The sequence below is a fragment of the Peromyscus californicus genome, unplaced genomic scaffold, assembly GCF_007827085.1.
Source record: "Peromyscus californicus insignis strain IS unplaced genomic scaffold, ASM782708v3 Scaffold_14__1_contigs__length_90479793_seg_2, whole genome shotgun sequence".
Classification (NCBI taxonomy): Eukaryota; Metazoa; Chordata; class Mammalia; order Rodentia; family Cricetidae; genus Peromyscus; species Peromyscus californicus.
In genome coordinates, this window is record NW_026294436.1 from 23,336,467 (window position 1) to 23,408,555 (window position 72,089).

The window sequence follows — 72,089 nt, forward strand, 5'->3', positions numbered from 1 at the left end:
AAAGGGAAAGTTTTAACTCTAACATGCTAAAACCATACAATAAGAACAACTATCAAGTAAGAAATTACATTCACAATGTCCAGTCCATTTGCATTTGGCAAATTCAGAGAAAATACTCCATTATCTATCCTATCTTGGTGAGTCCAAAGTTTTGTATCTAATTCACTTTCTATCCTAATTTGTATTACCAACCCAAAACTATCTTTTTAGATCTCAAAACATTTTCTTAAACAATTTAAGCTTTTATGTCTCTCAACCTTATATACTTTATATCTCTCTTGTGAGTTTCTTTTCTGAATTTATTAACAAGGAAAATTGTAACTATAACTATCTCATCTTCAACTCCATCAGAGATCCGAGAAGGATATAATATTACTTGAGTAAACAGGAAGTGTAGAGCAAACAAATTCCAAAATTATAGAAACAACAGAAACAGTTGGCTGCCTAGACAGTCACCCAAGGTTCATCTGCAAAGTTGGGACATTCTTCTTTGGCCTACAGGCTTAGAATATTTTACAGACTTTTTGTGAAGCAGGACTGTCCTACCTTGTCTTGGCAAAGTTCAGCAATCACCTTCTTTTGTGTCCTGCTCATCCAATTTAGACAGCATACTGTCAGTAGTTGAGGCAAGGGCAGTTTCTCGCCTAAATGTCTAGTTTCGCCACATAGGAAGAAAACTCCATATGGAGGTTCTTTGATGCCCATCATCCTTTTTTGAAGTAAATTGCTGCTGCCAGGAGCAGATGTGTCTCGCTGTCATGAAAAGCCTTATTAAAACATCTTAAATGCCATATTCTGTAGGTCTCTAAAGTGTTTGTAGAGCATCTGTGTATCTAAAATATAACTGTTTGATCTTGAAAATACACCTAACATGTCTACAAATTTGATTGTTATAGATGACTAACTACTAACCTACATTTCTTAATTATCTTAAACAGTTTGTAATGTTGCAGGAATCCTAAATGGTCTTATAATAAAAACCTGGAGCCAGATATGAGGGTGAAAGCTGAAAGATCAGAGAAGCAGAGCAAGCCATAGCTACCGCCTCTTACCGCACCAACTCCTCAGCCTGACAGAGCCTCTGTAAGAGTGTGAGTTCCTGTCTCCTCCCACCTTATATTCCTTTCTCTGCCCAGCCACATCACTTCCTGTCTCAACCTTCCTAGTGTTGGGATTAAAGTTGTGTGATCCCAAGTGCTGGAATTGAAGGTGTGTGCCACCACTGCCTGGCTCTTCCTCTTTTAGACTGGATTAATCCCATGTAGTCCAGTGTGGACTTGAACTCACAGAAATCCAGACAGATCTCTGCCTCTGCCTCCCAAGCACTAGGATTAAAGGTGTGTGCCACCACTGCCTGACCTCCGTGGCTAACTCTGTGGCTGGCTCTGTTCTCTGATATTCAGGCAAGCTTTATTTCTTAGATTACAAATATATCACCATATTTTAATAATAGCCTTTAAGGACTAGTACTTTACATTACATTTTAAAATGATCTGCATAGATACAATACCTTAAACAAGAGTAGGAACATATACAGTATGTTAAAACAAAAATAACCTTAAATTTGTATCAATAAACAAAAATATCTTAAACAAGAGTAGAAACATATATACAGAATAACAAAAGTAACCTTAAGTTTGTATCAATACACAAAAATCCATACCAATGTAAACTATTTAAGACTAGTAGTTACTTTTTTAGTTTAAAAGTAGATTCAATAATCTACCCTTTTATCCTACCATTCCTATATCCCGTTTTTTTCTTTTCATAATGAGATCCCCGAATCTAATCTCCTTTACTTAGTTTTCTCCCTGACTATGACCAATAACAACTTGTAACCAATCCCCTAAATGATGATAAATAGCCAGAATCCACAAAATGACCAAAAATCTCCCATCCCACCTCTTGGGAATGTGGACACCCTGTTCTTAAAATTACTTCCCATTGTCTGGGGGTGATGACATCTTTAGGGGACCCTGAGAAAATTGAGATCATAGTCAAATCCTGGGAGAGCTAGCTGTTGTCCAGTCTCGGTGTGATGGGAAAGTGCAGGGTTTATCTGAAGTCCTGGCTGGAGTAGTCTATGAGGCTGGGCCATTTTAGCTAACTGCCTTGAAATTGTCCTGAACAGCTTATAGTCCGAAACTGATCTTTGGGTAGTTTTTGTCAGCTTAATGGCATTACCACAGTTCAGATGGAATTGGCATTATGGGGCCCCATCATCTTTTCAGAGATTTAATAACTCTTAGATCTGTTCCCATTCTCCATTTTCCAGATTTCTTTTTAATAACAAATATAGAAGAATTCCAAAGACTGGTCGATTCTTCAACATGTTGAACTTTTAGTTGCTCCTGTATCAGCTGTTCTAATGCCTGTAATTTTTCTGATGCCTAAAGCCATTGTTCCATCCAGGCAAGTTTATCAGTTAACCATTTTAAAGCTAGGGCTGTTGGTACCTTTGAGAGATTGGCAGCTGTTGTGCCCTGCTTATGTACAACCTGAACAGTTGGTGACTGTTTTTGCAAATATCTTTTAATATCATTCTCAGAAGCATACATTAGTTTATGGTTTATTTCTGAGGTTAGAGGAATGTTAATCTGGGTTTTCTACTGTTGTAATAAATCACATCCCCATAAATTCATTGCTGTGCTAGCCACATATGACTTTAATTTTTCTATCTGTCCTTCTGGCCCTATACACTTGACCCATCTTACATTTCATTTTGCCTGCAAGCCAATCTCTTGAAGCTGAATATTTACCTCCTGAAGAGACCAATTTGGATGCCAAGATTTTGGTGAAATTATTGTTACATCTGCACCTGTGTCCAGTAAACCTTTAATCACAGTGCCATTTATTTGTATTTTTAGCTTTAGTCTTTGATCATTCAAAGAAGTTTGCCAAAATATTTGTTTTATGGTCTCTCCTGAAAATGTTATTTTATCTACTGAAGCTGTTCCGCTATCGAGAGCAGTATGTTTTTTTCATAACAGGCATTAGGTCTTTTAATTGCTCTGTGATGTAATTTCCCCAGTGCTGACAGGAAATGATTGAACAAAATTTGACATGGGGGTCCTGCAAGCAGGTCCGTAAGGTGTTTCATGATGACAAAGTGTTACCTTGCCTGTCCCATGTTAATCTGCATCCTTTAGTCTAGTGCTGGCCTTTGCTGCACCTTCTGCATATTCCAGAAGGCTGGGGCCTTCTGTTTGGGTCATCTCTAGAAAAAACATTGTTTCTAGGAATGCCTTGCCTACAATCTTTTTTTAGATGACCTGGTTTACCACAATTAAAATATCTAACTTTGCTGGGAAGTGGTAGCACATGCCTTTAATCCCAGCACTTGGGAGGCAGAGGCAGAAGGATCTCTAAGTTTGAGGCCAGCCTGGTCTGCAAAGTGAGTTCCAGGACAGCAAGGACTAAACAGAGGAACCATGTCTTGAAAAACAAAAACAAAACAAAATCTAACCTTTTTATTTTTCTTAAAATTTTTGGAAATCACTTCTCCTATTCAAGTGTCATCATAAGTGTGAGATCCAAAATCAGCTGTATTTTGGATCCATTCAACTATTGGTGCTGATCTTGCCTTTAAAGGCCTAATCACCCTTTTGCATTCTGCATTAGCATTTTCAAAAGCCAAAGATTCAATTAATATTTGTCTAACTTCTGGATCTGCTATCATTCTATTTACAGCTGAGGTCAATCCTCATTAAAAAAAAAAATAATCAGTGAAGGCTTCTTTTGGGCCTTGTGTAATTTTAGTGACTCGGTCCTCTTTGGTGATTCTTCAACCTTGTCCCAAAGCTGCTATATGGCATAGAGTCAAGGTATGCTCACCAAATGTGATCTTTCTTTGCAAATCAGCATATTGGCCTTCACCAAAAAGTTTCAATACCTCTAGTGTAGATGAACAGTCTTATTAAATAAGAAACACAGAGCCAATTGCAGAGTTAAAAGCCCAAGAGGTCAGAGCAGTAGCTGAGAGCTGAGCCTACCCTTCACTGCCACTGCTGTCCTTCCTCTCAGCAAGAGTGCTACTTCCTGTGTATCTGTCTTTTTATAGACTTTCTGTTCTGCCTTCTCATTGGTTGTAAACCCGACCACATGACCTCCTTATCACTGCCCGTCTATACAGACCTCCAGGTCTTCTATGGTTGGTATTGAGATTAAAGGTGTGTGTCTCCATGCTGGTGGTATCCTTGAACACACAGAGATCTGCCTGTCATATGATCGGGATTAAGGGCATGTGCTACCACTGCCAGACTTCTGCTATGGCTTCCTATCAGCTCTGACCCCCAGGCAACTTTATTTATTAACATACAAATAAAATCACATTTTAGTACAAATAAAATATCACCATACCTCTAGCCATACTTCATTGTTCTATGACCCTAACTTCCTCTCTCCACCATGTTTTCCATTGCAACTGAGGACCAGCTTCCAATATTGCTGTAGTTAAATCTTTCCAGTCTTGTGGAATAATTCTGTTCTGACTGGCCCATGAATTTAACATCTGCTTTACAAAAGGTGAATGCATATCACATGAAACCATTGCTTCCTTAAATCTCTTCAAATCTAACATTTCTCTAGGATATCAGTTAACTTCTGAATAGCCTTGGGTATGCCTATCATCTGGTGGTCATTCTTTTATGGTAACTGGATAAATTAAGGTTGGATTTCTAATAACCTTGGGCTGCTCCTCTTCAGTTCCATGTTCCATTGGTGAGGTAGGTTCTGCTATAAACTCCTTTGTCTGTGTGTGAATATTTTTCTTAGTTTCATTAGTAGGTCTTTCTAAGAATTGAATCTTATCAATCAATTTTTCGTATTTGGCACTGGTATCAAACCATTTTTTAAAGGATAAAACATGAATTACCAAATTGATAATGATTATAATCAACATTGTATCAATCCCAGCTAAACTGATTATCCCTTCATTTAATTTTTCCATTTTCAAAACATCCACTGTGGAATCATACAGCCACCTAACTCCCTGCATTGTAATATTGTTCCCTGTTCTTAACATGGGGGAAAACTTTTCTTGTTTGTTTGTTTGTTTTGTTTTGTTTTGATTTTTGAGACACGCTGTGCCACTATGGCCGGTGAAAAACTCTTTTTTAAAAACAAAAACAAAACAAAAAAAACCTAATTCCCCCTTTAAGAATTCCCAGGTGCTGGGATGGGAGAGATGGCTCAGAGGTTAAGAGCCCTGAGTTCAATTCCCAGCAACCACATGGTGGCTCACAACCATCCGTAATTTGGTCTAGTGCCCTATTCTGGCATGTGGGCAACATGCTGAATGCATAATAAATAAATAAATCTTTGAGGGGAAAAAAAAAGAACTCCCAGGTATCTCCCCAGATCTGCTGATGACGACAGCGAAGCGTGAGGCTGGCTGCCTCTGTGCCACACAGCTGGACAGAGAACACAAGCTGTGCACAGCCTGGCCAAGGGCAGCTGAAGGGCTGAAAGAGTGTGTGGTGGTGGCGGCAGCAGTAAAAGCCCAAGCAGGTGTAGGCAGCAGAATGGCGAGGCAGCGGCCCATGGAGGGGGTCCAGAGGAAGCCCACAACTTACGGAGAGAGGAAGCCAGCCGCCTGAAAAGCCAACACAGGGGGACATGCAGAAGAAGTGGCTAACTCCGGGGGCATTTGGAGCCCAGCAGCATGTGGCATTTGGAGCTGGAGACAGAGGGCAGCTGGAGGCTGCTGTCGAGAGGCTGCAATGGGAAAATCCCAGACTCCCATGGAGGGCCTGGGGAGGGAGGGAAAGCCAGCTACAGTGGTCACTCTGGAGGCTGCAAAGCTGGTGGCCAGTGGCTGCCTCGTGATCTTGTGGCCCATGTTGGACGCCAGATGAAGCGTTTATCCAATTACTCCTTCATCAATAAAAACTTGGGTGTCAGATATGGGGGTAAGAACCTGAATAATCAGAGGAGCGGCAGGGAAGTGACCAGTGACCTCCTCTTTCTTTATCTATCTTCACTCCAAAAGGCCCGAGAATCTTTCTAAACCCCTCCCTACTACTTCCTGTGTCTCTCTATATGCTCTTGGTCCTCCAAAACCTCTATGGCTAATTTTGGTCAGGAAGTAGCTAGCTCTACCCTCTGGTTCAAAGTAAACTTTATTTCCAGTCTCGGGGGTGTCAGAGTGTGATCAAAATTTCCCACAACAGTAAATAAACTTTTTATGAACTTTTTTAAAAAGAATAGGAGCTGGAGAGAGGGCTCATCAGTTAAAAGGACCCAAGTTTGGTTCACAGCACCCAGGTCAGGTGGCTCACAACTACTTATAACTCCAGTTCCTAGGGATCTGATGCCCTCTTCTGGCCTCCAGAAGCACCTCTATGCATGTGGTGCGCATAAACTCTGCAGGTGCACATAAACAAACAAACATTTTTTAAAAGAATGTAGAGATGAAAATGTGGCTTTTCAGCTCACAGATGAATCCTGAAGCCAGAGCAGGTATTGTTCCAATCACACAGAGTAGGGAAGCAAAAGCCCTGGAATGATTCCTTTTGGCTGGTTTGTTTTGGTTTTCATGGTGCTGGAAATCAAACCCCCAGGGCATCACGCGTAGTAGGCAAAGCACTCAACCACTAAGCTCACTCCTACCCCTTGGCTGTTCAAAACAAGACCTTATTTCATGGCCCACACTGGCACAGAACGTCTACTTTAGCCTCCTGAGTGCTGGGACTACACCACCATGCCCGGATAAACAATGAAATTTCTTTGAACTGTTTTAGCATAAAAATGAACTCAATTGATCATCCTACTCCATACTGGATATTGAATAAAAACCACACACGTCATAAATTGCTTAGATTGCACAAAATTAACTCTTTGGGGTACTGTGCTCTATTCATCCCATGGTTTTGAAGACGCCCCCTCTTCCACTTCAGGGGACTTCTTACCTTAGCTGGAGAGGGATGGCTGTCGTCGTTGAGGAAAAGGATTCAGACTAAAAGGCAAAAGCTCTTTATAAATCACCCAGGTGACTGGGTGATACTCAGAGGAACTTGAAGTGGGGGCCTGGAGCCAACAGGAAAGCTGCCTTCCTAGACAGGTGAGAAATCAGGGGAATCTGCCTTTGCAGAACTGGAAAATCTAACTGATGCATGCATTCAAAGGCGCTCGGGTTGATGGGAAACAATTGGGTGCATAGGTCCCATCTTCACTGAAAAGTGAAGATGGAAAGTTGATCATTCTCAGTCTCCTGAGTTCACAGATGCAGTCTTCCTGTGGAGCTCAGGCTCTTGAATCATAGGCTTGTGCCACACCCAACCCAAGTCTTTCTTGGTGACACACAAATTCTGAAGTTTCTGACCATGGCATCTTAGATTTAATGAGGTACAGCATGTTGTAAGGTTTTAAGTTACTAATTTTAAATCCTCTCCAGGAGCCAGATGTGATGGTGCATGCATTTAGTCAGGAGGCAGAGGCAGAGAGATCTCTGAGTTTGATCTATGCAACCAGTTCCAGGATAGCCGGGGCTACACAGAGTTTTTTTTAAGCCCTGTCTTAAAAAAACAAGACAAAGAAACAACAGAAAAATCTGCCCCAGGACCACTGACATGGCTAAAAGTGAAGGTGCAAGATGAGGTCAGAAGGTGTCTGAGTCCATCGTGGGGGTTTTTAATTCCTATGTTGCTTAAAAATCAAGGGATGGTTTCCCCTGCCATCAAAATGCAGGAGAGCAGAGCAAGGTCCTTGGAGGATCTTTCTTTTCTTCCTGTAACTAACTGCTCAGAACAATGCAGGTGTGTGATCACTTGATTTTTTTCACTTCCTACCCAGCAGGCTGCACTTGTACAAAATGTGCATAAACCAAGTACTACTCTTCCACCACCTTGAAGATGAGGATTTTCTCCAGGCTGGACCTCTCTGTGTTTATGGTGTGGGTACCTCAGTGTCATCATTTCCCGGACAGGGCTGCAGAGATGGTGCAGCGGACAAGATGAAGGCCTGAGTGTGGATTCCTAGCATCCATGCAAATGCTGTGTAAATGTGGCAGCTTGCGCCAAGGGGAAACCGGAAGATGTTGGGTCTAGCCAATCAGTGAGCTCCAGTTTAGTAAGAAACCCTGTCTCAAAAACAAGGTGGGCTGCACTGATGCGTCACCAGTGAAGAGCACATTCTGCTCATCTAGAGGACCGAGTTCAGCTCTCAGCACCCATGTAGAGCTGCTCACAACTGTCTGCAACTCCAGCTCCGGGGGGATCTGATGCCTCTGGACTTCCTGGGCACCCACATTCGTGTGCACACACCCACACAGTTAAAATGTAAAGAAAAAAAAAGGAGTATGATAGATGAAGACATTCTGTATTGATCTCTGACTTCTGTGTGTACATGCATGCATGAGCCTACACTATTACACACACACATGCATGAGCTTAAATTAGTACACACACACACACATAAGCACACATGCACAAGCCTACACTATTACACACACACAGAAACACACATACATGAGCCTACACTATTACACACACACAGAAACACACACACACACAGACCTTTACAGCAACATAGTCCTCATCTCAGTTTCCTGAGCAGATGTTAAATGGTTGGCAATATCCTACAGTTTTGGAAAGTGTCCATCCACAGGGAGACGAATCTGTAAGTAGAGCTGCTGCTGTCATTGGCCTCAGTGGTACAAGTGGACTCAAGTGCTAGGCTAGAAGGGGGCACAGGACAAGAGGCACGGAGCGGAGCGGCTGGCGGCATCCCTTCCCAGTGGGGTCCCGGAGCCCAGCAAACATTCCCTCGTTCTTCCTGGGCAGCTGGGCCTTCAGTGCCTATTTTTTAACTTGGTAAAGAGTGGAGCATGGGTAGTTCGTTTACATGTGAATTAGTCAGGTAAGATTACTCACCAGAGACTTCCACATTTTCAAGCAAACGAGCTCAGGCCTTTAGTCAAAGTGTATAAGTGTAGGCACTTGAACTTATATTCTAAAATATACTACAAAGTGTCATCTGTACATAGAAATAATCACGGTAATAAAAACGACTTTGAAATGACAGTGTCCCACAGGGTGGCGGTAAGGGTGGACTAGCCGATTCCTCTTCTCCGTGGTTTTCAGTGTGGCGCACAGCACATACACACCACGGACTTGGCGGCTGTCATCTTGCTGGTGTGCTATCGCCCAGTGAGTCTTGTACCAGATGCCGTCTCCATGGCAGCCTCAGAGTCAGCTCGTTCCTTTGCCAGCTGTATGATGTAAGTGTGGTTGCCGGCAAGGAGCTTCATAGTACAGATCTTAAAATGTTTTTCTGATGAACCATTAAAAAAAAGGCATGGAAAATACACGAATTCCCCCACTTTGGTCAAGTTCAGCTCCCCCAAAAGTAAAGAACAAACAGTATCATCAGCCCTCATCCAGATGCCTAGTGAAACAGCAGAGGATTTATATGTGATGTGGGTTTAGGGAAGGTTCGCTAACATGGTCTCCTTTCCTTAAATTTCCCCTCCCCTCACTTAAATATATTTAGTAAAGTGAGTTCTGCAAGAAGTGAGATGCCCTTCTCAGGACACCGGTTCAAGGAAGAGTCCAAACTGGCAGCTGAGTGAGGCTGGCTGGATCCTGCTGGGGTGCTGGGGGAGCAGATCAGTGGCAACCTCTCTCCCAGCTGTCACAGCTGTGCCTTTTCACTCTCAGCCCATCAGGCTCCCAGGCGGCCTTCAAAGCACCTCCTGGCCTGTGGAATTTTAGCAAATTATTCGCTAAAAGCTGAGATGCCACAGGAGTAACTGGCTGCGCTGCATACATTTGTTGTGATTCGGCGTATTACCTTAGCAGTCCTGTTCTTCGGGGGTGGAGGGGACCGAGTACTCTTAAGGGAAGAGCCAGCAAGCTGGCTGAGGTGCAAAGCCTGTGTTTTCTTTGTATGGGAATGTTGTTCATGCTTTCTATTTAAAAAGCAGGTGCCCAGCGGGCAAGCTGTCCTGTGAACTACTAAACGTGATTCTGTGTCTACATCCACTGCCGCCACGCGTCGCCGTTCCCAGGAGAAGTCAGTCGCTCCGATCTCCTTCCACATCGGCAAGCACGGGGCTTCAGTGGCATTAATTCTCTTTCGAGACAATTTCAGAACCTCCTTGTTCCCTCCTAAGTAGGAATGTTGATTGACTCAGGGAGAAGCTGAGGGAAGGCACTGAACAGAGCTTCAAGCTTTCCTCCTCGTAAAGCATGTGGTGGGTTCAAGGGCAGGAAAAATGCCAGCAGTTTATGGCTTGTTTGTCCTACTGGCTGAGTGCCATGACTAACCTGTTTCGTAGGTAGCAAACTGAGGTTCGTAGATGCAGAAACAATCCTTCCTAGTCCCCACGATGTTTCTCCTGCATCAGTTCAACATGCTCTTGAGATGTATTTATTTGTATTTTATGTGTACTGGTGTGGCCCGCGGTCATGTCCCTGCACCATGTTCATGCAGTGCCCATAAAGGCCAGAAGAGGGCATCAGATTCCCCGGAACTGGAGATACAGATGGTTGTGAGCCACCATGGGGTTGCTGGGAATGGAACCCAGGTCCTCTGAAAGAGCAGCCAGTGCTCTTAACCACTGAGCCAGCTCTCTGGTCCTTTAATACAATACTTTAAAATTTCTTTACGTGCCTGTGTATGGAGGGAGGGAAAGAGGGAGGTAGGGAGGCAGGGAGAAGGGTGCTGCTTGTATGTTTTGAGTGCGGGACTCACAAATGCCAGAGTGCAAATGTAGAGGTCAAAGCATAACTTCGGGTGTCGGTCTTCACCTTCCATCTTGTCTCTCTGCTGCTGTTTGCCACTGAGTACCTCAGTCTAGCCAACCTAAGAGCTTGCAAGGATTGTTCTGTCTCCGTCTCTCACTACAAAAGGATTGCAGATGCCATGCCTGGCTTTATGTGGGCACTGGGGATTTGAACCCTGGTCCTTCCACTTAAACGACTAGTGCTTGACCTATGAGGCCATCTTCCCAGACCTACAGTATACTTTACTATAAAAAGGGGCATGTGTGACTATAACCTCTAAGGTCTCTCCTGGCTTGTGCACTCTGAATCTGTGATTCCAAACATAACAACTGATTATTTTTCATTTGCAAAGGGTGTCTCAGAGAGTTTCCAAGGCTGTGTCCTGAGCAGAGTCTTCCTGAAAAAAACAAAACAAAGCTATAAAATAAAAAAGAAACGGAAAGAATTTTTAAAGGAACTTGTCAGTTCGGTGGCCTGATGCAGAAATAACTCGACAGTCCCTCAGACCCCCGAACCTCCCTGAGCCTGTTCTACACAAAGCTAGCAGTTTTACTCATTTATTTATTTATTTTTTCTGAGTGGCATTGGGAGACCCACAAACCTACTCCCTCATGAAAACAAGATTTCAGAAACATAGATTGTATGGGAGAAAGTTAACTTTTAAATATACTCCCTCCCCCCCCCACCCTCCCACCCCGAGTTCTAAACACGGCATGGAAACATTTCTCTTTGTTTTTATAAACGTGGAGTGCATATTTCTGAAAGCCACAGAAGAGCTTTGGTCTTCAGCTCCCACTATTTATTTATTTTGCCGTTATCCGACATGTCAGCGGTGTCTCCTAATGCCTCATGTCACACGAAAGCAAGGGTGGTCACATTACATTAATGACTGAGCTGGGATCTATAACTGACGGACTAGAATCCTATGCCCCTGTTGCTACAGAAAACATGACCCTAAATCCAGACAGCTTTGGAAGAAAAGGCCCCACAATTACGATACAGCAACAAAGCTCATGTTATATACAATTTGATTGTTTCAATGCTCTCTGCCCATCCAGTCTCATTTTCCCTACTGTTTATACGTGGTGGGAAGAAGTCCAGTGGGAAATCTACCTTTCTGTATTTTAGACAAAATGCTCATTTGCCAAGCATGTTCCACAGGATAAACTAAATATAGTGGGATCCTCTTATAATCCAGCTATTTGAAGTGGGGACTAAGCCCACCTGTAACTGTAATCACAAACCTTTCCCATATGTCTCTGTGGTCCCCAAATGAGGTGAGTGTCAATGCCATTTAAACAAGTGCCCAGTCACTCCAATGCCACATGATTTTTTTTTTTATACCTATGCGACAAGCACTAACTGTGGACATGAAGCTACCCTCGCTTTGGTCCGTCACTCAGAGGACTGGACAGAGGTTTTCAGTGGAAGCAGCGACATCTGCCCATCACATTAGACAGCAGCACAGTCAGAGCCGATCTGTCTGCTGGCCTCCTCACAGGGGCGGCCTCTGAGGTGTACTCTTGTCCTTCCTACAAGGCTGTCCAGGTTGTTTTTGGGAGGCTAGAGAAAGTTCCTACCGTTGCCCCATTTCCCTAGGTGCCAACAGCCTTGATTCTTTTTAGCAAGTGTTTGGAGGCAAGTGTTGACGCTTATTAATCTGTTTCTCGTCTTGCAAATGAACTTCTGCGGGATGGGATTCGTGGTGAAACTGTGCTCTGACAGTTCTCCATGAAGGCTCCGAGGCAGGATGAGATCGTAACACTGAGCAGGGCTGTTTGGACTTGTTATTCTTTGTAATTACCTTCATTAAGTGAAAGCATGTGCCAATCAACTTGGAACTTTAAATGTATGGGCAATTTGCAAGAAAAATGCGTTTCTATTTCCTACGGGCCCATGTGTGCCTGCAGATGAGTGTATATGAAGTATATGTATATACGTTGTGTTAGAAATAGGCTACTGCGTTTTACTTTCTCTCTATAGAATGTTCCCCTGGTACCTCTTTTTCTTCAGTGTTGGCGGTCAAATCCATGACCTCTCACACACTAAACTACAGCCCAGTCTACATCTCATAACCTTAGGAATAGAGTACACAACTCTGGGGAACGATACTGGTGGAGGATGGTTAATAAATAGACAATTCATGCACGAGTATGAGCTGATTTACTTTTTAAAATTTACTCATTTTTTTAAATTTTATTGTGTATTGGTGTTTTTTTTTTTTTTTTTTTTTGGTTTTTCGAGACAGGGTTTCTCTGTGTAGCTTTGCGCCTTTCCTGGAACTCACTTGGTAGTCCAGGCTGGCCTCGAACTCACAGAGATCCGCCTGGCTCTGCCTCCCGAGTGCTGGGATTAAAGGCGTGCGCCACCACCGCCCGGCGTGTATTGGTGTTTTGCCTGCAAGTATTTAAGTACACCCTGTGCTTGCCTGATGCCCACGGAAGCCAGAAGAGGGCATCAGATCCCTTGGAACTGGAGTTACAGACAGTGGTGAGCTGCCATGTGGGGGCTGCGATTGGAATCTGGTTCCTCTAGTAGAAGAGCGGCCAGTGCTCTGAGCCATCTCTCTGACTCCTGAGCACATAGTTTTAAAATAAGAGCACTCTTGAGACTGGCAAGCCCGGGTAACGGATTAGCAACATGGGACCCCATTTGGTTTGGGTCATGCAACCCTCACCCTGATTCTAATAATGTGCTTAGCAGACGGCTTCCTTTTCCTACCTGTACTATACACACATATCTCTTGGAATAATTCACCTAGCAGCCTTGGGCACCCCCCGCCACACACACACACACACACACACACACACACACACACACACACCCCTCTGCAATGGCCTATATCATACACCTCTTTCTAGACAATGGCATCAGTTTCTTCTCCCCTACAAGAATCAAGTTTATACAGTTCCTATTCAAATACATTCCCAATGTGCCCAGGCATGAAACATAGAAAGACTGATTTGGCCTGAACAGGTTTGGGGTGCTTGAGAAATAAGGTAAAGCTGTGTCTTCAAGTGAACTTTGAGGGAGAATCCCTGTTTACCATCTTATGCCTATGTATAATTGGGTAGGCATATGATTGAAACAAGAGGCGTTATAGGAGCTGGGCTGCAGTGGCGCATGACTTTTAATCCCAGTACTTGGGAGGCAGAGTCAGGTGGATCTCTGTGAGTTCGAGGCCAGCCTAGTCTACAAAGTGAGATCCAGGACAGGCACCCCTGTCTCGAAAAACCAAAAAAAATAAAAAATAAAAATAAAATAAAATAAAGAGGCATTATGGGAAGTGATATGCTCAATAAAAAAAAAGAATTACTTGACCTAGTCTGTCAATCAAAACAGAAAACTACCCTCACTAGGGCCCTTCTCTGAACCCTATGAAAGAAAGCCTCAAGCAATAATTGAGGCCCATGAGCATCTTCACTCAGGGCCTGCTGCTCACTTGCAGGGTGTTCTCATCTTCCTGTGGTACTGCTTTAAATGGTTAGTTTCCTTGCTACTTTTCCACATTGCTGGGGCTTTGATATCAACTTCTTGAGTAAGAGGTTAAGAACCTGGAAACCCCAACCGGACCCCAGCCAAAGGTGGTACTCCTTGATCTGTCATAGAAACACATTCACGAAAGCCAGGCGTGGTGACACGGGCCTCTGATCCCAGCACCGGGGAGGCAGAGGCGGGTGGATCTCTGAGTTGGAGGCCAGCCTGGTCTATAGAGTGAGTTCCAGGACAGCCAGGGCTACACAGAGAGACCCTGTCTCTAACCACCACCCTCCACTCCCCCCAAAAAAAGAAAGAAAAGAGAAGAAATACATTCATGCTAATTTCAGCTGCACCTGCTTAGCAGGGATAGAGATCCGGAACCACATTCCGTGTGGAGCCCTGTGCATACTGCATACCAACGACAGCGTTACAACTCTACAGATCAGACCAGGCTTCACCTGGGCCAGGAATCCGCCATTGACATATGCCATGGAAGCATCCTGAACTTCAAAGATGTGTTGCTCGAGGTAGATTTCAGTGAGCAATGTAAACCAGTGCCCTAGTCAGGGGTGATGGTGCATGCCTGTCTGCCCAGCCGTTGGGAGGCTACGGCAGGAGGATTACAAATTTAAAGTCAGTCTGGGTTACATAATGAATGAGATCCTATCTAAGAAAGAAAGAAAGAAAGAAAGAAAGAAAGAAAGAAAGAAAGAAAGAAAGAAAGAAAGAAAGAAAGAAAGAAAGAGAAAGGAAGGAAGGAGAGAGAAAAAGAAAGGAAGGAAGGAAGGAGGAAGGAAGGAAGGAAGGAAGGAAGGAGAGAGAAAAAGAAAGGAAGGAAGGAAGGAGGAAGGAAGGAAGGAGAGAGAAAAAGAAAGGAAGGAGGAAGGGGGAGGGAAAGGAAGGAAGGAAGAGAGGGAGAAAGGAAGGAGAAAGGGGTGGGAGGAGACAGGAGAAAAACACATTTTAGAAAATTATTGGTAAGATGGCTTTAATTTAAAAATTTAAGTTAAGGAGCTAGAGAGATGGCTCAGGGGTTAAGAGAACTGGCTGTTCTTCCTGAGGTCCTGGGTTCAATTCCTAGCACCGACTTGGCAGCTCACAACTGTCTGTGACTCCTGTTCCGGGGGATCTGACACCCTCACACAGACATGCGTGTAGGCAAAACACCAATGCACATACAATGCAAGTAAATAAATTAATTTTTTAATGTAAGGAAAATAAATTTACATAAAAGAAAATAAAAATAATAACCCAGTGGTGCCTTTTCTCCCCTGGTGTTAGCGGACACCCCACGCGTGTTTCACCCTTTCAACCAGCCCACCTGTAAGACACACTGCAGTGTGCTCAGTACTGCGGGAGATCACAGACAGAAACCCTAACCTGACGCTCAAATGATGTGGGGAGGAAAGCAGAAAGCCTCAGGATTAGCTCGACTTCCTGGCCTGTGTAGAAGAACTCCTTTTCTGCCGTTCATGGCCGTTACCTCCACCAGGGGGTGTTCAGGGATAGGACTAGACAAATAGATGAAGTTCTGGAGGGACCACTGCGACCTCCCGGACCTGCCAGCCTTCCCAGGGCTTCTGCAGGACACTTTCTCAGACCTGTCTCCTCTAGCCCTTCTCAGCCCCTCATCCATCGCCAGGGCTCCTTCACTCCACTCACTTCCTGCTTTGGCCCTGGCCACCCTCTACCACCCCCTTCCCCCGACACACACACACACACACACACACACACACACACACATACACACACACACACACACACCCTCAGCTCTTTCCTCAGCCGGTCTCCCACGGGTCCTCCTGTGAGTCTTGTCAAATGACACCAGCCCCAGCTTGGGCTAACTCTTCTCCCTTGTAAACGGCACTTAAGATGTTCTAACATTCCGAGGGACTGGAGAGATAGCCCACAGATGTCTCAACTCCGGATCCAGGGTGTCAGACACCCTCTTCTGGCCTTTGCAGGCACTCACATACACCCACACAGCACATACACAAAAACAAAATAATGTTCTGGCTAACTTAATTTCTGAACGGTTTGTCTCAGATCGTAAGTGGTGTTTCTGTGAGCATGGATTTTTTTTTTTGTCTTATTGGCTGATCTAGTCCCTGGTTCTAAAGCAAGAGCCGTGTGTAGAAACCTAATACACGTCTATTAGGTTGGTTTTTGCTTTGTTTCACTTTGTTGTTGTTTTAACACACAGGTATTTCTTGAAAATATTTATGAGTCCCTGTGACCATACATAATGGGACTGCTTTTGTGGGAACGTCCATTGTTTGAACTTGGCAGTCCCTAATAGGCACAGCTGGGGTGAGTCAGTGCTGTGCAGGAATGGCTAGAAAGAACTCCGGGTACCCTCAAGCTCAGAAGGGCAGCGCCGGTGGCGGTGGGAGGTGGCGGTGGGAGGCCGGCACTAGCAGGTAAGGCCACACCTTGCCTGACTGTGTGGCCTGGAGAAAGTCCCTGAATCCAGGGGTTCTCACGCTGTAGAAAGGAGCCATGTGCCTGGAAGGCTGTGGCGAAGCTTCTGCCTCCGCATCTTGCCTAGACGCTCAGGAAAGGAACTAGTGGCTTTTAGTCTTTCAGAGGTTGGGGAGGGCTATGGAGGGTGGGACAATAAAGAGTCTGAAACAGCGACAACGAAAGCCACGCGCCTTCCGAGGGCTGGGTTTTAGGAAGAACGCAGAAGTCACCGACACAAACACGGAGCTTCCGAACAGTTTGAGAAAACTCGGGGAGCTCCCCGGAAAAGAGGTGAATTTGTGGCAGCGATAGGTAGGGGCCAGGTGTGAGTTGAAGGTGGGTCATTTAGAAGGAAAGTCCTACAAAGCTGTGGGTTTCATCTGGAATAGAGGGGAACCCCCACCAAGTCCCCTGTGGTCCTGGAGTAGGGCTGAAGTCGGGGTCTGTGTATTGGAGGGGATTGGGATTGACTCTGGGCCTCAGAGGAGGATCTTTAATACACAAAGCCCTGGGCTGGGGATGCAGCTCGGTTGGAAGACTGCTTGTCTGCGTTGAGCCCTTATTCCACCCCCGGCAGTACATAAACAGAGCCCTAGTGCATGGCGGTGCAGGTTAGTTCTCCCAAACACACACCCTTGACACCAGGCTTGGCATCTGGGAAGAGGGAACTTCAGCTGACAAAATGCCTCCATCAGCTGGCGTGTAGGCAGGCCTGTGGGGCGTTTCATTGATGGAGGGTCCAGCCCGCTGTGGGCAGTAACATCCCAGGTCTTAGGCTGGCTGAGCAAACCACAGAGAGTAAGCCAGTTAGCAGCACACTTGTATGATCTCTGCTGTAGCTCTGCCTTGAGGTCCTGCCTTGATTTCCCTTTATGATACACCGTGATGTGGGAGTATGAGCCAAATAAACCCTTTCCTCCCCAGGCCGCTCTGGGTCCCGGTGTTTACCACAGCCGCAGAAAGCCATGCAAATAGGAAGAAAGTAGGACAATGGTGTCTGCCTCTAATCCTATCTCTCTCGACCCAGGGAGTGGAGGCAGGAGATCGGAAGTTCAAGATCCTCAGCTACATAGTGAGTTTGAGGCCACCCTGGGACACGTGAGACCCATCTGAAAAGCAGGTCTGAAAAACAACAACAACAAAAGCTAACCTAACCACCCAACCAAAAAAACAGTCAACCAAAACAAACAAACAAAAACAACAACAATTAAAAAAAAACCAACAAACCACAAACCCTTGATTTCTTCCATAAAAAGTTCTAGACGTTCCTCAGGCACCTGGAAGTGGGGAGAATTACTGAGACCCGTTCAGATAACGCATTTAAATTCAACGAGAGGAGGAGAAAGATACGAAACAACGTACAATGCATCCAAGCAGTGCACACAGAAGTTTCCGCCCACTCCAAAGAGAAAGAAAATAGCTGTGACAAGGACCGCTCATGTCCCTCTGCTTCGTGCTAACTGTAATGACTGTAAATATTCCACCCAACACAGGATTGTAGGGACTACATGGTTCTTCCCATGAGCCTCCTGTGGTGGTTTGAATAGGTTTGGCCCCCATAGACTCATGTGTTTGAATGCTTGGCCCGTAGGGAGTGACAGTATTAGGAGATGTGTCCCTGTGGGGGTGGGCTTTGAGGTCTCAGATGCTCAATCCAGGCCTAGTGTCTCAGTCACTTCCTCCTGCCTCTGGATTCAGACCTAGAACACTCAGCTCCTTCTCCAGAACCACATCTGCCTGTATGGCACGATGCTTCCCCACCATGACAATAATGGACTAAACCTCTGAAACTGTAAGTCAGTCCCAATTAAATGTTTTCCTTTATGAAGGTTGTCGTGGGCCAGGCGTGGTGGTGCACGTCTTTAATCTCAGCACTCAGGAGGCAGAGGTAGGTAGATCTCTATGAGTCTGAGGCCAGCCTGATCTACAAAGTGAGTTCCAGGACAGCCAGGAACATAGAGAAACCCCCGTCTTGAAAAACAAACAAAAAAAGAGTTGCTGTGGTCACGGTGTCTTTTTACACTAGAAACCCTAACTAAGACACCTTCTAATACGATTATTTTAGAAATTAGTGTGTTTTTAGTAGAAGTTTTCTGACTTTCTCTCAAGTACTTTGAAGGCAATGGGGTAGAATGCATTCAATCTCTACTTAGAAAGTGGGGCATTGTGTCATCCGCTGTAGCCCATGCTGGAATTACAACCCACGGGCAAAGCAGCCAAGAAAATAATTCTCTTCGTGTGTGGTGGAGTGTCTGGTGAAAGTGAGGCATCACCGGGAGCTTGCAGGGATGGGGGTGAGGAGTGAACCCACAATCCTCTGTGTGTTGGGCAAGTACACTAGTCCAGGAACTTTACTGTTACCCCTCATCCGGGAGTTGGTGAAATTATCAGTGAGAGTCTGATGATCTCCTGAAAGCAGATTTTAGAAGTGCCTCAGGAAGCTTTGAGTATGGAGCTTGGGTGAACACCACTTGTGTAGACTTTCGGTTCCTCTGACGTTCTTGAGACAAGGAGACATTGTGGTGACCCTCAGGTGTATCTTAGTGCCTTTTGAGGAGCATCTGAGAGGTTCAAAGATGCTGCTTCTAACCGGTGCCAGAGTCAGTGCGCTGGCCTATACCTGTGGTTCTAGCACTCAGGAGGCTGAGGCAGGAGATGGAGGATTTGGAGCTATCCTAGGCTACATAGTGGGACAAGACAAACACACCAGGCAATGCCCAAATGGCTCATCAGGTCAAAGCACTGGCAACCTGCGTCTGATCCGCAGAAATCACATAGAAAGCCAAATGCAGTGGTCCACATCTGCAATCCAGCACCATGATGAGGTGGGAGGTGAAGACAGGGGAATTACTTGGAAGCCTGCAGGCTACCTAGCCTGAAGTCCACAGCACAGTAGAAACAAGAGACATCCTGCCTAACGAAGTGCAAGAGGAGAACCAGCTTACACACACACACACACACACACACACACACACACACACACACACACACACACACACACACGTCTGCTCAAATAAATAAATAAATAACAAAACAGAACAAACAAAACAAAAAGTGTTCTAGTGAGTAAGAGATTCCAGTATGTCTCCTTGGAGTTCTCAGCCAAAAGCCACACTGTTTAGGCCATGGATTCCCAGCTGTTGGGTGCTGTGAAAATTTCTAGGTTGAAGGGAACACTCTCAGGTGGAGCTGAGTCAAGTCTAAAAGCAATACTGCCTCTGGGGACCCTAGAACTCACAGTCAGTTGCCCGGTCTCAGAGTTGAGGGTGGCTCTAGAGGTGAATCTTCTGAATCCGGCCAGGAGACATCAGATAGCTCATCCATGCTTGCTAATGATCTGGACCAGATTGTGTGGCTCTGGGACTTCCAGCTTCCGTGGACCTCGGCGACCTTCACATGTCCTAGTGACTAGGTTAGCCTGCTAACTGCCCTCCATGCTTCTCTGAGCCTACACTCACCAATAAGAGCTAAGAACAAACAAATAAAAATAAAAACAAGCCCGGCGGTGGCGGGCGCATGCTTTTAATCCCAGCACTCAGGAGGCAGAGCCAGGCGGATCTCTGTGAGACCGAGGCCAGCCTGGGCTACAGAGAGAGTTCCAGGACAGTCAAGGCTACACAAAGAAACCCCGTCTTAAAAAAAAAAACCAAATTAATTAAATAAATAAAATAAAAGTAAGAACAAACCACGCATGTCGGTGCACACCTTGAAACCCAACAAAAGCAGGCCAGCCTAGTACAGAGTGAGACCCTGTCACAACAGAACAAAACAAAAACAACAGAAAGTTCCCCAATCCATCCTTCCCTTGCTCCAAGATTTGAATGACTTCTGGACACACTGGGTACCATTCAAGCTCTTCCAGGCCCGCAGACTTTGCCCTCCCTGGCTCTCCAGCTCCTTCCGGCTTTGTCGGTCTTTTCGCTCTTTGCCTCCTTCGGGCCTTTGAACTTGTTCTTTTCTCCATTTGGAGTGTTCCTCTCTCCCAAATAACCAGATGACATTTTCCTGTGCTGTGCCCTGCATGAGACTGTAAACCTTTCAAATGCAAAGACCCCTTTACCAGCCACCTCCTCGTCCTTCGTCCTTCATGGTGCCTAGTAAAGTCAAATGCATTTAGGGACTCCTCAGTAACACACTTAATGATATGAATGAGCAAAAATATGAGGAACATGACATGCTAGAAAAAAAATGCCCGCCCAAGTTCTCGGAGCAGGTAACTCAAAAGAGCCGAATCAGCATACGGAGTCTGATGGGTTTCTCTCCATGTTCAGAGAGGCACACACAGTTTACGCTGTGCAAGCAGATCCTACGGAAGTAATTTTCTCGTTAGAAAGGTGCCGCACACAGGCTCAGCAGTAAATCCGAAGTACTACTTTTCTTTTCTTTCTTTCTTTCTTTACTTTTTTTTTTTTTTTTTTTTTTTTTTTTTGGTTTTTCGAGGCAGGGTTTCTCTGTGGAGCCTTGGCTGTCCTGGAACTCACTCTGTAGACCTAGCTGGCCTCGAACTCACAGTACTTTTTATAAGAAAATAAAAAGTGGGAATCCTATGAAAAGTGGCAACCACTCACTGCATTAACTGGAGGGTGCCATGATATCCGCCCGCTCCAAATGCTCAGGGGCAGGTCTACCCAGCAGGAGCCGAAACAGTAGTGAGTGACTGGAGTTCTGATCTAAAACAGCCTTTGTTTTGTATATCTCTCCCTTTACATGATAGAAGATTTTTGCATTTATAATGCACAATAGCATGGGATCGTGAAAAAAAGTCTTGGTGTGTTGGGTGGGTCACAAACTCAGGTAAAGATGGAGTCTGTCTCCTCCACCTCTGCTTCCCTTTCCAAGAGCTCTCTCTTCACGCTTTCCTTCTGCTTGGTGCTTTGAAACTGCTCCTCATCACTCAAAAAACCTCCGTGGTTTTGTCTTGTTTCCTTTAAAAATAAATCCTCACACTACATTACGTGGACATACATAAAATCAGGAAGAAACTGTCACTCCTAGCTCCTCCGCCATCAGAAAAGTCACAATGATTCCTATTTTCCTAGGCTGGAAAACTTTAATATTTTACCACTTTTTCCCTTGTGATTATGAAAACAGTGTTTCTTTATTGTTGAAGTTCTAGACAACGGAAACTTCCAAAACGCAGCTCATAATGGAGAATGACTTTTTGCTCTGTGTGTGTGTGTGTGTGTGTGTGTGTGTGTGTGTGTGTTTACTGAGGGCATGGGAAGAAAGCATGGGACACAATTGTGCAGATACCCAGGATGGAGAAGGTGAGAGAGAGTGGGGGTGGGGTGTGTAGTTGGCCATGTGCGAGGTGTCTAGCTGTGGAGAGGCTGCTTGCAGGCAGCCCGCCCCTAGATGCTTGTTAGACCCTAGTTCGGTCTCAAGGATCCTCTAATGCAGTTGCTTCCTCTGTGTTCCACAAGACTATGTTGGCTGTCAATCAATTACTTTGCACCAGCTAAAACTCTGCCTGTCCAAGCAGATGAAGATGGGCAAGGTCTCTAGGGGGGGGGGGGGGATGGGATGGGGTAAGCGGGTCCTGGCCACTGCACTGACGGGCGGCACCTGCTGTTCAGGGGCTGAGAATGCGTGCTTCTGTGAAAGACCTCTCCACGGGACTCTACACGATGTCCCGCTCTACCCCAGCTGGAATACTGGCCATCCTGAAGCCTGTTACTGTCATGCATCTCATAAAGACACTTTTGGTCAACAGAGACCACATGTGAAGACAGTCCCCCAAGACTATATTCTTAGTGATATTGCAGCCATCCGAGTTTACATAGACTTTGTACATTTGCATAATAATGAAATTGCCCAACAGCATAATTCTTAGTATTTATCCCCATTGTTAAGTTGCAGGACTCTTGTTTATCCTGATTAAAAAAAAAGAAAGAAAGAAAGAAAGCTACTTACTGAGACCATCTCGGGAACTCAAACCATCCCCCACCCCTCAAAAAGAAAAACGTTATAGGAATCGAACCCAGGTCCGCTGTAAAAGAAGCAAGTGCTCTTAACCACTAAGCCATCTTGCCAGCCCTTAATTTTATAATTTTATTAGAGAATACGTTTTGAAGTAAAAATTGTTGTGAAATGATACTCTTCTCGTTGATTGTATTTTGCAGTGAAAACTATATTGTGCATTAAGAAAATTTCAAAAGTGGCCAATGAGAGGGTATCCCTGATTTCCTAATAGTTTCCCCCTTGGCCAGCCTTGCACTCTGCAGCCTGACACACACACACACACACACACACACACACACACACACACACACACACACACGCATGCACGCACACATACTCACGCACGCACACTTTCCTTGAGTTCATTTATTATGAAGATGATGCACATAAACTACTGATCCGGCCTTTGGGTTAGTCCTGTGCCCACATACTTCGTGTGCCCACCTGGATATGCGCAGATTGTGTCTTTTTACATTTTTAGGTCAGCGGATTCATTCTTGTCAGGCATTGTGACATAAGGGTTATTTGGTGCCCATGCTCAGCCACCCCCAAGCCTGTGCTTCCGGCTTCGCCGGTTTTTATGTTTCAGGTCAATAGAATCAGAGGGTACCAGAGGCGGCACTGACTCTTGCGGACAGCTGGGCAGAGCTGCAGGACAGGGACCTGTGGTCAGTGAGCCAGCTGGTGGTGGGGTTGGGCTCCAGGCTTGGTAGTCTCCATATCCTGTCACCTCTGGTCTCATGGAGCTGGCCTAAGATGAAGCTAGGTGGAGTTTGCTGTTGTTGTTGGTTTTTTGTTTGTTTGTTTTTGAGACAGGGTTTCTCTGTGTAACAGCCCAGGCTGTCCTGGAACTCACTTTATGAGCCAGGCTTGGCCTCAAACTCACAGATATCCTCCTGTCTCCCAAGAAAGGGGATTAAAGGTGTGCACCACCATACCCAGCTAGTTGTTGTTTTTATTTTATTTATTTATTTACTTGTTTTTGGTTTTTTCAAGACAATGTTTCACTGTGTAGCCTTGGCTATCTTGGAACTCGCTCTGTAGATCAAGCTGGCCTCGAACTCACAGGTATCTGCTTGCTTCTGCCTCCTGAGAGCTGGGATTAAAGGTGTGCGCCAACCACAATGCCTGGTTTGTTGTTGTTTTTAAATTGCCAGCTGCTAGTTCTCTGCCCTCAGCTCTGCCCACCTGTCTGCAATGCCTGGCTTGTTGATGTTGTTTGTAAACTGCATGATTTACTTGTTGTGTGTGTGTATGTATGTGTTATGTGTGGGTGTGCACGTGGAGATCTGGCTTTCTTCATGTGGGTCCTGGGGATTGAACTCAGGTCACCAGGCTTGGCAGCAAGTGCCTTTACCCAGTGAGCCATCTCACCAGCCCCAGTGAGTTTTAGGAGCCATGGCTGCTCCATTGGCCCCACATTGTGGTGATGTTTTATCTGTGTCCCCCAATAAAATTCATCTGAGGGTCAGAGGAAAAAGCCAGCCACTATATTAAACATAGAAGTCAGGCAATGGTAGCACATGCCTTTAATCCTGTCACTCAGGAGGTAGGGTTCTGTCTGGATCTCTGTGTGTTCAAGGCCACACTGGGAACAGAGCAGGTGTGGTGGTACACGCCTCAAAATCCAACACTAGTTAACCACGGAGATCTGGAGGTCTGTACAGACAGACAGGAAGTGACAGTTGGACAGGAAGAGGAAGTGATGTAGCTGGACGGAAAGAGCAAATGATACAGCAGAACAGAAAGGCATATAGGCATTGGTAGACAGGAAGTAGGTCTCTCTTTGGAAGCTGAGGTGTCGGTGAGGTGAGGTTAGCTTGTGGCTTTTCTTATTCTTCTGATCTCTCAGGTTTTCACCCTGATATCTGGCTCCGGGTTTTTTATTTAATAAGACCTTTTAAGATCCGTGTTACACCACATCCTTACCCAGATGAACCCCTAGCGCTGCTGTTCTGCGGTGGAAGCCGATAAGTCCACGAGGGGACGAGCCAACACAGCTGATGTTGTCTTCTGAGATTTACATCTGCTCTGTGTCTTTCCATTTCTGGTCTTGTAACACAAAAATATGAAAGCACCACCTACACTCCCCCCGCCCCCGTTTACCGCCTTATTTTATTTTCATGATAATTCTCCCAAGAAGAGGGCAGGATAGACACTGACTTCACGTTTTCTTTTTTCTTTTCTTTTTTGTTTTTTTTTCCAGACAGGGTTTCTCTGTGTAGCTCTGGCTATCCTGGAATTCACTACGGAGACCAGGCTGGCCTCGAACTCAAGAGATCCACCTGCCTCTGCCTCCCGAGGGCAGGGATTAAAAACAGGCATACACTACTATGCTGGGCTCGGGTTTGATTCCTACTCAGCGGCTCACAATCTCTAACTCCAGTTCCAGAAGATTCAATGCCCTCTTCTGTCCTTCACAGGCACCAGGCACATGTGTGGTACGCAGACATGTAGATGAAACATCCATATACATAAAATAATTTTTTTAAGTTTAAAACACTCATACATAAAGTTAAAAAAATAACTTTAAAACATTTTTTTAAATTGTAAAAGTATCCCTAACCACATTGTACTAGGTTGTAGCTAAGCTCTGGGCCTTCTATTAGTTTAAATGGATCAATTGAGGCAGGCAAGAGAGATGTCTCAATGGTTAAAAGCAGTGGCTGCTCTTCCAAAGGACCTGAGTTTGGTTCCCAGCACCCAAATTGACGGGTTCACAGCCACCTGTAACTCCAGCTCCAGAGGATCTGATGTGTTCTTCTGGTCCCTGTTCATGTCATGTAACACACACACACACACACACACACACACACACACATACACACACACACACACACACACACACACACACACACACACGTATGCATATGGCACACATGCACAAAATAAGTAAATAAATAGCTTTGATTGTATTTTAAAGAAGTTGTCCTAAATATAAATAAGCAGTACATTTTCTTTCCTTTTTTTGAAAAGGTTGAGCCGTCTGACTAAACAGCAGTATAGAAAATCAACAATCAGATCACACAGTAGACATACATGTGGCTCTCTTACTAAGAAAGCTCCCATGCCAGGTGGTGGTGGTGCACACCTTTAATCCCAGCACTTGGGAGGCAGAAGCAGGCGGATCTCTGTGAGTTCGAGGCCAGCCTGGTCTACAAAGCAAGTCCCAAGACAGCCAGGACTACACAGAGTAAACCCTGTCTCTAAACAAACAAACAAACAAACAAACAAAAAAGTTAACTGAACCTGAGAAGCACCTAGTACATTTAATATTATATAGACACTGTGTTAATATGCTAATATTATAAAGTGCTTAGCACTATTTATATAAAAACAGAGCTCTGTACATATTAGACAAATGCTTTCCCAGTGAAACCCCCCTCCCCTTTTTTGAGACAGATTCTCACTACATAGTCCAGGCTGGCCTTGAACTCAAGATCCTTCTGCCTCTGCCTCCAGAGGAAAAAAATAGTTTTGCTTTCATTTATAGACTATTTTGCATGACTGATATTTTATTTTTCGGTATGTGTGTGATATAGGCACACATGTGTGTGTGTGCGCAGAGGCCAGAGGCTACTGACTGTCCTGGTCTATCACTACCCATCCAATCCCTTGAGACAGGGTCTCTCCCTGAACCTGGAGCTGGCTTGGCAGCCAGCAAGTCCCAGTGGTCCTCTTTCTCCCAGCCCAACCCCAGAGATGGGGATACAGGCTTATGTGAACACATCTAGCTTTTTACATGAGTGCCGGGGATTTGAACTCAAGTCCTTATGTGTGCACAGCAGATGTTCTTGTCCCTGAGGCCCCTGCCCCAAGACCAGTTACTCTTGCTCATGTTTCTGTTGTATTTCTCCCGGCATCTCCCTGAGCATCCTCCTTAACTGAGTGGAGGTGTTTCAGATCAATGCAAAGATGGCCGGCTTTCCCCTCTGTGCATCTCTTAAAAGTCAGCGTGCATTTGGAAGTTAGTATGGTCTGTCATGCGGAAGTTCCACCATTATCCCCCAAACTTTTGAAGACTAGAATCTTCAAGTCAGGAAAGAAACGTGTTATCTGCTAATCTCGCTGCGATAGGAAAGCAAACATAGGCTCATTCCCTCACAACAATGTTTAAAATTTGCAGAGGAGTGAGCCCTGCCTGCCCTTTGTCTGTGAGAACAATAGCACTGTTGGGGAGGATTTATGACTTGTCTCTTGCCAACCCTCCCTTTATGACAGCAGAAAGACAGGTACCATTAGCCTGAGGTGGTGACTGTGGACTTCACGGGGCTCAGTCAGAAAGTGGTCTCACGCCCCAGTTTGTGGCAAGTCTACAGCTCCCATTGCATGCCTCACCGGGAGAGAGTCCCTTCGAGATTCCAGAGGGGTTTGGGCTTCTGTTCCTTTTGCCTGAAGTTGGAGTAGAAATTTGTTTTTGAGGGAAAAATGGATCTATACTCCAATCAAAGTGCTTTCCAAGGTCCTAGAATCCCGTTTATTTGTAAATCCATAATTTACTGAACCGTTTTTACCTTGCTTGTAAGGGATTCGTGTACAAATTAACAATAGATTCTCTGGTTAATTTATTTCTGCTGCTGTTCTTGGATTTTAAAAGCAAGCATCCCTCAAGATCACCCTGCTCATAAATACCTCCGGGATGTCTCGGCACAGAACGCAGGCTCCTTCCGCTGCTTTTTTTTCTCTGCGGAACGACATATTCAGATATCCAAAAGCAGATAAGAGCTCCGTGACCCCAGAAAGGCATCTGATCAAACCTGCCAGTAAAAACAAGGCCCAGCCAGAGTGTGCGTGCACAGCTCTGCTTTGGGTGTGCACGGTGACGCAGGCGTGGAGGGTCACCTGGCTCCTTCGTGGCACGTGTTCATGTGTGCTTTTCAACCTTCCTGTGTGTTCATCCTCCCACAAGCACCCCGCTGGTCTAGATTAGATCTGCTGAAAACCACTGAGTGTGTGGGGTTTTCTTCCTTGAGAAAAATCAACAGTGAGCCCGTCGGCCTCTTATAAAGCCTGTCAGAGATCGGCAGAGGAGAATCTTTCCTAAGGAGAGTGACAGACAGGTTGCTGAGGTCCAGGGGTCCCCACACATGTCCAGATCTCGAGAACTGACTTGCGAAGCTTGTGTTTGAGCATCTCTGTTAGCATCTACCAGCATACCCTCCCTACTTTTAGTGACAAGAAGTGACCAAAAGAGAGGTGGCACAAACGTAGCTCCTTTAGTGACAGGACACAGAACGCTCACACAAGCTGTTTGAACTTTTGTTGATTTTTTTTTTTTTAAGATCAATCTCAATCACTGTGAAACGGTAGCATAAGAGCCTGTGGCTTTACTGAAATGTTTTAGTAAAATCCAGTAGATAAATCAGGTATCCTGAATCCCTTTAATAGCTGTTATTATCAGTTTGACATCTTATTTTAAAGAAACTGCTAAAAATTTGACAAAACAGATGTGGATGGTGATAATTGAACTCGACAATCTCTATGTGGCGAGGGGGGGGGGTGGTGAGGTGACATGCTGTATTGAGAGTGAACGCTGCTGGCCTTATCCCTGCAGGCACACACGTTCAGGTTAAATGTGTGCACATCCTGGTGGCCGGAACATCGGTTTCTAGCTTGTTCCTCTTGGCTGCTTTTCAATTGGATTTCCGCGAGCAGGTCCCGGGCTTGTCAACGCAGCCAGGGTCTGTTAGGCCTCACCGCTGGTCCTACATTAAGTGGGAGGTTCAGGGCTAAGCTAATAACTTGCCTGCCTCTCTGACTGATCACAGGGATGTTCTCTGGGGCCACTTATCATGCGGGCTCCTTGAGGAGGGTACTCTTTGTCTGCATCACTGGTGGAATTGGTTTTGTGTTCCTCCTTCCCAGAGTGCTGTGTGGAAGGACAGGGCTCACTGTCAATGGCGTGGCTGTGTGATGCTCTACCAAGGCCGCCCGGACAGGGGTCAAGAGAGCTGTCTATCCGACACAAAGCCCGTCGTGTCCTTTCTACATGAACTCTGTGATATGCAATGGTCCTCTCTTCTTCACTCACTCTGAAAAACAAACAAAAAGGAAATATCGTTCCATGCGGTTGACAGGAACTCAGTGACTTTTCGAATAAAATTGTTGCTTAATAACCTGAATCTTGGTTATGATTTAAAATGAACTCTCTGCTGCACGGCATGGCAGTGTGTCATCCATATCCAGGGGTGGGACTAGAAGCAGCTAGGTGTTTGTAAAGATGCTTAGAAATTCCTTATGTAATCCAGTGGCTTCCACTTTTCAAGTGTTCCAGCTATCTTTTTTTTTTTTTTTTTTTTTTTCCGAGACAAGTTTTCTCTGTGTAGCTTTGGAGCCTATTCTGGAACTCGCTCTGTAGACCAGGCTGGCCTCGAACTCACAGAGATCCTCCTGCCTCTGCCTCTTGAGTGCTGGCATTATAAAAGGAAGCTGTCCATATTCAAGGATAGACAAAAAGGCACTTGGAAAGTTTGCCCACTGGCAAGGGGGGAGATGACCAATTCCTTTCCCATTTCTGCTTTTTTTTGGGTAGTTCCTAAGGTAGCAAAGAAAGCTGAGTTCAGTCCAGGCCCTTATAACCTGAGGCTGACTCTTCTGGGTGACTCAGAAACCTGACATACTCTGAGAGAAATGGGCTCCTCTTGCCAGACTTGAAAATATTCCTTTTCCTCGGGGCGGACATTCATAGGAATTCCCCCCTTTTGCCAAAACTTGCCATGGTCCCTCGCAAGACACAAGATGGATGGATATAGGAAAACTAACTACTGGACCCCGAGTGGCCAAGTGGGGTTCTGAAGCGCAGGCAGCATGTGAGGACTTCCTAAGGCTCGCAGGGTTTTTCCTTTGAAGGTGGGCTGTAGTGGTGGGAGGGAATAGACGTTATCAGGCCATCGCTGGGTCTGACTGACTGTGACCAGGCAGATTTTTTTGTTCTCGTTTTTTTTTTTCAGCTCTGTCTTTCACTCACCAAGTCTGCAAGCACTTCTAAAAGAGAATCCACTTTGTCATTGACGTCTGCCATTGGTTTGGTTTTTAAATGGAAAGATCCCTTTGTTAAAGTGGCTTGAGCTTTAAAGGATGTCGGAATCCAGGAGAAACTCTAAGTTTGGGGTGGGCCTGACTTCTCTCACAGGCAAGAAAAGAGGAAAGCAGAGACTCGGGTTAGGTGGAGCGCGCTGGCCAGGGCTCGCAGAGACGGCATTTGTAGGTGTCACTCCAACACTTTCCCGAAAACTCAGGAGAATGCCGCCTGCCCCTGTGCTCTGCTGCCCTGTGGTCACCAAGCTGAGCCACCGAGGCTGTCCAAGCTCGTCAGCTCAGCAGGCTTCCATCTTTGTGTAAGAAAAGTCTGAGATGCACCCGGGTCCTTCCTCTCCGCCCTTCTGCCCCCATTCTGTCATTCCCTTAGAAACAGGGAAATGTATTATATACAAATTATATATAAATATAGGGTGGAGCTGAGAAGTGCCTCAAAGAGGGGCTGGGGAGTGGGTAAGAGCGCTTGTTGTAGCTTGAGGGCTTGAGTTCAAATCCCTAGACCCCAATTTTAAAGCTGGACATGGTTGGGTACACCTATAAAACGTTCCTCCCAGTGTTTGCAGGCGGAGGGGGCAGAAACAGGAGGCTAACTGGGGCTTACTGGAGGACACTATAGTTCCAGGTTCAGTGAGAGACCGTCTTGAGAGAGTAAGAGAGACAGGGCAGGGCACTCTGACCTCCGGTAACACCTGTGCATATAATATGCGCAACACTCGCACATGCGTGTGCTCGCATGCACATGCACACACACACACACACACACACACACACACACACACACACACACACACTGTTTTTTTTTTTAATTAGAAAACAAAAAGAAAAACTTTGAAGAAAGACAACGCAAGAAGTCACCCAAAACTGTGGTAGTGTCAGCCGTCAGCTCTGCAGATGTCAAAGAGCCTAGGGACAGAGGGACAGAGGGACAGGGAGTGACTGCAGAAAGAATACCAAACCAAGTAACAGATGTGATCTGAATGATTTCAAGATCACCAGGATTGTCTGACATGGGCTGGAGAGGTGGCTCAGTGGTTAAGAGCACTTACTGTTCTTGCAGAGGACCTGGGTTCAATTCTCAGCACCCACGTGGTGGCTTACAACCGCCTGTAACTTCAGTTCCAGAGGCTCTGACACCCTCTTCAACCCTCCAGGTGTACCATGCACACAGATGTTGTACTTACATAATGTTCAAGCAAAGAACCTATGTACATACATAAAATTAAAATAATAAAAATAGTGACTCCAAGGTTTTTTGGTTTTTTTTTTTAATGATTGCTCAACATCATGCCAACTGATCTGTGAGTGTCTGATCTGGTGACTTTTCCACTTCCACTTTGGACAGATGGCAATGATATGTGTGACCGTCTCACAGAAACCCCATGAACAAATCAGGGTATTGCCAGACATGGTGGTGGGGGGGCTGGGTGGGAAAGACGTTCACGCTAAGCTGGCAGACTTCCCATCTCATCTTTAAAGATATTATGCTTTAAATGACTTAATATACTATATGTATAATTTCATTGACAGCATGACAGTAGCCACCCAGAATTTCCATTTTTATCATCATTTTCTGTTTTAGGACTTCCTTCCACACGTTTCCTCATTCACTAGATTCAGTTTCTGATCCGAGTTTTCTTTCCCTCTTAGCATCATATCTTATTATATATAGGGTTTGCTGTGGTCTTAAGTAGAATTATACGTACATATGTGGATACATAGTGTCATATTAACTCTCAGGCCACATCCCTAGACCCAAACAAGATTGTTATGAGCTATGTAATAGCCCATAAAAATGTTCTAGAATTAGCCAGGCGGTGGTGGTGCACGCCTTTAATCCGAGCACTCAGGAGGCAGAGGCAAAAGGATCTCTGTGAGTTCGAGGCCAGCCTGGTCCACAGAGCGAGATCCAGGACAGGCACCAAAGCTACACAGAGAAAACTTGTCTTGAAAAAATTAAAAAAAAAAAAAAAAAAAAGGAAAAAAGAAAGAAAAGAAAAAAAATGTTCTAGAATTGTCCTATGGCTGGATTTTCATCCAATATTTTACAGGCATATTTGTAACTAGGGATTGTCTCTGTTATGTCCCAGAATCTGTGTAGTTGAAGAAATCTAAGGTCTTCCTTCTGGACCACAGAAATAAATGGTCTCCCCACCCCCTCTCTCCTCTCTCTGTGTCTCTGTCTGTCTGTCTGTCTTTTAAGGTCTTGATATGTAGCCCAGGTTGGCCTTGAACTTCTGCTGCTCCTGCTGCAGCCTCCTGAGGACTGGGAACACCGGCATCCGTTGCTATGCAGAGATTGGAAAGCTTCCTTTCACGGTTCTGCTTTCGGAGAAGCTTAAGCTTCTGGAATGTTCTGTGAAGCTATGTAGGTGGGTTATCTGAACTGCTAAGGTGGCAACCATAAACAAAGAAACAAACTCCTTAAAACAGAAAGAAAAACATTGTTTCCTGTCTTGGATTCTTATAAACAGTTTCCAAAATAAAACAAACAAACCTCTGTCTTCTCTCCCTCATCTCTAGGAAGACACCGTGTGGGTGATGGATGGAATTAGGAGATAGGAAAACAGAGAGGGCGTATTAATAGGTCTGTAATGACATAAAATTTATTCTGGGGGTGAGGTAAAACTTAATGGTTCATAAATAGCAAATTCATTATATTTTTAATACTCGGGTTATATTAACGCCATATAACATCTTTATGGTACCATTAGTACCATTTAAACCCCGACTCAACATGGAGAACAAACATCTCCAAATCTTAGCCATGAACTGATTAGCCAGATAGAATGTTTTAATAAATATTATTGGATCAGAGCATGGTTGGTTGGGTCATAAACTGTCTTATAAATGCTTTATGTCATCTGTTGCACTGAATTTTAAAATGTTAACAAATTAATTTATTTTAAAGGCCACATCAAGGTGAAAACAGCTTGTTCTCACTGGGGCATCAGGCAGTGAGACAATATATCACCGGCCATTTCTCAACCTGTGTGCCAGCACCAGAAGAGACGTTAGAATACAAAATGTGGTGTGGCTTGTTAAATATTCACTTATAATTTGAATTAACTATCAAATTATGTGTTGGGCTAAGGTTTAATCTGAAGAAAATACCAGCCCATTAGGCTCTCAGATTTAATAACACATTTTATAACGTTATGTCCCTCTGAAGTGTTGACTAGACTAGGTATGAATGTTTGTTGGTAATGATGCTTAACTATTCTGAGGAGGCTTGATTTACACTGGTTTGGGGCTCAATAATTCTTTCAAAGCTTAAAGTCACTAAGGAAAATATCAGTCTGGGGCACCCCCTCCTCCATGGTTGATGGTCTCTCAGTTACTTGCTCCTCACGACAGCCCTGTTGCTCGCTGCCTCAAACTACTTCAACACCAAGAGGTAACTGCGAAGGGCTTATTTTTTAAGTGGTCTCTGAGTATTATGAGGAATATCATCTGGGATTCAGAAGCTTGAGAGTCAAATTTCTCTGAGAGTCAGACTTTTGAATAGACGATGCCGGAACACAGCAGATTCCAGGAGAAGAAGTTCACATGCTCCGATAGTCAAGTATTTGATTAAGCTCCATAGCTGTGATATTCAATTTGCATTTGGTAAGCTGAAAAAGCGCAGCCATCATGAGCGAGCTGGATGTGGCCGAGTGGTGATTTGTATTATAGTAGCCTGGTAGCTGCCCAATGAACCATGTAAAAACAGTTCATTAAAATGTTTATGTGCTTGGCTGGTTAATGCAAAGGAAGCCTTACTGCAGCCTTATACAACCTTGGTAACTTCAGGCTGCCGTTCGATCAATGCATTGTAAAGCCTCAGACAAGCTTTCTCTCCAGCTCAGAAAGGAACCAAACCCTTGCCTTTCTTCCTTGTTCCTAAGAACACATATCTTCCCGACTTTAAAGCTAACCTAGACTTTCTTCCTTTCTGCTCTTTTTAAAATGTTGCAAGCTCCTTTGTAGCTGATTTATGATGCACAAAACCTCAGGGTGGTTGTAATAGGATTTAATCGGTGAATATGTAATTACTGCATTTTGTTTGGAAGTTGACTCATGGAATTTCAAGTTTATTGAACACACACACACACACACACACACACACACACACACACACACACACCCCTCTCATTGGCAGCTCTTGTTTTTCCCATTACTGAAGTACATTTTTTGGATCTGTACACTTATTTTACTTATTTTGACATTAAAAACATATCTTGAAATAGTTGAATTTTCATGAAAGAATGATTTTAAAACATCTTTAAAATAAGTAAAATGTTGGGCTGGAGAGATGGCTCAGTGATTAAGAGTACTGGCTGTTCTTGCAGAGGTCCTGAGTTCAATTCCCAGCAACCACATGGGGGCTCCCAACCATGGAATCTGATGCCTTCTTCTGGCATGCAGGCGTTCATGCAAATAGAGTATCATAGATATAAAATACATAAATAAAGAAATCTTAAAAAAATAAGTAAAATGTTTATTTTTATAGGGAAATTAATCTATGAAGACATTTACCTTCACAGGATGTAAACAATTATAATTATAATTTCATTAAAAATTCTTTATTATTATTACTGCGTGTGTGTGTGTGTGCATGTGTGTGTGTGTGTGTGTGTGTGTGTGTGTAAGTGTAAGTTCAGTGGTGTGCATGCCACAGTGCATAGGTGGGGGTCAGAGGACAATTTCAGGAGTTGGTTCTCTCCACTGTGGATTTCGGGGGATCAAACTCTTGTTATCAGGCTTGTGGGACAAGCATTTTTACCCACTGAGCCATCTTGCTGACCCCACAATTAAAATTTTACATGGAAAATACTATTTACAATTCATCTATATGAAGTCTTTCAATAAAAAGGTTTACTTGGGTGGATAGGATGGTTCAGTGGGTAGGGTTGCTTGCTTACCGTCAGTGTTGATGACCTGAGCTCGGTTCCCAGGAGAGAACCAGTTCCTGCCAGTTGTCCTCTGACCTCTGCATGCAACCTGGGGCACAAATGCCCACCCAAAAGTAAAAGTTTAAAAAATGGTTTTCCTGGGTGTGGTGACACAGGTCTTTTAATCCCAGCACTTGGGAAGCAGAAGCAGGTGGATCTCTGTGAGTTCAGACAGCCTGATCTACATACATAGTGAGTTCCTGGACAGTCAGGGCCTACATGGAGAAACCCTGTCTCAACAAACAAACAAACAAACAGTTTTCAGAAAGCTATCTCTGTATGTTCTGCCTTTCCTTATTCTACATACCACTATTTATAATCACAAGCCAACATATGGAAGCCCTAGAGTGCAGCTTATTTTAGTCTTATTTTATGTGTTTGGGTATCTTGCCTGTATGTATGTCTCTATGCCACTTGTGTGCTTGGAACCTGCAGAGACCAGAGAGGGGTGTTGGATTCTCTGGAACTGGAGTTACAGATGGTTGTGAGTCACCATGTGGGTACTGGGAATTGAACCTAGGTCCTCAGGAAGAGCAGCCAGTACTCTTGATAAGAGATAGACCATCTTTGCAGCCCTGTATGGTAGAAATGACTGGATAGGAGTTGAGTGAATACACGTTGTAGGAAAGTAGACACAGAACACCATTTTAAACGGTGATTAGGGGCTATGTTGTGTGGGTTAATCCCAAGCATGAGGATGTACTATAGCATACATCTGTAACCCCAGTTCTGAGGTACAGAGATAGAGGATCCCAAGGGCTTGCCAATCAGTGATCTTTGGGTTCAGGGGGAGACCTTGTCTTAAAAAAAATAAGATAGAGAGCTGGCTCAGCAGTTAAGAGCACTGGCTGCTCTTGCAGAGGATCTGGGTTCAATTCCCAGCAACCACTTGGCAGCTCCAGTTCCAGGCACCCAATGGCCTCTGCCAACACCAGGCATGCATGTGGTACACAGACTTGCATGTAGGTAAAACACAAATACACATTAAAAAAAAATAAAATAACGAGGTGGAAAACAGTATGTTTTTTTGGTTTGACTTCTGACCTCCACACATGCAGACCCAGCATCGACATGAACACAAAGAGATAAGTAAATAAATAAAATGTTGACTAGCACCTATGGATGTAAGATAAAATTTCCTTCTATATCTGTATTTCTTAACTTTAGAATATTAAATGTTATTTATTATTACTCTGTGTGTGTGTGTGTGTGTGTGTGTGTGTGCGTGTGCGTGTGCGTGTGTGTGTGTGTGTGTGTGTGTGTGTGTGTGTGTGTGTGTGTGTGTGTGCGCTCGGACCTGCAAGTGTATGTGGATGCCAGAGGACAATTTGGGGGAGTTGGTTTTTTCCTTTTACTGTGTGGGTCCCAGGGACGGAACTCCATTCATTAGAGTTTGGTGGCAAGCGCCTTTGCTGGCCGGGCCATCTTGCCAGCCGCCCTCCTTGGTTTTTAAAGTAGGCTTTGAGGGGCTGTGTGGGGTTTGAAGGCAGAGCAGCTCAAAATCACTTCAGGATGTCTTGTTACGGTTCAGACGGCACACTCCATCCGCTTCCACACAAGGCACAGAGGACATAAGCCGTGCTCTGGCCCCGGGACTCACACATGGCTTTGGAGGCGTCATTTTTATGCACTGACCCACATCCCGGACTGGAAACTGTGCTTACAAGACTGATTTGGGGTCTGAGCCCCAAAGCCTTGTTTTCATTTTATTTTTTTAGCTAACTTAGGTTTTGAAAGGGTGTAACTGTGTAGAATGAGTTAGTCTCAAACGCCCAACCCTCTTTCTTCAGTCTCTGGAGTGGTGAGGTCAGAAGCACACACTGCCATGTCTGGCCTTTATTTATTTATAAAATCTTTTATTACATTTTATTTTTGCGTGTTTGTGCATATGTGTGTCTATACCTCCTGAGCCATCTTGTCAACCCCAATTTTACTTTTTTTTTTTTTTTTTTTTTTCCGAGACAGGGTTTCTCTGTGTAGCCTTGGCCATCCTAGAACTCGCTCTGTAGATCGGGCTGGTCTCAAACTCACAGAGATCTGCCTGCTTGTCTCCTAGTGCTGGGATTAAAGGCCTGAAACACCACTGCCTGGCTTCAATTTTAATTTTTTGATTGACACACAATGATTGTAAATATTTACGGGGTGCGATATACAGTTTCAACGTACTACACTATGTAAGATCAAATTAAGGAGATAATTCTCACTTTAATCCACTCCTCTTCTTATAGTGAATGTCTGCATGATCTTCCGGTGAGTCTGAGATGCTGCCTATACCCCCCTATGATGGCATGTAACCTCAGACACACCCCTCCTGTCTAGCCATCTAAAGAAGGTCCATCTTCAACAAACGTTTGACTAAAATCTATGTGTGCATAGATGTAGTCTTTAGATTTTGGAGGACAGGGGGAGAGTGTTAAGCGTGTGGAGTGGGGGGGGGGGGGGGGAGATGCTGGTTTTGAACCCTGCTGTACACAGTGACCATGGCGCTCCCCTTCCCAGGATGAAAGGAGAGCTCTCCCAGCTCAATTGTGCTTCCATATCTCTTGACACTTCAAAAGGGGCTGAGGAGTGCGGAGAGGGGAGGCCCTGCTAACCATGTGGGTTCCCTCAAGCCCGCTCAGATTTAATTGCCAGAGTAAATGACCCCCCAGGCCTGCAGCATCTCAACTTGATGTGTATAATTGATAGCCAAACATTTTTTACAGGCTGTTAAATGGTAAGACCACAATGAAATGTATATAATGTTGATTAAAGTGATTTTTGCACGACAGGGTCAGAGACATTAACAAGTTAAAGAAAGTGCAAGCTCTCCCCCCACACCACCAACCTTTGTTCACTTTTTCCAGTAATTGACACCACATGTTTACGGTGCCTATTTTGGTCCAATTTAAGGCTGTTGCATTCAACATATTTTGAAGTGTTCTTGAGATGAGAGTGTGCCCACCGGGGTGCCCAGAAAGGTGGACTTCAGATATGACTGTAGCACAGAGTCAAAGAGAAAAATTAAAATGAACCCCTCTCGTGTGCCTCGTTTCAAATCGTCTGGCGCCTAAAGGTAGACTAAGGAACAGTTACCCTGAGAAGGATTAAAATGGACATCCAAATGATAATTACTGGGTAATTTTGTTTTGGTTATAATTTGTGGTGTTATTTTTATAACTGACATGAGACATAATATATTTTTCAGGGTTCTGCAATAGCTGAGCAACAAATGGAACCTGTCAGAAAGCATTTGTAGGGACAGTTATATAGCAAAAAGCTGTGTGCCTGTTTAAATGCTGGACACACTTAACATTTTTTTTCTTTTTAGCTCATGCATCAGAATCATTTCCTAAAAAATGACTTTGAACATGTGGCATATAGCAAGCCCTCTGCCTAGGCCTTTAAAACTCCCTTGTTTTCATGAATGTGGAACTGGCAAGGGCTTGTTACCCTCTCACTGTGCCATCCCGCCAACGCCATGGTGTCTTGGACTCTGAGGGATGGATGGCTGTCTCTACCCCTTCCTCCCAGGCTCTCGCTCCTCATTCGCTCTTTCTTGGGTTCTGTCTATGTCTGGGATTTCGGTGGCATCGAGAACAAGCTGGGCCTTTTGCTCTGGGTCCTTCGCTGGCAGTGCTCCTATCTACCAAACGCTCTGACCTCTGCCTGAGCCACGACCCGGGACATGCAGACCACCCAAACTCCACGCAAGCGCCAGATGGCAGCTGCATTCGGCACTTCCCATGTGGCATAATTTTGTGGAATTTACCTCGCCTCATCTGGCTCTGATTATTTGCTGACTTGTAATTGTAGTTATTTGTCTGAAGGCCTTATCTTCTTTGCCAGACTGTAAGCCCCTGCTCTGCCTGCCCCCGGCAGCACCATGCTCTGGGCGGTGAGGAAATCCTTGCGCCACCATACCCCAATTAGTGAGCTCGAGACCCAGAATCGCCCACCAAGAACCCAGTTACCATCATCTGGAGATGGGCTGCATCCTGGGCTAAATCTGCAACTATCCAAAACAGGTTCCCAGTTTCTTATTTCCATAGATACGGAATCAAGAGGATACATGTTTTTAAATTTCCACGATATCTTATGTCCAGAGATTTGAAATCGTAATTCTCTGTCGTCCTCCGCGGTGAGGAAAAGCTCTCAGGCTCTGTTGTAGCAGAACAAGGCCGAAGGAGTTGGAATGAGCCTCGACTTCATGCTTCTGATAACACATTTTATTAACTGGTCAGAGACAGAATGAGAGCTATGGCTGAAGCAGAATGTGCGGGGAGATCTCCAGGGGCATGTTCGAAGTGACCCTGGGGAAAATTCTACCAATCATTTAATTTCTTTTCCCCTACATCACAGGAGAAGGGAATTTTAGGTTCAACCACCCAGACTTTTAACTTTATAAAACAGTTGATGAACTTGGGTTGCATCTGTTTATTTACTGGTATTCTTGGAAGATTACATAAATACCCACAGTTCCTATTCTAGGTTTCTAACGTTTCAAGTTTTCTTCATTTTTTTTTCTCACTACTTAGGGGTTTAAAATAATAGAATCAGCTACTGAAATAATTAAAATTGAGGGTGTGGGGGGAAATCAGTATTTTTCCACTTTACTCTTTTTCAGAAAAAAATAACCCTTTTCCCCCATCAACTTACATTTTTCTTCAGTTTCTATTCATTTCCAGTCCTTGACATCACACTTAATTGAGATAAAATATTTTCCAATTCAGGAGCTCATCAATTCAGAGAAGCATTTCTAATATAAGTTCTAAGGGGGAAAAAAAGCTAAAAATACTGAAGTTAAAACATGCTTGTGTCTTTTTTTTCCCATGACTAACCCATGTCTATTCTCTATGAAATTGATGTCAAAAAAGTATTATATATTTTCAGTACAAAATAGAAGGCTGCCCTCTCCTATCCTTGTCAGGACGTCGGGTCCCTTTAATCATACTTTTCATTTCGGTACATTGAAATTTCCGTTACCAAGGACAACATCATAAATAAAAGTGTTTGTGAAATTTCACCTGCAGCTTCCTCACCCTGTGCATTAAGCATGAGACTAGCAGAGAGGTGGTCAAATGCGAAAATTTATAATCATTTATTACGTACGGCTGGGGCAAGAAGGGAATAAAAGCGTGAAGGCATACATCTATACACGGAGGCTGCAAAGCCTAAATGAAAAGTAAAGTGAATTTCTGTGTCTTGTCATAAAGTAATGAGAAGCTAGAGCTTTTATTCATAGCATCCCAAGATGCATTTACTCTCAATCTAGCTTTAGCAGTAAACGCTTCCCTGATGTATTGCTCTGGACTCACAAAGAAATATTTGTGCTCTACATAATAGTATAGTTAGGGGAATAGCTGCATGGTTGAGAAGATTCTATAAGGCTTTATAGCGGCTGGGGTTGCTGTAATTTCATCGCCGTGTAGCTAATGTAGTACTTTAATATCACAGGTTACTTTTTTATTTACCATTTATTAGGAACTGACAGAGTCGATCATCTCTACATCATAAACAAATCATGGAAGGATTCTTGTAGGAACCTTAAAAATCCCAGATGGATGTACTGTGGCCATTTTACTCGGCCGCGTCCGTGGTAATGAGCTCACCCTCAAATGATTATTTACATCTGTGAAATGTAAATCAGCCTCCTTGTGCTCAGTCCATTGGCTAAAGAAAACTCGGGGATGTTTTATTTCGTGCATGCAATTAGCACTGCATGTCATTTGTGCTCAGAAATAAGTCATCGATCTGATTTCACCAATGACTAGAGGCTGGAAAAAGGTCAACGTGCTTAGCCGCAGATTCCTTTGGGGGTTATATTAGTAAGCGATACTGTTATATTAAGGTTGGGTTGATATTTTCTCATAAGTTTCTATAAAAGTGTGGTTTTTACACCCGAAGCTAGCTACATGCTGCTGCTTCATGCTTTCTGTTTATGTACGTTCTCCTCTCTGAATAAATAGAAAAGATAGATGATGGACGGACAGCTTAGCTACCAGGTACATCAAGTCATGTTAGCGTGGTCAATGCAAGGGGAATTAGAAAAGCTCACCAGTGGCCAGGCCTTTGTGCGGAGGCTGTGGCTGTGGCAGAAACCGACGGCAAGCCTCCAGCTGGGTCCTCTGACCTTGGGCATCTCCCAGCCTCTCTACATCTCAGTATTTCCATCTGTAAAATAGGAGTGATGCTGCCAGGCAGTGGCAGGGCCCGCCTTTAATCCCAGCACTCGGGAGGCAGAGGCCGGTGGATCTCTGTGAGTTCGAGGCCAGCCCGGTCTACAGAGAGAGATCTAGGACAAACACCAAGATGCTGTTTGTCCTACTAAACCCTCAGGGTTGTTGTTAAGGATCGAGTAACATACAAATAAAGTCTAGAGCGAAGGCTCAAGGGTTAGCAGCGAGTATTCTTGCAGAGGACCCCAATTTGGTTCAAGTTCAGTTCCCTGCACTTCAGGCAGCTCACAAATTCTGTAGCTCTAGCTCCAGGGGATCCAATGCCTCTGGCCTCTGAGGACACCTGCACTCATGTGTACCTACTCACACCCCCACACATAGACATATTAAATAAATCTTTAAAAGTAATATACAGCAAATGCACGTGCGCGAAATATCAGGGTTTTGGAATGTAAAAGGCATTAAATAAACGTGGAGTTCAGGGCACAAAGCGGGCGTTTTTATATAGTAGATAGATTTTTTTTTTAAATTATATTTTGTGCTTTGGGTATGTGTATTAGAAATGCAAGCTAAAGTGATTATAAAATAACGATGTATTTGGGGGCTGGAGAGATGGCTCAGTGGTTAAGAGCACCGATTGCCCTTCCAGAGGACTCGGGTTCAATTCCCAGCACCCACATGGCAGCTAACAACTGTCTATAACTCTAAAATCTGACACCCTCACTCAGACCTACATGCAGGCAAAATGCCAATGCACATAAAATAAAATAAAATAAGGCCGGGCGGTGGTGGCGCACGCCTTTAATCCCAGCACTCGGGAGGCAGAGCCAGGCGGATCTCTGTGAGTTCAAGGCCAGCCTGGGCTACCAAGTGAGTTCCAGGAAAGGCGCAAAGCTACACAGAGAAACCCTGTCTCGAAAAACCAAAAAAAATAAAATAAAATAAAATAAAATAAAATAAGGATGTATTTGGTTTTACTTTTCTAAAAACAATTTGTTACAGGGTCTCAAGTAGACTAGGATGGACTGCTTGAGTTTATTATGTAGCAAGGGTGACCTTGAACTCCTGGTCCTCCTGCCTCAACTTTCTAAGTACTGGCATTATAGCTATATGCCACCAGGCCTGGCTTGAAATTGATTTTCGAAATGATCAGATTTTTAGCCAGCATGGTGGTACAGGCCTGTGATCCCCAGTGCTCAGGGGTAGAGGCAGGAGCATGGTGAGTTCAAAGACAGCCTAAGCTACAGAATGAATTCAAGGTTAGCCTGAACTTCGCAATAAGATCTCATCTAAAGAAAAAAAAAATGGCCCGGACTGTATTCAGCAATGAATGCTTGCCTGAGATGGGTCCTGGGCTCTATTCCCAGCACCAGGCTAAGAAAACACCCAATTTAAAAAAAAAAAAGAAAAAAAAAAGCTGGGTGGTGGCACACACCTTTAATCCCAGAACTTGGGAGGCAGAGACAGTTGGATCTCTGAGTGAGGCCAGCCTGGTCTACAGAATGAGTTCCAGGATAGCCAGAGCTACACAGAGAAACCCTGTCTGGAAAAACAAAAAGAAAAAGATTTACTTTATATATGTGTATGTGTCTATGGGTTCCCGAAGAGGCCAAAAGAGGCTATCAGATTCACTGGAGTTACAGGTGGTTATGAGCTCCCTGATGTAGGTGCTGGGAACTGAACTCTGGTCTTCTGCAAGAGCAGCAAGTGCTCCTAACCACTGAACTGTCTTTCCGACTTCAATATCAATTTTTTTTTTTTTTTTTTTTTTTTTTTTTTTTTTTTTGGTTTTTCGAGACAGGGTTTCTCTGTGTAGCTTTGCGCCTTTCCTGGAACTCACTCTGTAGACCAGGCTGGCCTGGAACTCACAGATCTACCTGCCTCTGCCTCCCACGTGCTGGGGTTAAGGGTGTGCACCCCCACCTCTTGGCTAGAGCTCAACTGTCTTGATCTAAAACCAAAAGCAAAGAGAGAGAACACTGGGAATCACACAAGAGTCTTTTGAACCTCAAAGCCTACTACCAGTGACACACTTCCTCCAGCAAGGCCACACCTCCTATTCCTTCCCAAACAGGTCCACCAACTGGGAACCAAGCATTCAAATATATGAGCCTATGGGGGCCTTTCTCATTCAAACCACCACAGTGAAGACTGGGTGTCTCTCCTGATCACTCTCTACCTTATTTTTTTGAAACAAGGTCTCTTACTGAACTTGGAAACCTGGGGTTCACTAACTAGATGGCCAATGAACTTCTGAAGGCTCTTATCATTGCCTCCCCAAACAGGGATTACAGGCACGCCATTGCACTGGCATTGTGTGTGTGTGTGTGTGTGTGTGTGTGTGTGTGTGTGTGTGTGTGTGTGTCTGTCATCTATCTGTCTATATAGTGTGTGTATATGATGTGCGTGTGCATGTTTGTGAGTGCGGGTGTGCATACCACTCTTTGTTGGAGACAGAGTCTGGTGTTTACCACTGGGTTTGCTAGGCTAGCTGGCCCTCAAGCTTCTGGGGAGTATCCCATCTCTGGCTTCTGTCATACTGTAGCAACTCTGGGGTTGCTGAAGTTTACTACTACGTCTGGGTTTCTACAGGTTCTGGGAATCAAAACTCAAAGGCAAGCCCTTCACCCACGGAACCGTCTTCCTGTGTCCACCCTGGATTTTAATGTGGGTGCTGGGATCGAGGTAGGTCTTCCTGCTTGGACAGCAAGCACTTTGCCCACTGGACCATCTCCCAGGCTCTGTAGTTAGAGCTTAAAAAAAAAAAAATGTTTGCCTTCTTCTTCCGTCCTTCCTTTCCCATGTTAGGAATGGAATTCCAGGCCTCCTCTGTGCTCAGCAATCACTGTGCTGCCGAGTTCCACTCAGCCCTGGGCTTAATTTAAAGGGTTCTACTGTCTTTCACTTTGTACATTTACCAGATCTCTAAAGTAAGAGCAAGGGTGGCTGTGGCCTGGATGGTCCTGCATCGGTAGCCCCGGATAGAGAGGGTGATGGGAGCTGGAAGAAGTAGCTTCCAGAGGCTCCATGGTCTAAGGACATCTGCCCTCTACTGAGCAAGGTGGTGTGAAGACCCCAGTAGGCTGGATGCCGCATAACATGGCCTGATGGAAAAGCCAGTGAGGGAAGCATGGTGAGGGATGATTGACGGGTGGCTACCGTGACTGGGCTCGAGGGGCAGGCTGAGGGGGAGAGCAAGAGAGCCTGGCTAGTCTACCATCCCAGCCTCACCGCCAGCTCTCTGGGACTCGTTCTGTACATTCTGAATGTGGGACATTTCATCTTAGGGACAGAAAAGACAGGATTATAGCAAAGTAGGATTGGTTAAATATGCCTAAAGCTTTCTTACTTGAGATCATTCCCTTAATACATTTATGTACTCATTATTATAAGATGGTGAAATTAAGTAATTGTATAAGAACAGAGAGTCACATATAATGAAAAGTAAAAATCACAACCATTTGGGTAATTTTGTGTGTTTCACTGGCTCTAATTCCAAATGGGTGTGTGATCTAAAGCACATCCCTTTACCATCGGAGTATTAGTCTGTTTTCTGTTACTGTAACTGATCCCAGAGACTGGGTGTCTTATAGAGAAGAGAGGTTTATGCAGCTCACAGTTCTGGAGGTTCAAGGACATAGCCATGGTTATCACCTGGGCTTTGGTGAAGACAGCATGGCTGGAGTGTGGGTGAGAGGGTGAGATCATTACAAGACAGGAAGCCAGAGAGTGACGAGGGACCCATGAGAACCACACTCAAAGCTGTAAGGACCTTTTTACTAGGCACCACCAACTAAAAGTACAACCAGTTAATTAGTGACTGAGTTCCAATGTATGAAACCCTAGGGGAGGTGGTGACATACTCTACTCATACCTAAGCACTCTCCAAAGTAAGTTTCACTTATTCATCATTAACTTCATGTGGAATAACCACACCTTTTAAAATTAGAGACTCAGAAAATTTTGCTCTGCAAAAGGAATGCTTTGAAAATAATTGCATGGATGTACAAACTTCTCAAAGAAAAAAGTAAAAGTGTATTTGAAAAAAGAAAGACTACTGTGATATAGAATAGAACAGTATTCAATTTGTGTATGTATTAATTTGAAAAAAATTTAAATCTTAGGAAGGTAACACAAGACACTAAAATGATGCTAAAGAAAAAAAATCAGGTTGGTTTTAGGAAGGTTGAGTTTAGAAAGTTATGCCCACTCTGAAGAGACATAACAGAAAAAGAAAATAGCTCAGGGGAAATAGCATTGTATGTAAGATATAGCCAATCCGCCCATCCTGGTTGCCTTGGAGTCTCGGGAAAGATGCTTAAGGCTCATAGGATAAAGGGAGGGTGCTGTGAGGAAGAGAAGGGGCTGTGGAAATGCACGGGGCAAGCCATAGCATCCTTCCTCTGAATGTAGCTCTAAGAGGCATGGCTACTGCCTCCGTGTGTCAACTAACGCTATTACTGCTCACATTGAACTCCAGTATTTAATGAAAATGCCATGACAACGCTGGCATTTAGCACGGGCATTTCGCTGTTCTGAGCATTTCCCATAGCCAAGTGGTAAAGTCCGCCAAGCCTTTACTTGGTTAATTATATTTATCCATTCAATATTATTTACTGAAATATCTTCTTTGTGCCAGGTACCATGGATACAGCCAACAGCTGCTATTGGAGCTTAGTTCTGGGAGAGACAGATATTAAAGAACTAAATACAAAATAAGCATTTAATTAAATAAGATGGATGAGAGTTTAAAAGGGCACATGCTCTAGGTGGCCCAGGTGGAAGGCTGGCTTACAGTTGTTCGATTTGTTGTTGTTTTGATGGGGTATGGGGTAATTTTATTTTTAGATCAGGTCATGTATTCCAGGCTGGCTTCAAACTCACTAGGTAGCTGTGGTGGTTAGAATAGGAAGGACCCCTAGAGACTCACTCCCTAAGGAGTGGCACTGTTAGGAGGTGTGGCCTTGTGGGAGTAGGTGTGGCTTTGTTGGAGAAAGTGTGTCAGTCTGGCTGGGGTGGGCTTTGAGGTTGCAAGAGCTCCAGCCAGTTCACTTCCTGCTGCCTGCCGATCCAGCTCCTCCTCCAGCACCATGTCTGCCTGCAATGCTGCCATGCTTCCCACCATGACGACAATGGACCGAACCTCTGGACTGTATGATATTTTATTTGCATGTTATTAAATAAAGTTGCCTGGAGATGAGAGGTCAAATAGCCATTAAGCAGAAGTCCAGCAGTGGTAGCACACGCCCTTAATCCAATCACATGGCAGGCAGAGTCTCTGTGTGGTCAAGGACACAGCCAAGTGTGGTGACACAAGCCTTTAATCCCAGTACCAACCATAGAGACCTGGAGGTCTGTATAGACAGGCAGTGATGAGGAAGTCATGTGGCTGGGCTTAGAGCCAATGAGAAGGCAGAATAGAAAAAGAATCAAAACACGAGTCAGGCAGGTAAAAACTCTCTCTGGGGAAGTTACTGCTGGTGGTAAGCTAAAGCTAGTCATGGCTGTTACTCTGATCTCTTTGGCTATTTACTCTGTGTTTGGCTCTGTGTTTCTTATTTACTAAGACTGTTTAGAATTTCCTCTACAACTGTAAGTCAACCCCAGATAAATGCTTTTCCTTTATATCATAGAGGTACCATGGTCATGGTGTCTCTTCACAGGGACAGAAACCCTAACTAAGACAGCAGTAGCCCAGGATAACTTTGAACCTCTGATCTTCTCTCTCCTCCTCTCACGTGTTAGAATTACAGATGTGTGCCACAAAGCCTGCTTGACATGGTGCCGGGAGCCATCACCAGGGCTTTGTGCATGCTGGGCAAGCTCTCTGTTATCTATGCCACACTGGCGGAGCATTTCAAACACTGAGATGTGACAGTCCACCAGGTCCGAGATCTCCCTGGAGGAGTGAAGCAACGTTCGAAGGAAGGAGCCCTCTACTGTGGCAACCCCATGGCATTATTCCTGTCTTCATAGAGGTGTTTTATTTTTTGGATGGGGTCTCATGTAGCCCAGGCTGGCCTTGAACATGCTATGTAGCCAAGGATGACCTTGAGCTTCCGATCCTCCTGTCTCTGTCTCTGAGTGTTGGGATTACAGGCATGTGCTACTCTTCCTCTCTGGGTGGTACTGGGGCTCAAACCCTGGGCTTCATTCGTCCTAGACAAATACTCTACCAACTGAGCTGCATCCCTCGTTCTTTCGTAGACTTTACTGTCTGGTAAATCATAAAATCATACAAATTAGAAGGAAAAAGAGGCAGCATTAAAACAGAACCAACCTAGAATATATATAAAGAACTAGAAAAAAAGTCAAGAAAACAACAACAACAACAACAAACAATTTTTTAAAAATGGGCTAAGGAACATTTCTCAAAAGAAGAAATACAGGGGGCTGGAGAGGTGGCTTGGTGGCTAAACACACTGGCTGCTCTTCCAGAGGACCTGAGTTCAATTCCCAGCACCCACATGGTGGCTCACAACTGTCTGTAACTTTAGGCCCAGAAGTTCTCTCCTCTTCTGGCTTTTGTAGGCACCAGGCACATGTGGTACACAGACATACATGCAGGCAAACACCCCTGTACATAAAAACTAAATAAACAATTTTTAAAAAGGAAGTACACAGATAGCTAGCTAATATTTTTTTAAGTGTTCAACATTAGCCATCAGGGAAATGCAAAATAAAATTAGAGAGTCCATCTCATCTCCATCAGAATGACTATCATCAAAAAACAAAACAAAAACAAACAAACAAACAAAAACAAAACAAAACAGCGACAGCTGGGTGGTAGTGGTGGCGCACGCCTTTAATATCAGCACTCAGGAGGCAGAGGAAAGTGGATCTCTGTGAGTTCGAAGCCAGCCTGGTCTACAGAGCTAGTTCTAGGACACCCAGGGCTACCTAAAGAAACCCTGTCTTGAAAAATCAAAAAAAGAAGAAGAAGCAAGAGAAAGAGGAGGAGGAGGAGGAGGAGGAGGAGGAGGAGGAGGAGGAGGAGGAAACAAGGGATAACAAGGTTGGCAAGGATGTGGGAGAATGGGAGCGCTTCTTCTCCATTGATGGGAGGCTAAAGTGATGCAGCCACTGTGGAAATCAGGGTGGAGGTTTATCAAACAGCTACAAGTAGATCTACTATATGATACGGCTATGGCACTCCTGGGCTCCACCCCAATGACTCCGTATCCTACTACAGACACACTAGCTCAGCCATGTGCATTGTCTCTCTAGTCACAATAGCCAGGAAAGGGAAATAGCTTAGCTGTCCGTCAACTGATGACTAGACCATGAAAATGTGGTCCACAGAGACAACGAACTTTTATTCAGCTATAAAGATTATGAGATTTGCAGAAAAACAGGTGGAACTAGACAATATTATGTATAAAATAAATAAATATAATGTTTAATAGTATACTGAAGACCCAATAAGACAAATGAACCATGTTCCCTTTTATATGTGGATCCTAGCTTCAGATTTTTTGGATTCATGTGTCCAATTTGGAATGTGAACAGAAGCCAGGAAGCTAGAAAATGGGCCACGAGAGGGCGGAGAACAGGGGATTTTGTGTGGGTAGGATGCATAGAAGAGAGAAGTGTGCTGGTTAGTTTTTGCCAACTTGACACAAACCTAGACGTACTTGGGAAGAGAGACTCTCCGTTGAAGACTTGCCTCCATCAGTGTGGCCTGTGGGCAGGTGCCTTAGTTAGGGTTTCTATTGCTGTGATAAAACACCACGACCAAAAGCAACTTGGAAAGGAAAGGGCTTATTTCACTCACAGTTCCATATAATATAGTTCATCATCAAAAGTAGTGAGGGTGTCCAGTGGTGATGGCACATGCCTTTAATCCCAGCACTCCAGAGGCAGAGGCCAGCCTGGTCTACAGAGTTAGTTCTAGGATAGTGTGGGTGCTCACAGAGGCTCCCTAGTAAGACCTTACTCAAGGTCAGAGAATCTGAGCTTGCTTTACCTAGCAGGGCTGCATAATGGGATGACTTGACCATGGGCATGGGTACCAGGTGTTTTGAAGAGTCTACACTTGGCTGTACATTGTGCTTTGATCTTGAAAGGGGTGGGGGAGGTCTTTTGCCTCTCCCTTTGGTAGTGTATAAAAAAGCTCATTAGAATAACTCTTGAAGTGGCTGGGTATTGACCCAGGGCCCTCCTGAAGCTATCCTGTGTCTCTATCTTTCTCTCTGTCTCTGTCTATATTTCTATCTAATACTTCCTCATTCCTCTCTCCTCCCCGCAAGAACCCTTCCACAGGTGGGAGCTGGTCTCCCACAGGGTAGCCAGGGCTACACAGAGAAACTCTGTCATGAAAAACAAAACAAAGCCGGGCGGTGGTGGCGCACGCCTTTAATCCCAGCACTCGGGAGGCAGAGCCAGGCGGATCTTTGTGAGTTCGAGGCCAGCCTGGTCTCCAAAGCGAGTTCCAGGAAAGGCGCAAAGCTACACAGAGAAACCCTGTCTCGAAAAACCAAAAAAAAAAAAAAAAAAAAAAAGAAAAACAAAACAAAAAAGCGGTCAGGGCAGGAATCTGGAAGCAGGAGCTGATGTAGAGTCCATGGAGGAGTCCTGCTTACTGTCCTGCTTACTGTCCCATGGCTTGTTCACTGCTTTCTTAAAGAACCCAGGACCACCATCCCAGGGGTGGCTCCACCCACAATGGCCTCTTCCCTTATGAATCATGAATCAAGAAGATGCCCTACAGGCTTGCTTACCGCCCAATCTTATAGAGACGGTTTCTCAGTTGAGGCACCGTCCTCTCTGATGACTCTAGCTTGTATCAAGTTGACATAAAACCAGCCGGTACAGCCTATCTTTGGGCATGTTCTTGACTGCTAACTGATGGAGAAGGGCCCAGCCCATTGTGGGTGGTGCCAACCCTCAGCAGGTAGACCTGGGTTACATAAGAAATAGAGCTGAGCAGGCCAGGAAGCCGAACTCCTGCTGATTCAGTTCCTGCCTCCAGGTGTCTGTCTTGAGTTCCTTTCTGTCTTAGCTCCCTCCGTGATGGAGAGGAAGTCAAATAAACCCTTTCCTCCCTAAGTTGCTTTTGGTCAGTATTTTATCACAGGAACAGAAAGCCAACTAGGATGGACGTTGGTGCTGAAAGCGGGGTATTGCTATGACAGCTGGCCATGCTTTGGGGATGACTGTGAATGTCCTGGGGCTTTGTTCACAATGAAGGAATCAGAGTTGGTGTACACTGTGAGCAGAGCGCTGAGCGGGACTGGTCTGGAGGAGTTCTGGAGGAGTTAGTGGGCAGGGACAGAGAAGGTTAACTCCGTGCCAAGGCATTATTTCCTTTTCGGGGGGGTTGGGGGTGGAGGGAAGAGACCCAATCAGACTCATCAAGTTCTTAAAGCCTTGGAACCTTAAATACTAGTCCTGTGTACCTTGAAGCAAATCTAGATGGTGACAGGCTGCTTTAAAGCTCTTGGGCAAACAATGGTGTGCTTGCCTGTATAGCTCCTGGATAGCTCTTTTAATTCCTGTTTCTTGAGGTCTGGTGGAGTTGAGCACTGCTTCCCTTCTCTTGTGTAAGTACCGGAGATGGTGGAGAGGAGGAAAGACGGACGTGCCAGGCAGCTGTCAGAACCTCTTCTGTCCCTGGTGCCCTCCCCTCTCTTTCCTTCCCCTTCCCCTCCCCTCCCGTCCCTTCCCCTCTCTTTCCCTTCCCTCCTTTCTCTCCTGTCTTCCCTTCTCTCTCTTCGCTGGGAGAGACTATGAAACTTCAAGGACAGTCTAGACTCAGGGCTTTTAGGATGGAAGAGTGTGAGGGAGAGGAGTGGACCGCGGCCACCCCTGTAAACACCCAATGACAGTGACTGGTGGTGAGCCAGCGCCTGGGTGGGGAGAAAGGAAGCCAGTGAAGAGATGTCAGGGGGAAAGGCCGAATGGGTATGGTGTCCACCACATCTGTGGGGTTTGGAAGGTTTTGGTGGTGGGTGAAGGGGTGGGGCCTGTGTTGCAGAGCTGAGAGAGGAGGAGGTGAGGAAACAGATAAGAAGGCACAGATAAGACTTTAGAAATGTGACTGTAAAGAGGAAGAGAGATAAGGCTGAAGGTGAAGGCAAGGTCTAAGGAAGGCTTTGAGGGTTTATGTTTTGTTTTTTAAGATTTATTTATTTTATTTATTTATTTTCTGTACGAGTGCTCTATCTGCATGTAGGGCTTTATGCCAGAAGAGGGCATCAGATCCCACTAGAGACGGTTTTGAGCCACAATGTGGTTGCAGGGAATTTGAACTCAGGACGTCTGGAAGAGCAGCCAGTGCTCTTATTTATTGAGCATCTCTCCGCCTGAGGTTTTGTTTTTATTGAGAACAGAAAACATTTTCTTTAAATAAAAAAACGAACAAACTTAATTTTTATTTATTTTATGTTTATGGGTGTTTTGCCTGCATTGATGTCTGTGTACCACATACCTGGTGCCTGAAGAGGCCAAAAGAGGGCATTGGATCCATCCCCTAGGACTCGAGTTACAGGTAGCTGTGAGCCATAATGTAGTTGCTGGAAATCGAATTCTGGTTCTCCGGAAGAACAGCCAGTGCTCTTAACTGCTGAGCCATCTTAAGAGGAAACTATGTGAAGCCCGTCTTTGGGAAGGGTCCAGTTGAGAAAGTGAGGTGGCTATTCCTAGAGAGTGGTAACAAAAGGGAGTAGCAGGGATTGGGGTGTGGCCCAGTGGTAGAGAGCTCATCCTTCCAGGAGGAGGCCCTGGGCCTGAACCACAGGGGAGCAGGATTTAGCCTCCTCAGGAGGGCAGGAGAAGCAAGGTGCTGGAAAGAACTAGCTTCCCAGGGAGGCAGACAAGAGTTATGGACCTCTCTCACTAGTGATGAGTGGGCAGGGTGTGGATCCAGCTCCTGCCTCAATCTCTTACACTGCCAACAGCCCACAGGAGTGTAGAGACCTTTGTTGAAGGAATTCGTGACACCATGGTTCTAACTAGTACTGTTTGCGTTTATTTCCCTAGTTTTCTGTTTTTAGTTCGTTCTTTCTTTCTTTCTTTCTTTCTTTCTTTCTTTCTTTCTTTCTTTCTTTCTTTCTTCCCTTCTCCTGTGTATTTTGGGCTCAAGTTCATTGGTGTTTACCTCTTCAGTGGACTCTGGCATTGGTCCCTTCACACTCTCCTGCCTGAATAGGACAGATGAGGAAGCCAGTCTCTTCTGTTGCAAAGACCCAGAGTACCATCAATATGGTTGACACAATCTGTCAGCTGAGGTGACTCTGTGTGTGTGTGTGTGTGTGTGTGTGTGTGTGTGTGTGTGTGTGTGCATGATCCATAGTACCAACAATATGGTTAACAAAATCTGTCAGCTGAGGTGACTTCAGTGTGTGTGTGTGTGTGTGGGTGGGTGTGTACATGTATGTGTGTGTTCTATTTACCATTTCTTCCCCATAGTAGAGATTTAAAACAGCAACAAGTGTAATTTCCCCCTTTTCTGTGACAGCTGAGTCCTCCTCATGCATTATCAAAGATGCTCCTGCCATTGGTCGGTTCCCAGTCCATAGGTCTGTGGGCATCCAGTGTGCCTTGTCTTCAACTGTGTGTTTAATCACCCTCAAAAGCCCTTCATTACATCCTTTTACTTCACTGCCACCAACATTATTCCTTATTTAGATTTAACTCAGTAGACCACTTACTTTTGAAAAACAAAATGATAATTATGGTGATTTTCTATTTAGTATGGGGAATCCAATACTCAGATTTTTATGGGCACATTTAGGTGGCATTTTTTTTTTTTTTAAGATGGGCTCAAGAAATAGAATTAGGCTAAGTTAAGGAATAGTTTGGAATTTACTTTGTTAAGTAAAGAAATTAGGCTAAGTTAAGAAATAGTTAAGGAATTTACTTTGTATCTCAATAAACTGTACTGCTGAGGCCAGTAGTAATTTTTGTGGGACCTGTACACAGTAAGGTGAGGGGGATTTTAATTCGTGATGAAAGCCGAAAGCCTGGAGATGGCTGCTGGGGCAGGAAACCAGACTGGAAGGATGCGGCAGTTTGATGCTCCTGACCTGGTGTTCAAAATTTACTAATGGTACTAAAAATAATAAACAAAAAAGAAGCAAAGTAATTTATAACATTGGTATTTTAGTAAAAAATAATAAAAGAAAGAAAGAAGGAAAGAAAAGAAATTTAGGAAAGTGCAAATAAGTTTTTTGTTTTTTGTTTTAATCTACTCAGAAGATGAACATCACAAGTTCTAAGCCTGTGTAGGGTACAGAGTGCCTTCAAGGCTAGGCTGGGCAGCTAATCAAGACCCTGTATTAAAATGAGAAAGTAGAGAAAAAGAAACAAAAAGACAATGAAAATTAAAGAAAATTATGGAGCTAGGGAAAGCCCCCATTACTATTTTGGCAATTTTCATGCTGGTTTTTTTTTTGTTGTTGTTGTTGTTGTTGTTTTGGTTTTTCAAGACAGGGTTTCTCTGTGTAGTTTTGGTGTCTGTCCTGGATCTCGCTCTGTAGACCAGGCTGGCCTTGAACTCACAGAGATCTGCCTGGCTCTGCCTCCCGAGTGCTGGGATTAAAGGCGTGAGCCACTGCTGCCCGGCTTCCATCCTGTTTTTTTGTAGCACGCAAATAAATCTCAACCAAATTACATCATTGAGGCCATGCTCTGTACCTTGGTGGTCCTAAATTTTACCTACCATGAGCAACTTTTCAAGATGATAAGTCTTTGAAAGCTGGGTATGGTGGTGGTGTCCGCCATTAATCCCTGTATCCCCCGTGCTGTAGCATACAGGGCTTTATTTTACTGTTAGTTAGCGTTTACTCATACTAAGTTAAACAGTCTTTTTCTTATGCCTCTTGGGAAGCCCAGGAAAGTTTTACTGCAGAGGTTCTGAAGACTGAGCATTTAAGTCTTTCTTAGTGTTCTGTATTCTGAGATACACTCTTCAGCTGGGCCCAAGGGAATGGATTTCTCCAGACAACAAGGTTTGGGGTAACAAGTTTGGCTTAGAAATCTCTTGGCAGAAAGCATGGATGAAAGCGTTATCTTAATAAAATGGCAACTGGGGGATTTTGCTGAAGCTGCTTTCAAAACATGATTTCTTCGTACTGACGTAAGGGCAGAATAATGATTGTGAGGTTTGGTTTCTGTATGAGTGTTTTGGGGGCTTTCCGGTTAAGAAGGGTTATTCATTCATACTGTACAAGTATGCCAAAAATATGCCTACCGATGCAGAAGGGATCATCATGCTTCACTCTCCCATGCGAACCCTAAAACTTAAGGCCACCTGCTTGAAGTGTTTTCAGTTTCACACTTTGAAACGACTTCCAGGCAACTCGGTTCAGCATCGGCATCAAAGTTAAAAGCTGCTGAAACGACCGTTCCCTTCACTTCCCAAAGCAAACCAGGCCTCTTAGGTCTAGGAGGGCGAGACTAACTTCTGCTTGTTGTGAGGTCTGTGGGTCTAACTATCCCTTATCACAAACCTACAACTCCTGGGATTTACAGTCAAAGCCGTCTCACCTGAGGCTCATGCTTACAAAGTTTCAACCAGGTTGTGATCGTTTCTCCACAAAACAAACCCGAGGCATACTTTTGAAAAGCAAAATGTGTCTTGAGATATTTTTGCATTACTATTTTGAGGGTCCTGACACATTTTCCCACACACTTACCATTTGAAATGAGTCACCGAGAACCACGTAGCATGTTCCCTCTCCCAAATGTTATCGTTTCAAGGCAAAAACTGCTCAAAATTTAGGGTGCAAAAGAGTAGACTGGACCCTTGATAAAACGCACTTCCAGGCCACAAGAGTTCAAGTTGCCTTCGACTAGCCAAATGTGTTTTTCTAACTACTTCATCAACTCTATCATTTCACATACACATTTTCGATACCCTTGAGGGAATTCCCCTAGTCCTGACGGAAGCCCAAGAATTAATCTCGTGGGTGACTCTGTTTGGCTCTTCTGATGCAGGCAGTGGGGAGTTGCTTGGATTCCGCTCCTGTATAACAGGGGCAAGCTCATTGGAGGGCATTAGAAACACTACCCCTGGGCTGTTGAATTCTCTTCGTAGTTTTTCATTCTTTGTTTTTGTTGTTGTTCTTTGTTTGTTTGTTTGTTTTTGAGGCAAGATCTCACTATTTAGCCCTGACTGTTCTGGAACTCACTCTGTAGACCAGGCGATCTGAGATCCAATTGCCTCTGCCTCCCAAGTGCTGGGACTAAAGGCGTGCGCCACCACATCTGGTTGGTTGAATTCTCATATTACGTGTTGGGCTTTTGTTGCATGCTGGGGATCGAAACCAGGGTCTTACACATACTAGACAAGTGCTCTGCCACTGAGCTCTATCCACAGCTCGTTTTTGTTTTTGTTTCTTTTTCTTTTTAAGTCAGTCTCATTTTTTGGCTTAGGCTGACCTTGAACTCATGGCAATCTTGCTGTCTTGACCTCCCATCTGCTGGGATTACAGATATGAGCCACCATGACTGGCCGAAAGAGTTCAGTCTGCCTTCAATTAGCCAAATGTGTATTTCCAACTACTTGATCAACTCACTCTATCATTTTCTAACAACATTTTTTTTTCTTTTTGGTAAATACATTGTAAATACTCTTGAGGGAATTTACCTAGAGAAGGGCATCCAAAGGCTTATTTCCTCAGAAATCCCAGTATGGCAGTTGGATATGTTAAAGAACCACAGACAAATCTCAAGAAATAGTAGTCGAGTGCCTTTCAGCACTTGGGAGGCAGAAGCAGGTGGATCTCTGTGAGTTTGAGGCCAGCCTGGGCTACAGAGCAAGTTCCAGGACAGCCAGGGCTACACAAAGAAACCCTGTTTTGAAAAAAATCAAAAAATAAGTAAATAAAGAAAAATTTTTTTAAAGATTTATTTATTTATTATGTACACAGAAGAGGGTGCCAGGTCTTATTACAGATGGTGGTGAGCCACCGTGTGGGTGCTGGGAATTGAACTCAGGACCTCTGGAAGAGCAGTCAGTGCTCTTAACCTCCGAGTCATCTCTCCAGACTGTAAATAAAGTTTTTTTTTAAAGTTTAAAAATAAATTAAAATGTTTATGCTGCATACTCTTACAAAATTAAAAGGACATCCCCTACACACACACACACACACACACACACACAGAGAGAGAGAGAGAGAGAGAGAGAGAGAGAGAGAGAGAGAGAGAGAGAGAGTAATAGACAATCCAAAGGAAGGGAGAGAAAAATTTGTAAGTCATAAATTTGACAAAGAACTTCTTTTCAGAATATGTAAAGAAAAATTAGAACTCAATAAGAAAAAGACAATAACTCAGTTTAAACCACAGGCAAATAATCTAGATGAACATTTCTCCAGAACAATAACAATTGACAACCAAAAGCAAGTAGCCAATAAGTGTTGTGGAAGATTAGTTACAGATGTGTTACCTTTGTTTATACCGTGGAATATTTGTTTAATGATGTAAAGATGTGTTGCATTCTTTTATGTTGCATTTGTTTAACTCTGTGAAGCTGTGTTACTGTGCCTGTCTAAAACACCTGATGGTCTAATAAAGAGCTGAACGGCCAATAGGGAGGCAGGAGAAAGGATAGGCGGGGCTGGAAGGCAGAGAGGGTAAATAGGAGAAGAAGAAGAGGAGGAGCAAGAAAAGGAGAAGAGGAGGATGCTGGGGGCCAGCCACACAGTCACATTACCAGCCACAGAGTAAAAAGGGGGAAAAAAAAGGAATATAGAATAAAGAAAGGCAAAAAGCCCAGAAGCAAAAGATAGACAGGATAATTTAAGTTAAAGAAAGCTGACTAGAAACAAGCCAGACTAAGACTGGGCATCCATAAGTAAGAATAAGTCTCCGTGTATTTGTTTGGTTGCTGGGTGGCAGGCCCTCAAAGAGCAAAGAGAAAAAAAGAAAAAACAACTATAAATATGTTCATGTAAAAATGCTTGAGGTGATTCATAATTGGAGAGATGCAGATCAAAACTGGAATGAGACGCCACATCATGCAGAGCAGAGCAGCTATTAGCAACCGATGTCGGACTGTGGGGAAGTCACAAGCCTCAACTACCCCCGGTGAGAAGGTACGTTACCATGGAAACTGGCTGGCAGTTCTTCAAAAACTTAAACATAAAAATAGCCAGAGATTCCGCTCACAGATTTATAACCAAGAGAAATAAAAACATATGCTCACCTAAGAACCCATCATGAATGTTCATAGTCACAATATAGATTATATATTTGTGTGTGTATGTGTGTGTGTGTGTGTGTGTGTGTGTGTGTGTGTGTGTATCCATATTACTCAAAAGGTGGAGAGAGACACTTACATACCCAACAAACTCATTCAAACAAAATTTGATACAATCAGATAATGGAAAGCTCTTTATGGAAAGGGATAATTATTGATAGATGCTACATGGATTAAAAAGTAATATTTAATTATATTAGTAACTTTTTTACCGCTGTGACCAAACATCCAACAAATCAACTAGAGGAAGGAAGGGCGTGTTTTGGCTCATGGCTTGAGAGTACAGTCCTTCAAGACAGGGGAGGCATGCTGCAGACATGAGGTACAGGCCACGTTGCATCTGCACTCAGGAAGCAGAGGGAGCTGGTAGTTGGGTTTCACTTGCTTAGTCTTTTTCATTTAGTCTGGGATTTCTGCCCATGGAATGATGGTGCTCACAGGCAGGGTGGATCATTTCACTTGGTTAAAGCCATCTTTAGAAACCCTTCACAGACATCCACAGAGGTGTGCCTCTTAGGTAACTCTAAATCCCATCAAGTTCAGCTAACTCCAGATAAATCATCACAATAGTAAAAGACGCCAGTCACAGGAGGCCATGTGGTATATGATTCCTTCTGTTCATGAAGTGTCCAGAACAAGAAGTAGATTAGTTGTTGCTTAGGACTGGGGTCCCAGAGGGGTGGGGGTGGATGTTGAGGGTAGAGAGGCTATCGGGAGGTGATAGCTGAAGGGTAAAGAATAGCATATTTCTAAATGCAATGTAAGTGTTTGTATCCTCACAAATGTGTTGCAAAAATAGTTCTAAAATAGTTTAAAAACATTGCAACCAAACGAATGGTCCTATAGCAGTCTGGGTTAGTCTCAGACAAAATGGAGACTCTCTGGAAACAGACAGGATGTGAATCTTCCTGGAAGTTATCCATCAGTATCAGGTTTCATAAGGAGACTTCGGTAAGAATGGGAGTTCAAGGTTATATTTTTCTGGGCAAGACCCAGCAATATAATAATCTAATCATTAAGGTTGAATTCATGCACTATGGCAAGAAGAAATGGTATTCTTTCACGAAACCTGAACAAAGGTTGAATATATTCTGATCAAAGTGCTTTGGGATCTTCTGATTAAATCCCTGCTAGTATTAAAGACAGAGGGGGGAAAATGGCTACACGGGTTTTGGTCAACCGCCAGAATTATTGCTCATAATATAAGAGTAGTCTTCAACAGTTAAATTCACAGTGGTCCGGAGAACAAGAGTTAGCTGAAATAATACATTGATAAAACCACCAGTTGGGGCCAAGACATGGCTCCGTGGTTAGAAGCTCTGGTTCTCTTCTGGAGGACCTGGGTTAGACTCCCAGCATGCACTTGGGCAATCCTAACTGTCTGTAATTCCAGTTCCAGGGGATCTGACACCCTCTTATGACCTCCATGGACCTCAGACACCCACACAGGCTGCACAGACATACATGCAGAAAACAGCCACAGAAAGTGACGTCTGTTTTAGTTTTGTTTGTTTTCTATTGAGACACTACTGTCTGATATTTTGATTTTCTTTCTCTTTCCTTCTTCCTCCCTCCTTCCCTCCCTCCCTCCCTCCCTCCCTCCCTCTCTCTCTCTCTCTCTCTCTCTCTCTCTCTCTCTCTCTCTCTCTTTCTTTCTTCCTTTCTTTCTCTTTTTGTTTTTTCAAGACAGTTTCTCTGTGTATCCCTGGCTGTCCTGGAACTCGCTCTGTAGACCATGCTGGTTTCGAACTCAGAGATCCGCCTGCCTCCGCCTCCCGAGTGCAGGAATTAAAGACGTGTGCCACCACTTCCTGGCTCTATTGTGGTTTTCTTAAGGCTTTTAGTTTTTAAAAGCCACTGAAGGAAGGTGGGATGGTTTAATGGGTGACCTGAGTTTGATCCCCAGGACCCAATGTTGGAAAGAGAAAACCAATTCTTGTGTGTTGTCCTCTTCCATGTGTCCATGGCCTGCATCCCTCTGCTCCCAACTAACTAACTAAATAAATGAACAGATGAATAAGTAACTGTATTTTTAATTTTTTTTGTTTGTTTGTTTGGTTTTTTTTGGTTTTTCGAGACAGGGTTTCTCTGTGTAGCTTTGACACCTGTCCTGGAACTCACTCTGTAGCCCAGGCTGGCCTGGAACTCACAGAGATCTGCCTGCCTCTGCCTCCCGAGCGCTGGGAATGAACGCATACACCACCACTGCCCGGCTTATAACCGTATTTTTTTTTTTAAAGCCAAACAAATTTAAAATTTACAATTTAAAGGCAAATGTTCGATCACAAAAGTTTGACATAAAATTCTCTATCAGTAAGTGCTGGGTGGAATCATCATGCTTCATATTCACTGCATGATACAGAGTCTGCGCACACTTCCCTCCATAGCATCACAGAGGGACCAGCCGGAGCCCATCCTGCTTGAAGTCCTACATCCAATAGTTAACTGTTCTGGAATCATCCTTCCGGAAGAGGGCAAGGGAGAGGGCAGCGTCTAGTTGACAGGCCAAACTGTGGAAGCCCTGTTCCTAAAGCTGGCATTGGCAGGCTGTGTGCATTCAGGTCATCCCAGCACCAGGAGGCAGAATCCGAAACGGGATCCCAGTGGTTGAGAGCATTCTTAGCATTCAGGGGCCCTGAGTTTGATCACATGTACACATGTGTACATGCCGAGAGAGTTACAAAGCTAATGGGTTATAAAGGATGGAAGTTCTGTAGGGAGTGGGGTTTTTCCTCACAAGTGGTGAGGGGGATCCTAGTGTAGCAAAGGCTACTTGGTGAGGTGCAGACCCACCCCGACTGTCCACAGTGACCAGCCGCTGAATCTCCCCGGTCTGGTGTTCTTCCTCTGCCTGGTGAAAGGGCTGAGCTATTTTATAGTCACCAGGAGACTATTTCAGACATTAACATTTTATAACTGTCTTAACTAATCCTATTTATCAGATGTGGAGAGAAACCGGAATTTTCCACTAACTTTATTTTGTTTCTATCTTTTCTTTCTCCCTCAAGGAAATGTCCTTTTTATCAGGAAGGGTGTTAAGAAGGATTTGTGATGCTCTTGAGGTGTTAAAGCCTCATAAGAAAATGTAATTTTAAACCCTGACTCAGACCTTGGGGATACACCTCTGAAACAGGAAGAGCCCCCATGACTGCTGGGTGCCCTGTAAGACTGACAGGAGTTCTCACTGAGTCCATCCACTCACTCCTTGTACAAAGTCTGTGAGGCATTGCTAATGGAACAGGAACAACCGGTTCCTCTTAGGGCCTCAGGCCCAGCTTGCACCTCACCCCAGGTTTTCCTTCCTGCAACAAATATTTACTGAGCATCTACTGTTTGGGATCCTGAACCTACATCCATGACAGAGTTGACCGGGTCTTTGCTCCTAAGAGCTTAGAGAGAGGGACAAAACCAAAAAAATAAAAGTGAAAAAATGAAAACAGGGGGCTGGAGAGATGGCTCAGTGGTTAAGAGCACTAACTGTTCTTCCGGAGGACCCAGGTTCAATTCCTAGCACCCACATGGCAGCTCACACCTGTCTGTAACTATAGTTCCAGGACTTCCGGCATCTTCACACAGGCAAAACACCAATGCACATAAAATAAAGAGAAAAAATTTTTTAAAAAAATGAAAACAAGGGGGTGGAGAGAAGGTTCAGCGGTTAAGAGGACCAGCTGCTCTTACAGAGGACCCGGGTTCGATCCTAGCACCCACACAGTGGCTCACAGCTGCCTGTAACTCCTGTTCCAGGGGAACTGGTACCCTCTTCTGACCTCCACAGGGACCAGGCACACACGTGACAAACAGCCATATGTGCAGGCAAAACATTCATACATTAAAAATAAACAAAAGACAAATTAAAACAAAACGAAAACCATGAAAACTCAACCAACAAACACTATCAATTATGATAAGAGGTAATAAAGAAGTGAGGAAGCCTCCACGTGGCTTCCTTTTAACTTCGGGTCTCAGATTGGAGGGCTTCCCATCGGGGAGCTCAGTCGTTCAGCTATAATGACTAACTAGCCAACCCCAGGGACCCTCCTGTCTCTGCCTCCCCTGCACTGGGATTGTAGGTGTTTGCCACATGCCCAGTTCACCTGGTGCTGGGGAATAAACTCAGGTTCTCATGCTTGCACAGGAAGGAGTTTATTAATGAAGCCATCTCCCTAATCCTAAAGAAAATATATGTGCTGATGTATATGCTTGTGGAGAGGTCAGAGGTCGACATCACATCAGTTGTCTACTCTTTTTTTTTTTTTTTTTTTTTTTTTTTAAGACAAGGTCTGTCTACATAGCCTTGGCTGTCCTGGAACTCACAAGATAGACCAGGCTGCCTTTGAACTCAGAGCTCAGCCTGTCTCTGTAGATGTAACCAACCATCTTATTAAATAAGAAACACAGAACCAATGCAAAGAAGAAAGCCAAGAGATCAGAGGTAAGAGCCTTACCCTGCAGCTAGCCTCTTAAGCCAAGAGACCTCTCCGAAAGAGACCTATTTCCTGTGTGTTTGTCTTTATATAGTCTTTCTGTTCTGCCTTCTCATTGGTTGTAAAACCAAACACATGACTGCCTCATCACTGCCTGTCTGTAGAGACTTCCAGGTCTTCTATGGTTGGGATTGAGATTAAAGGCATGGGTCTCCAATGCTGGCTGTATCCTTGAACACACAGAGATCTACCTAGCTCTGTCTACCAAGTGCTGGGATTAAAGGCGTGCGCCACCACCGCCACGATCTTGCTATGGCTCTAATAGCTCTGACCCCCCGGGCAACTTTATTTATTAACATACAATCAAAATCACATTTCAGTACAAATAAAATACCACCATATGTCTCCGCCTCCTGAATGCTGGTATTAAAGGCGTGTGCCGCCATGCCAGCAGCCCACCTATTTTTTAAGAAAAGTTTTCTCACTGAACCTGGAGCTCACTGGTTTTGCTGGAAAGCTGCCCCGCAAGCCTTGGGATCTGCGTGTGACTCCCAACACAGGGGCTGCAGGCAGGCAGTCACCCGGGTAGGATATCGGCACTCAGGACCTCAAGCCCGTGCATCGAACACTTCACTTGGAGCCGTCTCCTCAGCCCCTCCTGGGTAAAGCTGAAGGTGACTTCTGTGTTTGGCTTTGTAGTTTTACTGCCTTTGACGGTGAACAAATAGTTTTAGCTCTTTTATTGTTATTTTATGCCTGCGCACCATGTGCACCACGCAGTGCCTGTGGAGGACAGAAGACAGCATCAGATCCCCTGGAACTGGAGTTACAGAAACTTGGGAGCGGCCATGTGGGCGCTGAGAATTGAGGCCAGGGTCCTCTCTAAGAGCCGTTATTGCTCCTAACCTCTGAGCCATCTCTCCAGCTCCCATAAACATATATATACATGAAAACAGAAGAGTGACCAGTTGTGACCCTGACTCAGCCTGTACCAAAGCACTCAGGTAGTGCAGGCGTGACTGGGCGGTCTATGTGGACAGACGTGGGGCTTTTGTTTGTTTGTGGAGAGCTTTATTTTTATTTTATTTAAGTAACTAATTTAAAGTCTATCAGGAGTGTGCATTGTTACATCAACACTGGTTTTCAGACCAATCACAGAAGGTGAATTTCTTGACCCCATTGCTTCTCTTTTGGGCATTTCCATTTTGTATTTATCTTTGTTTGCGTTGTGATTTAGATATAAGTTCCTTGAAGGCAGCTCAAAAGGATTTTGTTGTTTTATTTTGTTTTTTCCTGATGCAAACTCCTGGAAAGGAATCTGAGGGGGTTTCAGGAGCCCCGATGTGCATGTCCTCTGCCCTGCCCCACCGCCATTACCAGATGGTGTAAGTTTAGGATCAGCAAGGGTTGGCTTCATGTAGACATAAATTCCTTAGGCCTGAGGACTTAGTGTCTGACTGTAAGAAAATCCTCAGTGGTGGTTCCTGTTACTATCTCACTCCTCTGCAGGAGCATTAAACAGTTTTGAAAACCTGGCTAGCTACGTTTTCTTTAAACCCTTTTAAGTAACAATGAGGTCCTGGGATCTAATATTCTCATACCTTAGGCATATAATGAATTTTGTGTGTTCTTTTCTAAATTATAAAGAGAGGGAGTGTACTGGGAAAGCTGTCTTTGAACACTGATGTGACCACAGCAGACCTTTTTTTTTTTTTGGTATTTTTTGTATTTTTGTATTTTACGTGTATGAGTGTTTTGCCTGAATGTGTGTATGTGTACCATGTTCTTTCCTGGTACCCTTCGGAAGTCAGAAGAGGGCATCTGATCCCTTGGAACCAGAGTTACAGATGATTGTGAGTCACCATGTGAGTACTAGGAATTGAACCCAGGTCCTCTTCAAGAGCAAGTAGTGCTCCTAACAGCTGCTCCGTCTCTCCAACCTTAGCTACTGCACACTTGACTGTCACCATGGCTGTGGTTATCTGCACAATCCTGTAAATAACCTCTCACCCGCGTTCCTGTAAGCAGCCCTCAGCAAACTCAACAGGCCACAAAACAAAACAAACAAACAAAAACATAAAAGTGAAGGGGAGTCGGAAAGAGAAAAGGGATCCGGGATGAAGACAAGAGAAGATAATAAAGGGTGGGAATATGGATGATCAGAATGACGCATGTATGATGACGTCATAACGAAACCCACTGTTACCTACAGGGTGGGTGGGATGGCTCAGAGAGGTGTCGAGCCTGGCAACTGGAGCTGGTTCCGCAGGACCCACATGGTAGGAACAGAGAAGCAATCCTGCAAGTCGTCCTTTGACCGCCACACAGGTGCCGTGGTTAATGAACACACACACTCATTCACTCCGACAATCAAGGCAACATTAAAAATAGAAAGACATTACAAAAGAATGAAGTCAACTTTTATAACTACACCAGATACTGAAATTTCACGTTTTGTGAAACATATATTTAGGCTTTTTGTAAATATTTCTTTTTCTTTTCAAGGTCTCCTCGTTTGTTACTTAACAATACATGTTTACGTTTTATAAAATATATGTATTTATTTGTTGATATTTGGGTTTTTTTTTTTTAACTGGCTCAGACTCTGAAGTAGGAGGTCTGCCTACTTGTCTCTTGCAGTCTGCTCCTGGGTTTTTTGTTTTGTTTTGTTTGTTTGTTTTTTTGTTTTGTTTTGTTTTGTTTTTGGCTTCCTCCATTCTCTTGGCCAAAAGTTTAGCATACTCTGCAGCCTGCTCATTTTCCTTAGTGCATTGTTTCTTCAGAGCAACACACAGGCACTTGTGTTGCAGGACACGTGGAGTCACAAGACGCTGAATCTCGGGTGCTTTGCTCTTGGGACTCTACGGGCTTTCTGACCACATATTGTTGGCCATCATTCTTTAGAGAGACAGAGAAACTTTCGATTCTAGCTCTTTTGTGCCCCAGCTACGGAAGGACAGAGGTATCTATCAGTCCAGGAATACCCTTCTCTCTTAATGGCTGAGCCATCTCTCCAGCCCCTTCTTTCCTTTTCCATTTTATTATTAATTTTTTCACAAAAACCAAGTTGAGAGTACTCAGGCTGGCATCCACAATGCATCCTGAAGAGCCTTGTGCTTCCTCTCTCTAGGTTGTCTTGGTGTAAATATCTCTATAGAGGCACACGGGGTCAATTTATTTGTATGTATGCTTATTTATTTAGAGGCATGTAGCTCCACACATACACACAATAAGTAAATAAAAGTGTAAAAAATATGTCAATCAGCTTTTCTTCATTGCTATGAAACATCTAGGACAGGCTGGAGCGGTGGCTCAGTTGTTAAGAGCACTGACTATTCTTCTAGAGGAGCCGGTTCAATTCCCAGCAACCACATGGCAGCTCACAACTGTCTGTAACCCCATTTCCAGGGAATCTGACACCCTCACACAGACATATATGCAAGCAAAACACAAATGCACAGAAAACAAAATGAGGAAAACTGACTTTGTGTCCCAGTTCCAGAGCCTTCAACCCATAGTCCTCTGTAAAAGCATTGTTTCGTGGTGGGAAAGAATGCCAGAGCAAAACTACCAATCTAGTATTTGGAGAAAGCGGCTGGGGTCCTCGTATCTCCTTCAAGGACACCCAGTCCCCCAGTGGGTCATGTCTTCCCATTCTCCCACGTTCCACATGCCTTTAACAAGGGGTGGGAGATGGTCATTGGGAGATACTTAGCCAAAATTTCTAGTCCTTTATTCATACTTAAATGTACACATATATTCTTCTTAAAAGGGGGATGGAGTTTAAGTTGTACCTGTGCTTTGTAGCTTATTTAAAAAAAAAAAAAAACCGCCGGGCGATGGTGGCGCACGCCTTTAATCCCAGCACTCGGGAGGCAGAGCCAGGCGGATCTCTGTGAGTTCGAGGCCAGCCTGGGCTACCAAATGAGTCTCAGGAAAGGCGCAAAGCTACACAGAGAAACCCTGTCTCGAAAAACCAAAAAAAAAAAAAAAAAAAACCAACACATATTTGCATTGCCGTTAAACTTGTTGTAATCTTTCTCCAGTTCATTTGTCTACAATGTACAGAATGTATTGGTTGACCTCATGGAGAATTTTAGGAAAGTCATCAAACAGAAACATAAGAGTATTTTAAGGAAGTGATTTTTGGAATAATATCACCCTCCTTGGTTTTCTCAAGATTGATCTGTGTCAAAATTTGTGATCCTTCTAGTTGAGAACATCCTAGACTCTAGTCTGCCCTCCTGATGTAAGCAGGACCTGGAATAGAATCCACAGAAGCTCACATTTGGATGGGAAACTTACAATTCTGCTATTGTCATCTAAGACTGTATTAGAATTTTAGCAATTGCATCATGTCTCAGGATTATGTACAATGAATATTCAGTTAGAAAAATTAAAACCATACGTCTCAGTGGTGGGGTGATGATGCATGTCTTTAATCCCAGTACTCAGGAGGCAGAAGCAAATGGATCTCTGTGACTTCAAAGCTAGCAGGATCTACATAGTAAGTTCCAGCCCAGCCAGGGCTACATTATGTAGGTGCGCTGGTGCCACAGAACACATGTGAAAACCAGAAGACAGTCTCTGGGGTCGCTCTCATCTTCCATCTTGTTTGAAATAGGGTCTCTTTACTGTTTATTGGTATATCCACCAGGCTAGCTGGCCCCAGGAACCTCTGGAGACTCCTGCCTCTACCTCATCTCACCAGAGGAGCCTGGTGCTGTCCCCTTCTTGACAGGGGATTTAGGGATTCAAACCTGGGTCCTCACACTCAGCCAACACTTTACCCCCTGAGCCAACTCTCCACCTGTAAAGCAGAGTTTTTGAAAACTAAAATAATATGTGTGGTAGTTTGAATGTAATTGGTCCCCATGATCTCATAGGGAGTGGCACTATTAGGAAGTGTGGCCTTGTTGGAGGGAGTGTGTCACTGTGGAGGTGGGCTTTGAGGTCTCATCTATGCTCAAGATACCACCCGGTGTCACAGTCCACTTCCTGTTGCCTTCTGATCAAGATGGAGCCAGCACCCTGTCTGCCTGCACGCATCCATGCTCCCTGCCATGATAATAATTGACGGAACCTCTGTCTGGCCTGTGAGCCACCACAATGAAATGTTTTCTTTATAAGAGTTGCTGTGGTCATGGTGTCTCTTCACAGCAACAGAAACCCTAAGACAATATAGCATGACAAATTTAAAAAGTGGATAATTGGGTGTGATGATTAATAGTTTCCCACTGAAAGACTATACATCCCAGCTTTTCCTGCAACTACAGAAGAGACCCCTTAAGGAGCAAATCCCATCTTCTCCTGTAGGCATTTTGTCCGTCTGCTCACATGGGTGACAAAATGCTCCCCTGCTGTGAATAAACACAGTTCCACCTAAGGTCAGACTAAGTCTCTTTCTTTCTGCCTCCGGTCCCTCTGCAGCGGCCTTACTAATCAAACATGCTCAAGCCCACCCATGGACAAGCCTTCCTGGCTCTCATATGCTCCCCTTGGCCTGGGCTCATAGGGCCAGGCGGGGCCACCCATTTCTCTCTGGAGGCTTTTCTTTTCACTCTGTCTCCACCCATTCCCACCTATTGTTTCACCCGGACAGTCTGTCCTTCTAGGCACAAAGCCAGACTGCATTCCACCAGAACACACATCAACGTAGAAAATTTTGCTGGAACAAGGTTACCGTGAACCTAACTCAGAGGTGCCCTGGTTAGATCTATTAGCACACTGGAGTTTCCTTCTGTCTGTCTTAAGACTCCCTCAGTCGAAGACACTAGAGCCTTTCCACTGGCTGAGAAAGTTTGGCTGAGAATTCTAATTCTGGAAATTCTCCATTGATCCACCACCACTTACTCAACCGAAAGCCCTGAGAACCTTCCTCTGGCCCCGTGGTTTCTTAACCTTGGAATTGTAACAGCTGGGGTTGCCTCCTTACTTTCTAGACGTGCTCACATTTTGAGACTTAGAGAATGCTCTAAGTGACTGGATATTAGCTCCTGTTTTTTTTCCTTAATCCTTAATCTAAAGGCTCCATTTGGGAGACCTCATCCTTGTTCAGCTCTCGGTCCAAATGAGGCCTCAATACACATTGGACAAATGGCCACTGCTGGTCCAAATTGGGAACTTCCTATTTCTAATACCTAGATTGAATTAGATAACTCCATAAAACGCAATGGTAGTGTGGTCCAAGGCCACTCTCCCATAATCCTTTTCCTGGCTTGGTGGCTACCGTCTCTGCTGCGTCTTCAAATGTGTCTAACCCTTACTGAGACAGCACAGAGCTCTTTTTCCTTCTGCTGTTCACCCACTTGTGTTTCTGCCTCTCCAAACCTGAAAAATCCTGCTCGTTTCTTCAGCAGCTAAGAAGCGAAAGCATTCTAGGTTGTAGACACACACCGACTGGTTATGGATATGTGGATCACTGGATTCACTGGATCCAGTCTTCTTACAGAGATTCAAATGTCTTTGGGGTGTGGATAATTTTTTGTTTTTTTGGTTTTTTGTTTTGTTTTTGTTTTTTGAGACAGGGTTTCTCTGTTGTTTTTGCCTCTCCTGGATCTTGCTCTGTAGCCCAGGCTGGCCTCAAACTCACATAGATCCGCCTGCCCCTGCCTCCTGAGGGCTGGGATTAAAGGTGTGTGTCACCACCAACCAGCTTGGATAATTTCTAAAAATCCACGCTGTTCTACTCTATTGGAAAAGCTGGCTCTGGAGTTGGAATTTGCTCTACCTGCTTTAGACCCAAGCATGTTAGTTTAAAAGTTTTCTTCGAAGTCTCCATTCTGGGTCAGGCTGGCCACATGACTCTGGCAGAGGGAGAAGAGAAAAACAGATCAGCCAAAGAAAGACACTTTGCACTTGAGAACAACTAAGAAGTGAACTACTTCCCATAGAGGTTCCACTGGCAAGGTGTTTAATTATGAATCCCACCACCCTTCTTTGGTTTTGTTTACTATCTTTAAAGCTTTGGCTGAAACTTTAACATTCTGTATCTCAGGATTTATAAATTCATTGAGTGTACAGAGAATCTTAATTTGCTATAAAATATCATGTATGTAACTTGGGTTCAACCCTTGTTTAGGAAAAGGGTGTATGCCTGATAGACTCACCTAGGAGTAATACCAGCCATGTGGTTTGCTGCCATCTTGGCTGATGACCTAGCAACCATGTGGTTTGCTGCCATCTTGGTTGGGGACCTCATCAGGATGGAACCAGGCCATGTGACTTTACCACCATCTCGGTTAAGATGACCGAGTGGTATAAAATGGTTTGTTTTATTTCATTTTCCCTACGTTAAGGAGGCGACCCCAGGCCCACCAGATATTTTAGATTGGAAAGGATTTTTATATGGTGATTTTTGTCCTAAGGGTGAAAAATAACAGATGAGAACAAAACCTGGAACAGGTTCCATGCAACCTATGTTTGATGATTAAGGTTTGTAAGTTCCTAAGGTTATAATGGCCTATTCAGGCTCTCTGCTAACTTGGTTAAGCTTTAGCTATTTGGTGAAGCAGAGTCATATAAACAACAACAACAACAAAAAAATAAGGCCAAGTGGAGATTGTGCACACCTTTATTTCCAGCACTCAGGAGACACAGGCAGACAGAATCTCTGCTGAGTTTGAGGCCAGCCTGGTCTACAGAGTGAGTTCCAGGGCAGCAAGAAAGAACTACAGAGAGAAACCTGTCTGGGAAAAAAAAAAATGGCTTTAGCCTTTTTTTGTCAATTCTGTCCATTTTACATGTAAATTATTAGATTTCATATGACTGACTGCTTCACCTTTCATCTGTTGGCTGACTGTATGGAATAAAAATGTAGAGAAATTTTAAAAGGTTCTGTTAGTAGGGTTAATTTTAGAAGAACATTCTGCTTGCCCAAGTGTAAACTTCGTAAATGAATCATTTACTCTTGACATGGCAGTCACTGATTCAGGTTGTAACTTGGGGTATTATAGAGAGTTGTAGAGAAAGTATCTGTTGAAGAGGAGGCAAGGTGGTCACTATCTCTGGGAGTATTTTTAAATTGAAAACTAAAAATCATTTTTTTAAAGATTTGTTACTTAATTAATTTATTTATTTATTTATTTATTTATTTATTATGCATGCAGTATCCTGCCTGCATATGCCTGCAGGCCAGAAGAGGGCACCAGATCTTGTTATTGGTGGTTGTGAGCCACCATGTGGTTGCTGGGAATTGAACTCAAGACCTCTGGAAGAGCAGCCAGTGCTCTTAACCTCTGAGCCATCTCTCCAGCCCTAAAAATCATTTCTTTTGGAGACTAAAACTTAGAATACAATTGTCTCTTTACATAGCCTGACATTATAATACATATTTACTGTGTATGGGTATAGCAATTTGATGCTAACAAAAATATGTATTAAGTCACATTTTCAAATACTAGCTATGGTCATTTAATGTAATAGGTTCAATTTTAAAAATTTTACCTTAGGCCGGGTGGTGGTGGCACATGCCTTTAATCCCAGCACTTGGGAAGCAGAGGCAGGTGGATCTCTGTGAGTTTGAGGCCAGCCTGGTCTACAGAGCGAGTTCCAGGACAGGCTCCAAAGCTATACAGAGAAACCCTGTCTTGAAAAATACCAAAAAAAAAAAAAAAAAAAAAAAAAAATTTCCTTAGCAAAATGATTAAATCAAAAATTGTGTCTTACTTGAAACACTCTATTTTTGTTCATTAAATAATACCTGATATTGTTAACATTTGAAACAAATATACAAAGTCTATCATATGTGGAAGCAAGGAATATCGCTTTCTGTTCAGATTCATTCCTTGGATGCTGACTTTAACTGACTTCTTTTACAAAGTTTCCGGGTGCTTGTTTCTTGCAGGGGTGTGATATGAACAAACAGATAATTACAGTTACTTTATCCTTCTACAGAACTCCGATTTATGGTCTAGCCAGTTGTACGGTTGCTGAGGACCAGTTCAGGGCTTCAGGCATCCTAGGCAAGAATTGAGTCTCCTTTCCAGGCTGATCAGCAATTCTTACAGATTTTGGAGGAAGGAGAAGGAATCATCAGAGAAACAACTGAAGATTGCTTACAAACACACAAAAGAGTATTTAGATTGAAAGAGCCCCCAATGCCCAGGACAATGAATGAAAACTGATTTACATAGTGACCTCATTACACCCGAGAATAATGAGAAAAAGCTTTCAGACAAAAAAATAAACAAACAAATAAAAATAAAATAAAAGTTTAATTAAAATCATCTAGAAGAAGAATGGCATACAACTTGTCAATCGCAGTCCTAAAGGGCGGCAGATCACTTTAAATGCCTTGACAAGTCTGCGGGACAGTAATTTCTAAACTAGAATTGTGTGCTATCAGTTGTATATGAGGGGAAAATAAAGATATTTTCAGAGATGTGGGTTAGTAATTTGAGTCTCATTCACGCTATCAAGAAGCTATTGATGGATATGTTCTACCAAAAAGGAGTAAGTACCAAAAGGAAAGGAGCAGGCGGGCGATGTAGGCTAGCATTAGAGAGGGCCACATTTATACATGAGCTGTTGTGGAAAGCCCATAGGCACAATACAACCCGAACACCAGGATGTCAGTCCACTGCTTACACATATTGAGGAAGGTATTAAAAGCGATCAGCCAACATTTTAAAATGGAAGGAAGAAAACTGTCAGCTCAAAGAGCAGAAACAGGAGCCATCAAGGTAGTTCCAAGGGTAAAGGTGCTGCTGGCCAAGGCTGCCAACGAGTTTGATTCCTGGGACCCACATAGTGGAAAGAGAGAACTCTGACCTCCACACAAATACCGCGGCACATGAGAACACACACACACCGTGTGTGTGTGTGTGTGTGTGTGTGTGTGTGCACGCGCGCGTGCGTGCGTGCGTGCGTGCGTGCGTCTGTGTGTATACTTTTAAAGAGTGAAAAACAATGGACATGCTACAATGGAAAAAAAATGAAAAACTCCCTCTGCGAAACAGGAAGTAGAGAGAGAGCAGTGTGTGATTTTTGTTGTGGTTTTGCTTTTCCCCAGGGCAGGTGGCTTTGAACTTGCTATGGAGCAGGGGATGATCTTGTACTTCTGATCCTCCGTCTCCTTCTCCAGTAGGGTTTCAGGCCTGCCTCCAACCCAATCCATGCTATGTTTTCAACACAGATCTTGCAGAACTATCTGGCTCTGTAAACCAGGTCCTTTTGTAAATTTAATAAGAATAAAAATAAGCCGGGCGGTGGTGGCGCACGCCTTTAATCCCAGCACTCGGGAGGCAGAGCCAGGCGGATCTCTGTGAGTTCGAGGCCAGCCTGGACTACCAAGTGAGTTCCAGGAAAGGCGCAAAGCTACACAGAGAAACCCTGTCTCGAAAAACCAAAAAAAAAAAAATAAATAAATAAAAGTCAATGTAAATAATACCATCACTCAAGACAGACCTAGGCATGGCTGATGCAGATCCTAGAGACTATCTCTTACTATAGATGTTGGCTATCTCAAGCCTGTGGTGAAAGTCATCATACTTAAAATCCTGCCAAGTGCCTACTTCGGGAGAAGGGGTCCACACAAGGGTATTTCTGAACATTTTAGAGCTACCTAGAATTCCAATGTCTCAAAACAATACCAGAAGAAAGTATTTCAGCCTGAAGGATTCTGACCCAAAGAATGCATTGCAGAGGAGCGCTCACAGTGTTAGTTACAAAGGTTTTCTCATCAGGCTTATTACAGCCTGACGGGA

At 44.2% G+C, this 72,089-nt stretch overlaps 1 long non-coding RNA gene across 1 annotated transcript; it reads right to left on the reverse strand.

Annotated features, from left to right (window-relative positions):
* Positions 1-994: 994 nt before the first annotated feature.
* Positions 995-27,445, reverse strand: LOC128109741 (uncharacterized). Its single transcript, XR_008217914.1, has 2 exons — positions 27,261-27,445; positions 995-11,121 (listed from the first exon to the last, which is right to left on the reverse strand). It is a non-coding gene; the product is annotated as an uncharacterized LOC128109741 (long non-coding RNA).
* Between the last annotated feature and the right edge of the window lie 44,644 nt (positions 27,446-72,089).